The 72,089-nt window shown below is 34.3% G+C and overlaps 1 protein-coding gene and 1 pseudogene across 3 annotated transcripts; one reads left to right on the top strand and one right to left on the bottom strand.

The window, feature by feature from the left end:
- The first annotated feature begins 2,439 nt into the window (after nucleotides 1-2,439).
- On the top strand, nucleotides 2,440-8,404 carry LOC150034803 (protein LIGHT-DEPENDENT SHORT HYPOCOTYLS 10 pseudogene; annotated as a pseudogene). 2 transcript variants are annotated; one of them, XR_016531604.1, is made up of 2 exons: nucleotides 2,440-3,205; nucleotides 8,033-8,404. The product of XR_016531604.1 is annotated as a protein LIGHT-DEPENDENT SHORT HYPOCOTYLS 10 pseudogene, transcript variant X1 (transcript). The 2 variants fall into 2 exon arrangements; XR_016531605.1 differs by having other exon boundaries at nucleotides 6,148-8,121.
- Nucleotides 8,405-45,906: 37,502 nt separating this feature from the next.
- Nucleotides 45,907-49,367, bottom strand: LOC150034802 (trihelix transcription factor ENAP2-like). Its single transcript, XM_090316132.1, is given in 3 exon segments — nucleotides 45,907-45,959; nucleotides 45,962-46,027; nucleotides 48,015-49,367. Coding segments are annotated over 3 exon segments (933 nt in total). The 5' UTR covers nucleotides 48,844-49,367; the 3' UTR covers nucleotides 45,907-45,921.
- Nucleotides 49,368-72,089: the final 22,722 nt, after the last annotated feature.

The raw sequence follows: 72,089 nt of genomic DNA, 5'->3' as shown, positions 1-72,089 counted from the left end.
TTTTTAATTATAAAAATTACCCTCCATTTTTTTTTTTTTGGCATGTTTTAATTATGCTGTTTTAACTTTGAGATATTTTATTTTTACTGTTGTATTTTGAAATTTGTTAAAAACAAATTTGAACTTTGATATTTGTTATAAAAAATATATATCTTTCAACTTTAAAATGGTTTCCAAAATTATAAATCATAAAATTGGATGTATAACACTAAAGATATACGTGATATTATTTAGAACTATGTATAATATTTAAAGATTCTTGTCATTTTCATTTTATTTTATCTCAAAAGATACCTTTTTTTTCATTGGATAATTCAAATCATAGTCAAATAAAGCAATAAAGGAGAGACAAAATAAGAATAAAAAGAGTAAATCATAGTTAATGTTAGATGATTTCAAACTTCAAGAAGTACGCCCAATCTTTTGTAAAAATAGTTTCTAGTAAATTGTTGTAACTATTAAAATTAAACTCTCAATATAATTTTCACAAATATTGGAAATACTCATAAATTACTCTTTCAAAGTTAACTCATGGCTATATGCTTCCTTTAGCTTAAATCTATCACATTCACATAACTTTTTTTTCCCTATTACACTTCTTATCTAAATAGAGGAGTTCTAGAATTTGTAGGTTACAAGAACTAGCATCATGGACATAATAGAGTGCCATAATGCTATTACTTGCCTTTTTCTTTTCTTTTTCTTTTTTTTTTATTTATTTTTTTTTCAGCACGGTTTCAAAATTATTGGTTGTTTGAAATATGTAAAAGATTCAATAGGTGGAAATCGTTGTATATTAATTAGAGAAAAAATAACATCGCAAAGGTCTAAATACAAGACCTTTAGAACCACATGCTCTAATAATATTATGATCACGATTTGACCCAAAAGTTTAAACTGATAAGTAAAAGTAAATTTAACATTAGGTGCAGTTGTAAATATAGCAATCAGACCCAAAATATTAGTATGTGTAATATAATGCAAAAAAATTTGCAGATATATCAAAATTTAGATTTAACTCTTAAAGTCTATCGGTGATAGACCATATTGCTTATAGGAGTCTATCAACGATAGATTTTGTTATATTTATAATTTTTTATAAACATGTGTGTGGAGAAATTCCTCCCTTCCAAAAAAAATTCTCAATTTTGATTTTTAATCGAATTTCAGTGAGATACTACATAATTTATCTCTTTGGGATTTTTTTTTTTTTCGTTTGTCCTGAATAGAGATAGATTATTAAATATTTATAATAATTTTTAATTAAAATTTGAAGAAGGGATCTATGACAAAAAAAGAAAATGGTGTATCTTAAATAGATTAGGCAATCTTCATTAACATCTAGTTGCTGCAATAACAATTAATATTCCATCATTAGACCAAGCAAGGAGATGGAGAGAGAAGTGTTATTGAACTCATAGGAAAATAAAATAAATAATAAATAATAAAATAAAGAGAGAGAGAAAAAAATGTATAATAACAAACACCATATATGTGATGAATTCTTTTTATCTAAATTGAGAAGGATTCCATTACAAAAATGGCTTATATATGTATTTTTCTACTTAATTAAAATATTAAATCTAAAGGTAGACCCTAAGACCCGAATAATCAAAGAAGTAAATATTATTTTATGAGGGTATGAATTTGTTTGGATCAATTTTTTAATTACTTAAAAAAATATCTTTTTTTTTTACTTTAAAATATATGTCAATCCAAATAGATTTAATTTACATTTTTTAATTTCTATTGAAGTATTGCTATAATTAAATTTATTATAATCCATCCATTTAAATTTTTGAGTCAATCGACAATTTAATATGGTATCAAAATAAAAGGTATTAATGTGTTGAATCGAACATTAGCATAAATTTTTTAGTCAATCAATGATGTACGGGATTAAACAGAAAGAGGCTATGCTCTCCATTAAAATCTCCACTACTAAATATACGGTTGAACACAAGAAAAAAGGGGGAAAAAGTGTTTTATCCGTAGATGATGCTTAATAAAGAAGAAATATTTTAAGTAGGGATTATCATGAAGTTAATGTCAATGAACAGTATAATTCCCCTTTTGATTTGCAAGAAAAAAAATTAAAACTTGTGAAATAAGACTAATTACACACACCAAATCTAACAGCTAGCCACCACCGACAGGCTCCCACTGCCTTGAGAATTATTAGCAAAAATTTAAAAAATTAAAATAAACCCCATTCCTAAATTATAATAATAACAACAATGATAAATAAATCTTGTACGTATATATCTCTATATATGATGACAAAAATACATAATTATATCAAAAAGAAAAATAAAATCAAGTTGATGGAAAATGAAGTGGGTAAATAATACAAAAGAATATAAATTTTTTTTTTTTTTTTAAAAAAAAAGGAAACAAAAAGCACCTTCATAGGCCCCATGTACTGTCCCCTCTCAGGATGGGATTTTCATCTTTCTTCTCCACTGCAATAAAACCCCATTCTTTTTTTTCTTTTTTTTTTTTAACTTTTTTTTTTCTTTCTTTGTTTCTTTTTTATCAATTTGTCATTTCTTGCCAAATTTGCTTAAGAATTTCTAGCCTTCACCTATTTCTTTCTCTCTCTTTCTCTCTCTTTTTCTTGATCTGAAAATTGATAATCATGTCAACCGAAGGCAGAAAAGATTCGACGACGGAAGCAGGGTCATCGTCGAGGACAGCGGCGGGGACGACGACGGCGTTAAGTCGATACGAGTCACAAAAAAGGCGTGACTGGAACACGTTCGGGCAATATCTGAAGAATCAAACGCCGCCGGTTCCACTGTCACAGTGCAACTGCAACCACGTGCTGGAATTCCTAAGGTACCTGGACCAGTTCGGAAAAACAAAGGTTCACTTACATGGATGTGTTTTTTTCGGGCAGCCTGACCCACCTGCCCCTTGTACCTGCCCGCTCCGTCAAGCATGGGGAAGTCTCGACGCCCTGATCGGACGGCTGAGAGCGGCCTACGAAGAACACGGCGGATCACCGGAAACAAATCCGTTTGGAAATGGAGCAATTCGAGTGTATTTAAGGGAAGTGAAGGAGTGTCAAGCTAAAGCTAGAGGAATTCCGTACAAGAAAAAGAAGAGAAAAAGAACTCAATTGAAATCCAACGACGATGACAACAACAACATCAACAACAACAACAAACAACCCATCAAGCATCTCCCTTGATTCAATTTCCTGGTAATTTTATTTTTATTTATTTTTATTAAAATACCTCCATAATTAGCCTTCAAAATAGACTTCATTTTTTCAAACCAATAATTGATTCATAACACACACACACACACACACCCGGGAATAGTCAAATAAAGCTCCTAATTTATTAGTTAAAGATTTGGAGTTGTATAATTAAATTTGTTAAGGAAGAAAAGGGGAAAAATCAAACCCAAAAACCCTAGAACATAATTCGAAAAAGAAAAACCCTAATTTTAATATATGGATAATCAATTATAAGAGATTAAAACAAAATACAGAAGAGTTTTCTAAAGCCACTGGAAGAATTGTGGAACCGTACTATCTCTCTCTCTCAAATCAAACAAAGGACTGTTTTTTTTTTAAAAAAAAAAAAAAAAATTCTTTTTTATTATTGACTTAATTAAATACTTCATTTAAATTCTCACCTTTTACTAGTTTTTGGCCCTTTTGTGATTCTGTGCGATTTTGTGCCCCCCATGCATGGATGGAAATGGAATGACCATATTATATAATATATATACATATTTTTTGACAGTATATAATATATATACATTGATATGATATGATATATGTGTGTATATATACATTGCATGTGAATTTTCCTTTGCTAGTCTATTTTCTTGTCTTCTTCTTCACCTTAAATTTCCATTCATTCTCTTTTCTTTTTTCAGCTTAGAATTGTGCATTTTGTTCTATATTTTCCAAACAAAACCCACCTATTCAAAAATTAAAAGAAAAAAAGAAAACAAAAGTCGAAATAAATGTTCCCCTTTTTTCTGTCTCTTTGATTGATTTATGTATGAATCAACGGAACATCATGGGAACTTTGTTCCTAAACAGTGGTTTCTTTTTTTTTCTGTTTGTCTCCAAGTTTGATGGTATAACTGGTTAAAGATCACTGTGTTTTTTGTACTGATTCCATACCAATTTAAAGTTGTTGTGGATAATTTTGTCGAATAAATTATTATTATTTTCTTCCATATATTGATCAGTGGCGAGTTCCAATTTTTTTCCTTAAAGAAAAAAAAGTTAATGGAGTCATATTGTAGTATATAAATTAAGTATTTTTCTTTTCTGTGGTAAATATGGATTTGGGTTCACTTTTTTTTTTTTTTAAAAAAAAAAAATCTTAAGATATTCTAGTTTTATGGTTTAGATTATAAAAGCCCCCTTAACCATCTTAACCATCAACATTAGATTCTCTAACAGTTGAGAATTTGGGATAAGTTCATTTAAACAGAATTAAATGTTAATTATTAGATTTCTTTGTAATGTAATTAACATATAATATTTAGAAATGGTTGTTGTGCGATTAAAGATTTGATTTACCTTTTTTGTCTTAGTGTTAGTTGCCTTATTGCTATTGCATTAGAAAAACTTTCATCATTCAGATTAATGGTTGATAAGTTTGTGGTCATTATAGTTTTAGTCTATATTTTCTAAAAATGAAAACCTCTAAACAAATAAACGACTCAACACCAGAAAATTCTGCTTTCGATATTTTGGACCTATTAATTGGTATGTGATCTAAAATTAGTTCTTTTCTTATTCTTAGAAACAATGAAAATAGAAAATCTTAATTAGCTTGATATTATTGATTATGAAAGCCATTAAACTATGTTTCTACATTAAATCTTTAAATTGAAACATAAGAATTTTTAGAAAAATTGAACCGTTGGGTTGGTTTTCTTGGACATGGGCATGTGTCTTAACCCTTTCTTTCTTTCTTTTACGTTTGATAGATGGCATATACTTTAATAAGCTAATCTATACTTAAAATTAACACTAATTTAATTGAGTCAATATAATATATAGAAGAGATATGTTAATACGAGAAGTGAAAACTTCAAATAAAAGGAGAATTTAAAGTTATCCTGTTTTTGAGGTTTCTACAACCCTTTAAATGGCTTGTTAATCAGAAATTTTTTGCATTTTGAGAAGATATATTTCTTTGTTTTCATTCTTCTTAAAATTTATTGATAAATATAAGAAAATTTCCACAATCATATGATATTATTAACTTTAGATATAAGTCTTCATGATTTTATTTTTAAAAATTACCCAAAACGACCCATGTCAATCGAGATTGTTGACCTCCAGCTATATATCATGGGATCTCTCCCTTTACTAACAATGTGAAATTTTTTTGTGCATTCCTACCAAGCCAAATATTTAATAAATTATTTCTCAAATAAATAAAGTACTAGAGTCCTTGTCCCAAATAAATCTGTCCACTCCCAACAATGAGAGTTTGCTCTTTCATCCTAGAGCATATCTAACTCATCCTAAGGTCAACATCCAAATAGAAAACGAGCATGGATTACACTTGTATCTTATTGGGGCAAGTGGAAAACACCTTAAAAAGAAACACAACTTGAGCCTCATGTGTTTTCTTTAGGTTTAAATTAACTCAGATTTTAAATGACAATTAGGACAATGAATCTCGATAATGGTATAATATTGTCTTATTTGGACATAAGCCCTCTTGACTTTTGGAATCACACAAAAGACTTGATGTCAGTTAAGATAACGACCCGCTACATGTGTCCATAATGGTATAATATATTAACTACGGACACAAGCTCATGACTTTACTTTTGGTTTTACCCAAAAGACCTCATACCAAGGAAGATATTGTCCTTCACTTATATACTCATGATTTTTTCTTTGTCTAGCTAATGACCACTAAGCCTCCCCTAAAATAATGATTTATCCGTCTAACTCTTATCCAGACCAAGTCCTAAAATCTTACCGGAGCATAGTACGTAATCAATAGAGTTAGAACACAAATCACACATGACTACATATCTTTTACAGCCCCAAATAGAGATATTGTCTCTCACCTATATATTCTTATCTTTCTCTTATCTAGTTAGGACCATTGAACCTCCTCTAAAACAATGATCTATTCATCTAAACTTTTTCAGGCCAACACCTAAATCTTCACCAGAGCATACTGCATAATCAATAGAGTTTGACCCCATATCACATGTTAAGGCCTACCACCTTTTAATTCAGTATACCTGAAGATTCTACCAATATAGTTAAGGGACATGACTCTGCTATCACATGTTAGGACAAAGAAGTTCACATATCTCCATAATTGTATGATATTATTCACTTTCGACATAAGTTCGAATGGTTTTATTTTTTGTTTACACCAAAAGGATGGAGATATTTTCTCTTGCTTATATACTTTTGATCTTCTCCTTATCTTACCAATATGATACTTTAGTCGTACTCCTAACATTTATTTTTATAGCGTAAATCAAACAATATTTTTTCTTCTATATAAATTTAAAATGAAAATGAAAATAAACAGATCTCTAAAATAATTCAACTAGTTAAAATATATATCGTCGATCAATATGTCAAATAGGTTTGGATTCTCCTACCTCAAATATTACCATGACCTTAAAAAATGTATTTTTTTTCTTATATTAACTTCTTTAAATTTGTGATTGTGCCTCTTTAAACATATTTTCCCCCTTACTTATTTTCCCTATTCTTTCTACGCATTTGCAACAACTTTTTGTTTAGGACACTAAGAATTAGGCTAGAGGAATTTGAATTCAAGATCATGGACGAAGTAACATTGAAGCCAACTTTAGAGAAGTTATATCTTTTATTTGTGGATAATATGTGTTATATTTTTATTTTATGTTGGTACCTGTATTTTTTTTTAAAAAAATGTTTATTATATATTGATATCTAACACAAATAGTTGTACGAAATTTTCTTTGTAGAATTATCTAAAAATTTCTTGGATTTCAAGTAGTAGAATATATTTAATTCTTAACTTTTTATAGTTTGATAATTAACAATAATGACATTTAAATTTCTGTATCCCTATGTATTTGTGCTACAAAATTTTCCATAATTTTATATTCTACGATCTAATTACTCTCTTTCATTTCAATCTCTTATTAATTTATCATTTTAGTATAGTCCAACTGATTATGACATGATTATGACATATATATATATATATATATATATATATATATATATATATATATTTGTCAATGCGTGGGGATCAAACCACTGACTTTTAGATTAATAGTATAAACACTAGTTAGTTGAGTTATGCTTATTTTATCTACTTTAGACCAAAATATTAGGGGTTCAAATCTGACAGTTCACTCTTTTTTTAAAATTAAATTTAACCCTTTGGAACTTAATGTTTGTTGCTTCGGATACCCTTGTAATTAACGCTTTTTGTGTCCTTTATTTTTTTTTCCCCTTTCCTATTTAATAATTTGAAGAAAAAAAAAAACAGATATTACATTATGTAATGAAAGAAAATCTTCTGAATGTTAAATTAAAAAATTAAGGATTTTCGAACTTTTTTACTAACCCTTTTCTGCTCTTAACAATATAACAAATAATGGAAAAGCTTTCTATTTTTCTTCCAAAAACATTAAATTCGATATTTTTTTTTTTTAAAAAAATAACATAACAAAGAAACTCTTAAAATGACAGTAGTGCAATATAGACTTAATTTTTAAAAATCAAATGATTATCAAACGATTGCCTTAGAATAACAATAAAACTAGAGAAAACCTTTTGTGTGCTGAATGATCTTAATAACCATCTCTGAATTCTTTAAGCTTGCTGTTATTTGTTAAGTTTTTTTTTTCTTTTTTGTAGAATATAAACCAAGAATATCCTCCATTGTTGCCTATATTCTTAAACTATATATATATATATATATATATATATCATCATAATCTATTTCTTGCAGTGTAGCCACTTTTATAAGATTATTGATAAGAATCTAATTGAAAAATATTTCATTATTTTTAATTTCAGGACAAGGAAGCAACCGATCAAGAGTGTATAAATGTGGAACGAGTTGAAGGGTTTTTTTTCTTCTATCTGATAAAAATACTTATAATATTGTAGAATTAATTATATAAAGAAATAGAGAATTTGAATAAAAAAAATTAGCATATATTATGTAGCAAAGGCTAGCTAGCAAGCAATGTGTTTGCTCCCATTATAGTTAATTTAAAACAAAAAAAAAAAAAGGAAAAAAAGGAAAAAAAGAGCCCCCCAACTTGTAGGTTCACTTTTTAATTATTCCACATTAGAGGGTGACAACCAAGGTACTACATTGTCAGCTGTTTTATCCTTCACATTTAAGAAGAAAATTATCATTTCTATTGTCCAATTTTCATAAAATATCATCTTCCACTATTTTTGCATTATTTTTTTTATTAATTTTTTACATCACACTTGGTGCTTTATTTGCATTCTCTAATTGATGGTTGATGTTATGGTATTTTGTATTTGATTGTTATTAATTAGGTTTAAATACAAACTTATTACTTTTTGTTTTGTTCAATTTTTTGGTATTAGTAAAAATGTTAATCTTGGTTGCTATACTTTGAATATATTCATTTTGGTCCATGTACTAAAAAATTTTAGTAATTAAAGTGTCATGCTAAATTTTGGATTAAAAAAATGAGATAAAGATGAAAATGAAAAGACCAAAATCAAATTTCTGACGATAGATCATAACCAAAATGGATATTTCGAAAAGTATATAAACTAGAATAAAGAATAAATAAAAATATATAGACCAAAATGAACATTTTAATTGTATAATATCCAAACTCATATTCAATTATGCCCAACTATGATTCTAACATCAACGTGTTGGTGCCATCAAAATTCAATTGTTAATAATTAAGCATGTTTGGGTAAGATATTAGCATTAAGTTGGATGAATCTTATAAAAATGTCGATTCAAACCTTGCCCAATATTAGAAGTACTTGGTATCTTAATTAATCACCCACTCCCACATTCATTCAACTACATATTATATATACATAAGAACACTTCAAATTATAGTTTTCCTCTTGATCTTCATTCTAAATTCTGGTGATGACATTCATGTTTGATAATCTTAATTAGTTTGATATGATCATGGAGTGGATATGGAGGAGGAAAGAAATAAGAGTCAAGTATGGAGAAGGATCAAAAGATTAGGGAAAAGAACAGATCTTATTGAACTTACAATCCTGTAATAGATGTACCATTAGAGAGGTAAATAAGAAAATCACAACTTTTTATAACGGATGACCTAGAATAGAATTTTCTAGTTAAGAAAATAATCCGACACATCTAAAGACATGGTTACAATAACTATATTGATACTAAATCATTTGTTTTCAAATTTCTATCGTTAAATTGTCTATCAAACTCTTTAAATTTTTGGTACTTCTAATTAAATTATAACTTTAAATGATTATTTACCTCTTGGTTCGATATACTCATATTTTCACTATGAAAAATGTTTGTGTTAATGCTTTAAATCTATAATTACGAAATTCTCTTATTAATTTCCTTTAATAAAATTCATATTTATGTTACCTTCCTAGTTTTATATTTAACTTATTTTGATTCTATTGTGTCCAACTCATTTAGAGCCATTTTTGAAATATCGTTCATGAAATATATTTAAAATGATCAAAACTTGTGATCAAAATCGACAACTTTATAGTCTTGTAGAGATATACTGATGTAGTGTACTCTTATAAAGTGTTGACTTTTTAGTTGATTCTCTCTTTTACAACAGCTGTACCACTACAAAAAGTACTTTTTTAGGGACGAAAATAAAACGTTGCTAAACCCATAAACCATTGCAAAAGATTTTCACCGACGAAAAACTAGCGTTGCGTAAAGCGTCACTAAAGCTCCGTTGGTGAATATTGATTGTGACAATTTGTTAATAATTTGTTATCCAAATAATCAAATAAAATGAGATAAGACCAATATATTAATAAAAAACTTGAAAGTCAATATATACGAATATAGTAGCTGTTTGTATAAAGTTTTTAAAATTTTAAAATAACACGCGTAAACTATACTTTTGACAAAAAAAAAAAACAAAATGTTCTATCTGCAAACGAATAAAAAGTCAACGATCCTTCATCATTGAGCCATCAACGATGATTTGTTTGTTCTTGCATATAAAACACTACTATCACAACCTAAACAATTTTTTTTCTCATTCTCAACATAAGTAAAGTCTAACATCTTGAAGCTGAAAAAGGCAACCCTTTTCCAACATAAGTCATACAACAAAGTCACAATTGGAATAAATCACAAAACAATTAACTCCCTTCTCCTCAACCACATCCAATACTTAATCATAATTATTGATAAAGAAAATTACAGTTCTCTCATCCAAACCTTTGGTGATAAATTTAAGTAAGAGAACAACATCAATATATTAAAAGTCAAACTTTAATGTTTGATAGGTTCACTAGAAATAAAGTGAGCTTACCTCAAGTAATTGATATGGCTTCTTTCATAGAAGACAGATTTGATTTTCCATTCCAAAAAATAGGATCACTATAAAGAAAGCCACAAAATAGGCTTCAAATCAAATTACACAATAAAAATTAGGGAAAATGGGATATATGACCTAAAATAAAAGGCATAAATAAAAAATTGTTATCATTTTGAAAACCAATGAAATTTGACCTTCTGCTTATGTCATGTGAAATTACCACTTTAACCCTAATGCTTCTTCTATTTTCTTCGTTTTGCAGCGTTTTTTTTTCTATTTTCATTTTTTCTGAGTTTCTTATTCTTCATTTTTCCTTTTTCTTTTACGTTTCTCTTTCTGCATTTCTTCTTCTTCTTTTTTTTTTTTTTCTCTTTTTTGTGCATTTCTTCCCTCTGCCCCCCTCCCCCCTCCCCCCTTTTTTTTTCGTTTCTTTGAATTGGACATCAAAGATAGAGTATATAATATTAAGCATCGAACATCAAGTGAACTTTTAAATCGAGCAGGGCCTAGAGTATCGAGAATCGAGTAGCATATAGCTAGCATATAGCGTGGATCATATAACATAAAGCATAGAGTGTAGAGCATCAAACATTGAGCATCAACTATTGAAGATCAAGTATTGAGGATCGAGTATTGAGTATCGAGTTTCGAGGATCGAGTATCAAGAAAACTAATAAATCACAACATGCAGATGAGTTTTATGGTCGAATGAGTAAATTCATAGGATGCTAATGTAAGCAAAATGCCACTTTTCATTCAATTTAAAAAAGGTACCCATTTTTCATTTGGACCCCCAAAAAAGAGCCATCCGTACAAAAAATCCATCAAATTTTAGCTTCAAACAAGATAATCAAAATTATATTCACACATTTGAATTTAATGCCACAATTTAATTCACATAAACAACACTTAAAATCACACAAATAAGTGTCATATCGAACTTTAATCACACACACAAACTCCAAATCACATTTTGAATACACAATAGACTCAAAATCACAATTTAATCAAATAATAAATTCTAAAACAAACTTTAATCACATAGGCCTTATTTAGCAACCATTTGATTTTGATTTTGGTTTTTTAGTTTTGAGAATTAAGCCCATAACCACCCTTTCGTTTGAAGAATACTTTTGATGACGCTCTGTTATTGTTTCAGCAGTAATTTTAAATTTCTCTGTCATTTCTTCGTATGCATCCATCTCCAACTCAACCAAATAAACAACACGATATGAACTATAACCGACCAATGTTTTTCATCAAGCCGATCAATTCAAAATAAGAAACAACTGAAATTTGTCTCAAACAAAATCATAAACTTCGTATTGCCTACCATGATTGACTAACAGAGCGTAAGACTTTGAAATCGATTGTTAGAAAATGTATTATTCTTCAAAAGATCAAACCAAAAACCATTGTCATTTCCTCTTTTTTCAAAAACACACTCAGGGGTAAATTTAGAAGTCAAATACATGTAAAGCACTAGGAGATTTGAAGAAGCAAAGAAACAGATACCTAAAACTGGAAGAAGCCAGGAAGAATAGAAAGGGTTAGAAGCAAACCCTCATCCATTCCAATGGCAACAAGTGGAAAAAGTGAAAATTAGTGGACATAATCCTGCAAGAAGGGGAGCAGAGGAAACTAGGGGGATATCAAAGTTGGAAACCAAAATAAATGCATTAAAGTAGAAGACAAAGTCACCGCTTCAAGCCGAATTGTGAGTCGTGTGGTTGCTGCTAATGGACTCTCCGATGGAGGAAATCCTAGTTGGAGCACAAAGGGGAAAAGGGGGAAGGCATTCGGCTCCTATGAAAATGAGGGGGAATGGCTGAAGGTGAGAGAAGAGGAAAGAAACTTGTTCAAAATATGATATTCGCTAAATATATTTGTTTAAATTCTCCGGCTTTATTTCCTTGAGTTTTATGCAATTGTCTCTTCTCTTATCCCATATGGATTGTATCTCATAAGTTGCATTTTATTCAGCATAGTATTTATTTCCTTATTTATCATATTCTATATAATATTTCTTATGGATTTTTTTTTTCTTATGGGTTGATGATTTTCTATAGGATTATTTTTCTTGTTTTTGTTGTGCTATTTGTGGTCAAGAAGATCGTTTGCTAGGATTGTTGTCTCATTCATTGTTTGAGTATATTGTGTGTGATCCGTATTCTGTTAGAGTGTTTTCTCTTTGTGTGAAGACGAATTTTCTGTGTTGCATTTTTCGCGTTGTGTTCTTCATTAATTCTCATCATTGTTCACGAAGATTGTTTGGTCTTAGGGGGAGTCAAAGACTGTTCATCAAGAAGGTTTTCTCAAGCCTTAGGGGGAGCCTAAGTTGCTTTGCATCGAGAAGGGAGTTCTCATTACTTAGGGGGATCCTAAGTTCTCTTGTGAAGCGAGTTTACAAGTAGAAGGAAAGATATCATCACATGAGAGGGAGTCTCATTCATTTAGGGGGAGCTTAAGTATTTCATCACTAATGTTCATATACTTAGGGGAGCCTAAGTTCAGGATAGAGAGTCTCATATCTAGAGGGAACCTAGGTGTTCAATAGAGTCCGATTGAACAGGTGTCACTGTAATATCGTTACTTTACAGATAAGTACAATGTGTAATTGTTTGACTTTATTACATTGGTGGATTATCTTTCCTGGGCATATTGCTCCCCAGACATAGGTGGTTTATCACTGAACTGGATTAACAATCTTGATGTGTTTGTTTTAATCTACTTTACGTTATGTTTGCTGTTTTCTATGAATGTGCGAGGACATAGTGGGAGACATATATTGAGTGCTTACAACCATCTTCCAAAATTCATTTAATATCAGAGCGAGTCACCTCTATCTTAGGTGCTTCGATCAGAATATATTTTGTTCGATTAATACTTATACTTTAGCTAAGGAAGCTTAGGACATTCCATCGAAGTTTGTGAATCTCAAAATGCAGGATGATGAAACGATTACTGAATTTAATTTTTGGTTACTTGATATACCCAATGAGTCATTTGCTCTAGGGGAGAAAATCTCAGAGGAAAAACTGGTTAGGAAAGTTTATAGGTTTTTGCCTAAGAAGTTTGCCATGAAAGTGTCCGCCAATGAACAAGCCCATGATATCTTCAAGCTGAAAGTGGATGAGTTATTTGAATCTCTTCTCACATTTGAAATGCCAGTTGAAGAAAACTCAAAGAAAAAAAAAATTAAGAGTGTGGCCTTACAGTCCTCTGTTGAAGAAGAGTTTGATGTGAATGGGCAGTTTGATGAGTCTCTTGCTAACTCTATTTCTTTGTTGTCTAAACAATTTAATCGTGTGCTCAAACATTTTGAAAAGAAGTCAAGAAATCCAAGTTCTCGAAATACCAAATCAGGAAGTTCTTTTCCCCCTAAACAACACAAACTTCAAAATTTCCAGAGGGATTTAGACAAGTCTGGCTTTACTTATGTTCAAAATAAAGAAAAGTCATTCAAATGCAGAGAGTGTGAAGACTTTGGTCATTTTCAAGCTAAATGCCCAAAATTTCTGAAAAGGTAGAATAAAAGTTATGTCTTAACCTGGTCTGATGATGATTTTGATGGGAATCTGAAATGGATGCCAGAGCACTTGTCAATAACATTTCCTCGGACACCTCATCTTACAAGAATCTTGATTTTGATGCATTTTCTAGGAGTGACAATAGTGAAAATAATCCTATCTCTTGTGATCCTTCCAATCAAGCACTCTTTAACAAGTAGCAGGACAACCTGAAGGTTCTTGACGTTCAAAATGAGAGGATTGAATCTCTGTTGGGTGACAATCACAGACTCATGTCTATAGTTGCTGAGCTAAACCGTGAACTAAATTACCTTTGAAAAATTTCTTCAAATTTTTGCTCTTTTTTCGACACTACAAGAAAACACCCATTTTCCAACGCTAGAAATCGTCAAAAAATGGTAAAAAACGCGTTAGGAGATCTACTCCCGACGACAAATTAGTTTCAGGAATTTGGTCGGGATATACCTGTCAGGAGAGCATCTCCCGACAGGGAAACATATACCGTCAGGAGTTATTGGAACTCCCGACGCTTATATAGGCATCGTCGGGAGATAGTCATTTTAAAAAAAAATTAAAAATATTTAAATATATTGTTGAGATCACTGATTCATGTTTAAAGCTTTGTTAGAAATAATTGTGTTAGGTACAGCAGTTGACCATGCTTTTTCAAATTAGAAAAGATAAAATCAGAAGATAACAACAAATCATGTGATGGGATGTCTTTCATCTTTATCCATAATGAAAACTGCAGTATAATTCTATGATAGTGCACGTAAAGGCCATACAGCTAGAGAAATGCCTTCTATTCAATGAACTAAAAGATACAACAGAACTTTTGGTTAATAAAAGTAGAAGTAGATAAAAAGAATGTTTTAGAAGTTAAATTGGAGAACTAAGATTCCCTTGTCCTTTTCTACTTATATGTCAAAATACTCCTCAACTTATTAAGCTCTTACCCATCCAGACACAGACACAAAAGAAAAGAAAGAAACTCCAGATCATTAATCAACTGAACTCTGATATCTGATGGCATCTTTATCTTAAAAACAAACCTACATGAATAGAACAATGGCAAAAATCAACCAAAAATCATTACTCATAAATCATACACAATAAGAAAAAGCACTCACAAAATGACTTCTCTCACTTCATCATCCAAAGACAATCCTTTTCTAGTCTTTGTTTCATATATTCATGTAAACGAGATAGGTAGGAATAAATAAAAACTGGAAAAACACATCAAAATAAATGGAAATTTCCAAAGAAAACAAATTACGCTTAAAACTGTCAGAAAATGGCTCATTCAACAGCCAAAATGATATTTTCTCTATGTATTTTGGCATTGGATTCAATGTTCTGGTCTTTATTTTATATATTCATGTAAACGAGATAGGTAGGAATAAATAAAAACTGGAAAAAACATCAAAATAAATAGAAATTTCCAGAGAAAACAAATTACGCTTAAAACTGTCAGAAAATGGCTCATTCAACAGCCAAAATGATATTTGCTCTATGTATTTTGGCATTGGATTCAATGTGCAAAGATCTACAGCTTTTTCAATGGTTTTTGGACCGCCAGAATAGCCATAGTCTCGACATGAACAAAGCAACAAAACCATGAAAATTTTTCAAACAAAAAAAAAGGAGAAGAAACCTAGAAAATGAATAACGGATGGTAGATGGCAGATGAAGGGAGGCGGATGGTGACTGAATGGACATCTAGCAGCCTCAATTTGGGGTTCTCATGCATCTGATGTGCTAGGGTTTGAAGAAAAAGAAGAAGAAGAAAGACAGATTGAAATCTGCTCGATTTGGAAGTTTTATAACAGAACTCTTGACGCTTTCTTTTTGGGCATTGGGAGTTCTTACTAACTCCCGATGCTTCACTTACAGTGTCAGGAGTTATTGATCACTCCCGACGCCGCCCTTACGTGGTCGGGAGAAATTATCTCCCGATGGTCGTTTTAGGCGTCGGAAGAGTCCTTTTTCCTTGTAGTACGAAATTGGCCTTCAAAACATAGAACACCAAAAGGATCTTCTTTACTATCCTCTCACTCAGATTGTGTGGTGGAAACACTAAATTGAGGCCAAAAAATATTGAGAAGGAAGAGAGTATTGATAGAGTTTTAATTTTGCAGAAAATCAGTTGCATAATCTCTCAGATCTAAGAAATTGAAGTATTTATTAGATTGTATCATGATAGCAATACTCAATATTGTTGTTTGACACTTCAAAGAGCAATAGTTAAGTGTGTTATGTGTCCAATTTGGGACTAATCCACTCAAATTTCCTAAAGATTAGAAAAATCCACTAACATTTGGATTTTTCAATTTTAAATTTGATTTAATTAAAAATTAAATCAAATATATAATTTCAATTTGAAATTGAAATTCAAATGGATATAAAAAATTACTTTCAATTAATTAAATAATAATTTAATATCAAATATTAAATTAATTAAACACCTAATTTATATATGAAACCTATTCATATAAATCAATATTTAAATATTGTAAATTCTCTGATTTACGTTTAATTTCGATAAATTTAAATGTTTAATTATACTAAAATATAATTAACCAAACCCTAAATCGAATTTGAACTCTTTAAATTCAAAACTCTAATTTCGATTTTCAATATTTCAAATCTGCTCAATTCACTAATTCAAGGAGTAATTTTATGAGCTATTAGAGGGATCTTATGGACCTACAGATCATGAGCTCCAACGATTTGAGATTAATTGGTTAATCTCTTTAAACCTGAATTAATCAATATTCGTTAACTAGTGAGACACACCAGTATAGCTCGTTAGTTGTACTCTCCTCACTGTAGATATATTTCTGTCCACTTTAACAATAAATAATCAAAACGATCCTTCATAGGTTATTCGTATTTACAGCTAGGTCAAAATTATCGTTTTACCCCTATAAACACATCTTGCTACTTAAGCTCCCACTGAACCTCTATTGAACAATTGGTTTATAGTCCAACTAATAAACCATGACCCTCTCGATCATGAGAGGGTGGGGCCCTGTTGTTCAAGACCAGGAATCAGTACTTAAGAGAACAACTTATCTATTAAGCCTAATTTGGGTAGGAGTGAATTCCATCTTACAGGACTATGTCTCCAGCTATCTATCTGATCTTATCCCCAAAATGAGAGGCTTATTGAGCAATGTTGTTGGACTACTCTCACTTACGCAGATCAAAAGATAATCCCGAATAAACAAGAGTTCATAGTTAGCTCAGGATTAATATCGAGTTACTTTAGGTCATCAAATTTGAAATAGTCAAATTTAACAGTAAATTGCCGTAATAAAGAAAAGTGAGTATTTCGAGGTCTGATTTTATGCAAACATCCTTTACATAGGATGCCTCCACTCGCATGTCTCCACATGAATGATTTTGGGATCACATCATTTGTATCAGTATACAAAATGGGTCGCATCCAATAGTGTTGCTAGGATGAGGTATCCAATCTCATCCATATACTTATAGACCATTTTGGCTATATACTAAAACTATCCACTTTTATGTCTCCACATAAGGCTAAAGTATTCATATTATAGCCATGGATTTGTTTATTGGATTTTCATATCAGAATGTAATATCAATAACTATTTATTGAATGAAATACTCAATAATAATTTTATTGATAAACAAAATATGGTTCTAACATTTACAAACTACGAGTTTTAGGACATTCCTAACAATTTTTCACTTGGACTAATACTTTAGGGAGTTACAAATATACATAAATATATAATGTTTACAATGTTGAGAAAATGAAAATACAATAAACTAAGGGCGTCTATATACCCTTGACATTCTCCCATTTGCCCTAGATTATGAAGCTCGTAGTCCTAGTCCGATTAGCTGGCCTTCAAACACTTTAGCCAAAAGGGCCTTCGTAAATAGATCAGCAAGATTATCTTCTGAGGCTATATTTGTGACTATCACGTCTCTTCGGTGTACTTTCTCTATGATGAGATGTTACTTTCTTTCGATGTGTTTTCCACGTTTGTGGCTTCTTAGTTCCTTTGAATTGGCAACTGCTTCACTATTATCGCAATACAGGGTGATAGGTAGATGCATATTTGGAACTACTTCCAAATACGTTAGGAACTTGCGTAGCCACACTGCTTCTTTAACTACTTTACATGTAGCTACATATTCAGCTTCCATCATGGAGTCAGCGATACAACTCTGTTTGATGCTTCTCCACACTATAGCTTCTCTGTTAAGAGTAAAAACTGATCCTGAAGTAGATTTTCTAGAATCTACATCAATCTGAAAATCAGAATCAGTGTATCCCATAAGGATCAAATACTTAGGCCCATACACAAGCATATAGTCCTTCGTTCTTCAGAGAAATTTGAGAATGTTCTTAACAGCAGTTCAATGACTGTGTCTAGGGTTAGACTGGAACCTGTTAACAATTTCAACTGCAAAGTATATGTCAAGATATGTACATAACATAGCGTACATCAGGTTCCCAACTGCCGATGCATATGGAATTCTTTTCATTTTCCCAACTTCTTGAGGCGTCTTAGGATACTGTTCCTTTGACAAATGAATTCCATGTAAAAAAAGGTAACATACCCTTTTTGGAAGTTTGTATATTATACCTTAACAACATCTCGTGAATATAAGATGCTTGAGATAGCGTTAGGATTTTGTTCTTGAGATTTCGAACAATTTGGATCCCAAGAATGTATTGAGCATCTTCTAAATCTTTTATTTGAAATTGTGATGCTAGCCATCTGTTTATGTCAGTAAGGAAACTTTACTCATTTCCAATGAGCAAGATATCATCAATATAAAAATCCAGGAAAGCTATAGTTTTGTTAACGATCTTCTTGTGAACACAAGGTTCGTCAACATTATGTTCAAAGCCATAAGACTTGATCGCAGTATCAAACCTTATATTTCAGTATCTAGATGCTTGTTTTAATCCATAAATGGACCTTTTAAGCTTACAAACCTTTTGTTCTTGACCATGTTCAATGAACTCTTCTAGTTGAGACATGAAAATATTTTCATCAAGATGACCATTAAAAAGGTTATCTTGACATCCATTTTTCATATTTCATAGTCAAAATATGCGGCAATGGACAAAAGATTCTTATAGATTTTTACCATGGCAACAAGAGAGAATGTTTCTTCATAGTCTACCCCCTCTCTTTGGATAAAACCTTTTGCCACGAGTCTGGTTTTATAGGTTTGCACTTGCCAGTTTGGTCTTGTTTTCTCTTATAGATCCATTTGCAACTAATAGGTTTAACTCCATGTCTTTTATCCATTCTTTCCTATCAACATCTTCCATTGCCTATTTAAAGATCAATGGATCCCCTAGGCCATCATTAAGTATGATGACCTAAGTTTCTGTTAAACCCATGTAGCGGTCAGCTTGTTAAACAACCCTTCCACTACATCAAAGCATTCTCAACTCTTAAGAAGAACGTGATGGGGCAACAACTGTTGTTGATGGACTAGATTGATCAACAACTTTTGTCGATCTACCAGTAGTTTCTTTGGTCATTTTGCTCGATACTAATTTACCATGAGGTTGATGACTCCTAATATGATCTTCTAAGAATGTAGCATTTGTCGATACAAATACTTTGTCTTCTTGAGGATCATAAAAAAGTCAATCTTTTGTTTCTTTAGGGTATCCTACAAATAGGCATAATTTTGAACATTGTTCCAACTTTTTAGGATTTTGCACCAACATGTGTGTCGGGCATCCCCAGATTCTGAAGTGACGTAAAATATCTTTATGTCCTATCCATAACTTATATGGTGTTTCAGAAACAGTTTTTTAGGGAACCATGTTCAAAAGATATACAGCAGACTATACTGCATAACCTCAAAAGAATTGAGGTAACTGAGCATAACTCATCATCGAACATTTGAGAAAAATCTCAATCCCATTACTCTACAATTTTTCTTTTTCCCTACTAACCTCTTAGAGAAAATTTTTCTCTGAAAAATTCCATCTACTCCTTGCCAATTTAGATCCCACAATCCATTGATTCTAGCCTTGAGAATTGTTGAGTGATGCATTGATTTATCATGCGATGAAAAGAAGTGTGGATGCGATGATCATGCAAGTTTTCCTAACAAAGCCCAAGTATAAGCCTTCTTAGGGTCTTGGTAAGTCTAGGGTCAAACGTAGGGATTACTAAATAGATATGCAACGGATTCTCTGATCCTATTGCGATGGTGATTAAGAAGTAGATGGTGATTTAACTTTTATTTTCTAATGCGATGTAATTAACTGCACAGCGATGAAAGGGTGATTTTGTAACAAATATGTGATAAAGGGGTTGATAAGAGGTTTTACTAGTATTTCTTAAGATATTGTACAAGGCATGCGATCATGCTATACACAAATATTAAGCACTACATTTCTCAATGCATAAGGCCACATTTCCTATTTCTATGATGTTTGTAATGTGTATGGAATGTAGCAGATAGAACTTATTTCTAAGTCTCTACTCTTGCTTATGCGATCTAATCCGACTCTCTCAAGCCTAGATTCTGTCTTTAGACTACTCTCTCAAGTACTCCAAATGATGAATGAAGCATACATAAGACAAGATGCTCGCATAAAGTGCATAGCTTAAGTCATATTCGCTAAGTACTTCTCAACCCATTCACAAATTTGGTTACTCATGCATGGTGTGAAAAGACTGAACATAAATTGAAATGAAGTTTCCATTTTTGCAAATAAAGTGTTTGAGTACAAAACAATAAATGGTGTAAGAAGTATCAAGCCAGGTAAGCAATGTCTTGCTTCTTCTGACTTTTTACACTACTCTTATCACTTCAATTCTTTCCCAAGTTGTTAACTCTTGCTCTCGCAAGGGTTTGGTGTCTCTCCTCCTTGTTGTTTCCAACAGTCTCTCGACCTCTTCGAAAATTAATTTCTTCTCGAGAATTCCCTTCCTTTGGTTTCACCTCACTTCTTCGCTTGAAAGTCTTGCTAGTTTGGTAGCATTGGGTACTTATAGACTTCAAGATAAAACAATTCTTCTCACTAATGATTGCGTGAATGGGCATCATTAATTTTCATACCCTTGTTGCGTCCTTTGATAGTCACCGAAAGTTCAATGTATTTGCAACGTTATGGTATTCAACGTCCGTCAACTGAATTTCTGATCTAACTATTATCGACTTTACGTCCCATCATGTTTTATTACATTAGGCCACCACTTTTATGTAAGGTCATCACGCGATCATCTTTGAGGTACCCTTGGATCGCAAACTCAAAACGTGCTATCGCATTGTTCCTGCACTGAATAACTCAATTTAACTACTTTTATGTATTGAGCGTTAGTGATTGCAATTTTTCTTTTAGTTTGCCGCATTCAATCGCAATATTGCCTATTCACCATCGCTTTCTCCCGTTGTTTTAATAATTTGAGCTCTAATAACTTGTATTTTTACCAGTTATCATTGGGCAATCTTTTGATGGTATCCGTTCGTGAGATTGAGAGTTCATGCAGAGGTATTTTTTTCTAAATTGCCTTTGTTGAAATGTTTAACCCTTTTCTTTTCTATAAAGTCAATTTTGTGTTATTCCCTTCCTAATTCAAAGACAGAACGTTTAAATGCTTTCGCAGTGGGATTTAATCCCTTTATACTCAACAAGTCGATCTATGGTCTTAAGCAATCTCTAAGATGTTGGTACAAAAGATTCAATGACTATATTGCTAGCATTAGATTTCAGAGAAGTTCCTATGACATATGTGTGTATGTTAACACATCTTCCTACAAAGATAAGGTATACCTACTTAGATATGTTGATGATATGCTGCTGGCAAGGAGTTCTAAGCAAGATCCGACTCATGTTAAAGATCTTCTAAAGAGAGAATTTAACATGAAGGACATGGGTGAGTCAAGAAAAATTCTAGGGATTTAGATCCTAAGGAACAGAGATCAATCTTCCCTAAGTATAAATTAGTCAAGCTACTATGGAAAAATAATCAAAAGATTCAATTTTAGTAGTGCTAGACCAATGACCATATCTATTGCTCAACATTTCAAGCTATCCTCAGCTAATTCTCCTAAAGAACTAACATAGAACTTTTGAATCAGATGTCATCAATACCCTATAGTCAAGTTGTTGGCAATTTTATGTATTTAATGATCTCCACAAGATCTAACCTCTCATATACAGCTAGCCTAGTACGTAGATACATGTCTAATCCAGGTAAAAAATATGTCATCAATACCCTATAGTCAAGTTGTTGGCAATTTTATACATGCCTAGTACGTATCATATTTGGTCCAAAGATGCTAAACTAACCTAAATCACAAGAACTAGAAAATGAACTATATGGATATGTTGATGTTGATTATATTAGGATTGGTGTCTTAATTCTCCCAGAGTCTCGTTGTTTTGTAAAGATACACATTGTTCAATGAATAAAATAAGTGTTATTTAATTCTGGCATTTACTCATATCCAATAAACAAAACTCCTTGGTTATCTTATGTGAACTTAAGCATGTATATGTGATATACAAGTGGATTATGCCTTAAGTGATAACCTAAATTGGTCTGCAGTATAAGGATTAAGGTAGGATACCTGATTCTGGTGATACTATGGATACGACCCACTTTATAGAGGTTTGTAAGTGTTGTAAACTACTACAAATGGTAGATCCTAACCATTCGTGTGGAGACGTGGAGCAAGGATGTCCTATACGAAGAGTTTGTATAAGACTTAGACCACAAAATGACTAGACTCTGTATATAACGCCGTTGATACTAGAGACCTGCATCTTACCTAAATGATCATAAATGACACGACCTCAATCCAGAGTGTTTTGTGAACTCCTGCCTTTGAGGGCGGTTCTTTGATTAGTATGGGTGAGAGTGACCAGAATGCCAACTCAACATGCCTACCTTTTTGGGGACTTGTTTGATCTGGGAGCTGGGAACTCAATCCACAATATGGAATTCACTCCTTTCCCAAAGCAGGGATAAATAGAGAGATTGCTCTTTTAAGGGTTGATTCGGGGGCTTGAACATAGTGGCCACAGCTTCTCTTTGGAAGAGAAGACTCAGTCATAGTAGAACTATGATTTATGTTGATTAAAGGGATCAATGGTACTTAAGGAGACATATGTAACTACAGGGCATAACGGTTATTGGCCCAGCTGTACTTTTGAGCGATCTGTGAAAAGTTATCACACTGCTGATTGGTTAAGATGGACACATAATATATCTGTAGTGAGAAGAATTCAACTGTCGATCTTTAGTGAAGTGCATGACAGTTAACGGATGGTGGATCCCGTGACTAAAGAGTTTAGTCAATTATTCACGTACCGTAAAGCTTCGGATCTACAGGTCCATGAGGTCCCCTTGGTAGCTTGGATTCATTTTGAAGGATCAGTTCTTGGTATTGATTTGAAATGTTCAAATTGACAAGAGGTATTTTGATTATATGTGATATAATCGGTATGATGTATGAGATATATCTAGTGGAAAATTGATGTAAATGAGATTTACATTGAGTACCATGGCATAGGAAAAGAACTATGGTTTATATGTTTCATGAGATGAAATATTAAAACTATAGGTTATAAATATAGTATGATAAGTTGGTTATCATTTATGTTTAGAATAAGATTAATTATTAGATAATTAATACTTTTTCTTTTAAATAACCAAAGTAGTGGGTGGTTATTGATCATAGTAACCGTGAGTTTAAAAGGAAATTGGTTTCCTATTTTGATAAAGAGTTTTTACAGAAGTTTTCACAAAAGTTTGAAAAGAATTTGAGTTTTCTCTCCAGCAAAAAAAAAAAGTCACGGAAGTCGGGAAGTCGTCAAGTAAATACAGATTTACTAAACGACGGTTGGGCTAGGTAAACGATCGTGCAATATTTACTAAACGATCGCATTGCTTTGCTAGACGATCACTAGCCCAAGGTAAATGATCGTGTAGAATCGACCGAGCTAAACGATAGAGCTAAATGATCGTATAGCTTTTGCTAGATGATAGCATAGTTTTATATAAACGATTGGGTATCGACCTATACAATATGTCTCCGAATTCTCCCACTTGCCCAATCGTGTACGTGATCATTGTTTCCTCCACTCGTCTTGTCAAACCCCGCCCCTAGATTACCCTCTTAAGGATGGAGTGGTGACTACAGCAGTTATAAACCCTTTTGCTGGCACTTACTGCCTATCTAACCTGTTAAATAGTCTCAAACCCTTAAAATGTATATATCATCAATACATTGAACAAATTAACTCATAACTTAACACATTTACATTACAGGGTTTTGTAGCATTGTTCATACATGAATCTTACAATTTAGTATGCCCCGACTAGAATACTAGTCACTAGACAGACTCATGTATACTAACTAAATACAGGTCTTCAATTAGGCTTCCTTCAACCTTACTCTTTAAGTGGCAGAGCAGCAACAACGAACTCTTTTGGGAACTGATCGCTACCTAAAAGGAAAACATTTGAAAACATGAGCTGGAAGCCCAGTAAGTGACTAACATTTAAGCATAACGTTCATACATAGATTTCATATCAAAACTGAAAGCTTTTACTGAAACATAAACTTGGCAACTATTATTCATGTTATCATCAACATCATATAGCATTTTTATGCTTTGCTGGACTATGCCTTAGCCTATCAGTCTAGAGTGGCCCTCTTGCTCACTCTTTATCATCCTTTACTACATTACTACTTAACTAGGAAGGAACTCTTTCTGTTCACTTCCTACAATCATAGTCTGCATCCTCCCTCAACATCAATTCATAGCTAAAGTGGAGTGATCTCGACACTACCAATAACAACTTTTCATTTATTTGTATAATTGTAGTTTAAGTACCGTCATACCTTAGGTACTACTACTTAGATACCTTCTCCGTGTACTTCAGTATCGAGCTACTTGGATACCTTCTCCATGTCCTTCAGTATCGAGCTATTCAAATTCTAAGACAAAGCTTCAGTACCTTCCCCATGTACTTCAATACTGAGCTATTCACATTCTAAGTCCAAGCTTCAGTACCTTCTTCGTGTACTTTAGTACTGAGCTATTTATACTTACTTGCATATTCTTATCTCTTAATGACTTAGTTGCCCAAACATATTCCATACTAACGTATCCACATGGTCATTGTAAAGCATAGCATAAACATAACATTAATGTGAGATGTGTTGCTACATAACTATTTGAGAATAATTGTCATAAATAGTTTTCAGTAAACATGCATTGCTAAACATTCATAAGCTTTAGAAATTTACTTAAAACATTTTAAGCATTTAGAGTCACTCACAGTTTTTGGCAATTTCCTTCATTTTATATGCTTACTGTGTGTTGAACACTTAGCCAAATTCTTAGGCCTTAACTTGACTAGGCAGCAACTTCATTACCATGCGTCCATGCATTGCGTTAGGTGTTCAAGCCTTCTATGCGTCCAAGCTTTCAACTCACACCTACTACCCATCACATGGCCTATCGCATAGCAAACTTTGCGCCCATCGCTTAGCCCATGCGCCCGTCTTGTGGCACATCGATGCATGCCCCATGCATTCGTCCAATTGCGCCTATCACTCAGCTTATGCGCCTGTCTGGTGGCTCACCGACGTATGCCCCACGCGTTCGTTCGGTTGCGCCCATCAGCAACGTAACCTTGCGCTTATGGCTTTAATATGCGTTGCATGGTCCGATGCTTCTCAACACATCCTTGTGCCAATTCAACCTTCAATGCATGCGCTCATCATCCTTGTCAAGCCCTTAAAGCTGTTTGCTTGTTCAACCCAAGCAGCTGCCTGCTTGCTCAAGATTCCAGATTTAAATTTCAATTTTAATAACTAATTTTCCAGGACTTTTCTCAAGAAATTTCCTTCTACAAACATTCTCTAAATTATTTTAGCAAGCTTAACATAAAATTTCAGCTCAGAATTCCTTCTGGTTGTGCCGAAATCCTCAAATTATCAAGACTGGCTCAACTTACCTGAGAATTCGACCTCCAGCCAGATTCTTCATACTCTAGCTCGATTCTGCTAGAATCTCCCTCCGGAATATCAACCTTAACAACTAGACATACTCAGGGTTTGAATGGCTCTGTAATTATTTCATTTGCCTGAGTGAATTTCTCCAAACTTCTACTTGAATTTAGGCTTCTCTTTTTAAACTAACAGCTGCATGTTCCCCTTTTAACATCAGGCTGCCACTTCATCCTTAGAGGATAATGTCAAACCTGAGTATGACAGTTAGCTTGGCTGATCAATCTTCAAGATGATCTTTCCCTCTTGGCTATCAACGCAAGGCTCAACTCTCAAGCCAATGCTTACGACCATATGGCCGCATACCTCCTTCTCAGCGCATCGCTCAATCTGGCTAACGCATACCTCACTTAGAGGCTTTTGCATCCCTGCATCGCTCAATCTGACTAATGCATACCTCACTTAGAGGCTTTTGCATCCCTTATTTGGTCACATACTTCTAAGCTAACGCATGTCCTAGCCCACGCATAGCTCTTATATATCAACCATGCACTAAGCCTTCCTCGTTTTGTAGCATAACTTCAGCATGCATCACATACTCCATCGTCTAGCCCATCGTTTAGTACTATTTCCACATAGCACCAATGCATAGGCTGTATAGCATCAACGCATAGGTCTCATAGCATCAATGCATAGGCAGCATAGCATCAACGCATAGGTCGCATAACATCAACGCATAGGTCGCATAGCACTTTACCAACGCATAATACTTACCAACGCATAATGTAGCACTGTCGCGTCCATCGCGTCCACCGCATCCATTGCGGTATATCATCGCATAGCACTGCCGCGTCCAACGCCACATGCATCCCTCTTCGTATGCCATTCATTGACGTATGTCTCGCACCGCGTCATTGTATGCCCTCGCCTCACCGTATGCTTTCTTGCACCGCATGCCTTCGGCTGCTGACCAACGCATCATAGCTTTCACTCATGCATTCACCCTTGGTACCAACACATAGCTTATCCTTGCCTTCAACACTTAGCCTCTACAAGCCTTGGCTGCTTTACAGGAAACCTCATGCGTCCAAACTTCTCTATCAACACATGTCTACACTTTGCTTTCATACTTAGCCAAATTTTCTCTTGTTATATTATATAAAACTCACACATCTAAGTATTTCTAATACTTAGAATTTTCTTCCTTCATCTTTCGACTTTCTTTATCTTCTTTCATAATTTTACTTAACACGCTTGTTACTTACAAGTAGGAAAAATAGAGTACAGGGTTGACACGTCTGCCTCATACCAAGTCCGAACAGAACCCACCCTTTGGATTCTCACACCGAGAATACCAAGGTCACCTTGTTGGTGGTGTCAGACTCAACTCGATACTATCGAGGTTTTTCAGAGACCGTTCGTGGTGGTGCGGAGGCCATTCGCTATTGCAGAGGAGATTGTGACCGAGGAGATCGTTGAGGACGAGCGCGAAGTATTCGTGCTATGTTCATGCGGTGTTACGGTCGTGTAGATCGAGTATTCGTGGTTGCTGTCGTTCGATCAGAGTACGCATCGGAGCGTGGAGACATTTTTTCCCTTGTTAGTACAGTTTTTCCTTCTGTACATTTGATGTTCATGTTGTAATTTCTCTGTACATTGTATAACCGTTTTTTTGAAGTCGATTGTAAATGATTTGTTGATTCATGATTGTAATTTGGAATGGTCTTGCTTCCACTGCTCATGGAAATCTCGTTTCCGATTTTCTTCAATTGGTATCAGAGCCCGGTTCTTTGATATTCCAAATTACAGATCTGAATCGAACGGTTTTTACACTCGCGGTGGGTTTCTGCATTTGTTGTTAATCGTTTTCTGCATTTGTGGATGAATGTGATGAATGTTTCGGGTTTAAATTGCCTTTTTGTTAAAACTTTCGGTATTACAAAGTGTTAATTATAAAGGCCCCTGCGTTTTGGGCAAAATTAACTTTGCAATCAAGTCTGTAATTTGAAAAGTTCGAGTTCGTCGAGTCGTTCATGATGAAGCTTCGGCACATGGTGATGTAGTTCTCATTGAAGAAGAAGATCAAGTGTTGATTGGATCGTTTAGCCTTAGGTAAACGATCGTATGGATTTTACTAAGTGATCGTTTAGTTTTTTTAGACGATCGTATAGTATTTTCTAATTAATCGTTTAGCTAATGCTAAGCGATAGGGTAAATCGTTTACCATATTGCGTAGCGTTGGTTGCGTGATCGCGTAGGGGCTGGAGGTAGGTGAAGGGTGTGTGCCAACACGTCCTATGGTCTCTGTCATTGGTTCACACCGTGAGATCATTCTGTATGCCCTCGTGTTGCCTTCGATGCGGCCCCTTTCGGATGGGTTTTGTGCAGTTAGTCAATATCAAGGTGAACTCCAGAAATGGATAGGGTTGTTTCGGATGGGTTTTGCACTTCAGATTATGCAACAGATTTAGACAAAAGAGGGTCCTTAACTGGTTATGTATTTCTATATGGACCTAATCTAGTTAATTGAAAAGCATCATTACAATAAGTAGTTGCTCTATCTACAATAAAGGCATATTATGTAACATCCCCAGTTTTTAGGAAAATTCAAGTTAATTAAGTCAAATTGTTGAGTTTTATTTTTCTTAATCTTTGGAATTTGGAATCAAATTGTTACAGCTGAAGAAGTTTCATTGATTAATGTGGATTCTTTAAGTAGAGTTTTAAATTAATTGGAAGGGATAATTGAATTATTTGGATAAGAAATTTTGAGATTTTGTGAAATTTGAAAGAGAAATGGGAAAATCGTGGTTTTAAAATTTTACTCTCTTTAATTTTGAAATTTGGACCCAAAATTTAAGTAAAGAATTAGGATAAGATAATTGGTTTATTTGGAATTTATTAAATCAAGTATCTAAAAAGATTTGTAAATTCAGATTTAAGTTAATTTGGAAAGTGAAGGAAATTTTTAGAAAAGATCCTTTGAGCAGAAACAAAGATTGTCCCAAATTCCATTTTTATTGAAGTAAAACAACAAGATATGCAGTTACTTAAAATTATAGCATGCTTTAAAAAAAATATTTAGGGTTTCAGAAACCTTTACCTTTGAAGAACCCTTTCTTCAAGAACTCTCTCGTACAAGCCACGAACAAAACTCCTTCTCCATGCAAATCTCCTTCTTCAAGAACGGATACCACCACTCGATAACCCTATATATTCTCTTGGGATAAAGGATTCAAGCAAGAGTTGTGGGCTTTGCTTGAATCCTTGGAAGAGGAAAAGGAGATGGGGAGGAGGAGAAGGAATTTTTCTATTGAGAACTTTTCTCTTTGAGAGAACTCTTCTCTCAGAGCCAATTCAGGAAGTAAAATCATCCACAACCAATTTGAATCCCACGTATAACAATTGAGAGAAAGAGGGGAGGGAGTTGTAACTCCTTCCCTTTAATTAATTTCAACTAAATTAATATTAATAAAATATATATATATAATAACTACTTTATTATATATATACACAATATGTTATATCAAATATAACATATAGCCTATAGTTTTATATTGCATAAATACAACATAAACTATAAATTTTATTTTCTCTCCACAATACATGGCATTTAATATAAATCACATTTATATTAAATTCACTTATATGAATCTCAGATATTTGGATCATATCCAAATATTCCTCCCAATATAAATCATATTTATATTTTAATTCCTCCCATATATAAATCATATTTAAATTTAAATTTCAATATAAATATGAATCTTAGATATTTGGATCATATCCAAATATTTAATTCCTCACAATATAAATCATATTTATATTTAAATTTAATTACATGAATCTCATTCATATAATTAATTATATCATATATAATTAATTCCCTCAATTAATTTGAACAGTTCAAATTAATCCTAAATTAATTCTCAATTAAATCTCCGTTGAGCTACAAAGGGGACCTTATGAACCTATAGATTGAAGCTCTATCGGTACTCGGATAATTAATTAAACTTCTTAATTAAATTACCCAACATTCGTTAACTGCTGGTCACTCTACTAAAGACCGACAACTGCACTCTTTATACTACAGATAAATTTCTTTGTCCTTAGGTATAACCAATCAACAATGCGATGACCCTTCACAAATTGCTCGTAAGTACAGCTAAGCAAAAATTACCATTTTGCCCCTGTAGTTACATCTAGCTCCTTAAGTACCACCAATTCCTCTAATGAACAATAAGTCATAGTCCCACTATGACCAAGTCCCTTTCAGGCAAGGAGAGGGTGTGGCCACTATGTTCAAGACTCGAAATTAGCCCTTAAGGGAGTAATTTATCTACTTGCCCCTACATTGAGGAAGGAGTGAATTCCATCTTGTCTAACTACGTTCCCATCTCCCCAATCAGACAAATCCCTAAAATGGTACGCTTGTTGAGTTGACAATCTGGCCACCCTCACCCATATAAATCAAAGGACCGCCTTCATGAGCAGGAGTTCACAACTCTTAGGATTCAAGTCATGTCGCCTATGGTCATCCTAGTGAAATGTAGGTCTCTATTATTAACGGTGTTATATAAAAGACTAATCATTTTGTGGTTCGGTCTTATACAAACTCTTTGTATAGGATACCCCCGCTCACATGTCTCTACATGAATGATCAAGATCAGATCATTTGTAGCACTTTACAACACTTGTAACACCTACAATGCGGGTTGTATTCGTAGTATCACCAGGATAAGGTACCCAGCTTTATCCATCTACTACATACCATTTAGGTTATTATTTAAACAATATCCACTTATATGTCTCTATATACTTGTTTAAATTACATGAAATAACCTCGGATCTTAGTTTGTTGGATTGAGTATATGCTTATAAAATTACACTTATTTTATTAACAATAATATGTTTATACAAAGTTTACAAACTACAAGATTACAAAGAGATTTAGAACACCAATCCCAACAAAAAGTTGGGATTTAATTTTGGGATTTAGGATTTTCTAAAAGAAATGATTTAAAGTTTGAATTTATTTTAAGGTTTATTTAATTAATTGGAAAATAGGTGAAATATTTGAGTTTTATGTGATATATTTATTAAGGAGAGGAAATATATATATATATATACATATATATATATATCAAAATCCAATTCAATTTGGAGGGTAAGTAGTTAATTTGGAATTGGAATTAAGAGATGGATGGTTATAGATGAATTTGGAGTTATATGAATTTAATTTGGAGTTATTGTTAAAATTAAATTCAATTTCGAGGAAAAGTAATTAATTTTGAATTAGAATTAAGAGATGGATGGTTATAGATGGATTTGGAATATTGTCAAAATTAAATTTAAAATTATGCAAGCTAATTGTCGAGTCGTTATAGATGGGAAGAATGTAACATCTCGTATATTCATAATTTTGAATTAAATTCACATGAATTTATGTCATGTGGTTTTAAAATGGGAGTATTAAATTCTCTTGAGTTAAATTCACATGAATTTATTTTTCCCTCACGTGCGGCACACCCTCTCAAATTCTCTCTCTTTCTTGTCTTCACGAAGCGCCCACACCCTTGGAGATTTTTCCTCCCTATTATTTGGCCTGTCGCCTCCTGCAAACGCCTTGCCACAGACAGTGCTGCCACTCACCTCCAGCCAGTCGCCGCTCGTCTGCAGATCTGAGTGCATTTCTCGTCTGCCGCCACTAATCTGCCGTACAGATTTTCTTTCCTTTGTCACTATTCTTGTTGGATCTTGGCTTCGGGATTGAAGTTGGTTTGGAATTCATTTGCTGTTTAGTGGGTTGATTTTATTGGCGTTTTTGGCACAGTTTGGGAATGTTAAGTTGAGTGCTGTTAGTGTTTGATTGCTTGAGCTAGTCTTGAAATTTCGACTCGAGGTAAGTAATCTTACTACTAGAACAGCCCTGTGCCAGACGATAAATTTAAGATTTATTTTGAGGATTCTAAAATTGTTTACAAGAATGATTTTGTTGATTCTGAGGTTTAATGAACTGTTTAGAAAAGATATACGAGCATGTGATAATATGTCTGAAGTATGTTATAGGTAGGGGTGTTCGTGGGTTGGGTTGGAATGGGTTTAGGAATATTTTAGGCCCAACCCTATGCTTCAGTTTGTGTATTTTTCTAACCCAAACTAACCCTTATTCAATTATGAACCCGAACCAAACTAACCCAAAAAAATGGGTTGGGTTGGTTCGATTCCATCGGTTCTGTTAAAAATAAAAGCTTGGAATCACCAATAAAAAACCACTACTACAAAATCTACATTACTTGACACTTGTAGTTTTTAATTACTTGACGTTTATGTGGAAAAAAACATCAAGTAATATGATTTTGGGCAGAAAAAAGTCAAGTATAAGAAGCTCTTACTTGACATTTTTTTCGTGTCAAGTAAACGAGTTAAAAATGCAGAGATTGACGGAATATTTCGGATATTTGCATGCCAATTTAGTAGGCGAATCATATAGCATTTGGTAGTTCCTGGTAAGCGATCGCGGAGTCTTCGTGTGCGATCGTCTAGTGTTACTCAGCGATCGTGTAGCCGAGCTCAACGATCGTATAACATTTTGTTACTCAGCGATCGTGTAGCAAAGCTAAGCGATCATGTAGTTGAGCTCAGCAATCGTGTAGCCAAGCTCAGCGATCGTGTAGCATTTGGTAGGCAATCGTATAGCACTAGGTAGGCAATCGTTTAGCATTTTGTTACTCAACGATCGTATAGTAGAGCTAAGCCATCATGTAGCCGAGCTCAGAGATCGTGTAGCATTTGGCAGGCGATCGTATAGTATTGGGTAGGCGATCGTATAACATTGGGTCGGTTCAATTCGAACCGAATGGTTTTCCTACGAACCCGAGAACTGAACCAACTTATTCGGGTTCATTAAAAAAACCCAAACCAAACAAATTTTTTTTTAAACCAACCCAAACCAGTTGGGTTGCTCGATTTTTTCGGGTCGTCAGTTTTTTTGAACACCTCTCATTATAGGTATGGGCATGATTTTATAATTTTATGAGAAATATTAAAAGGACGATTGAGTATGACCCTAAATTATGAGTTAAGTAGTACTACCACTGGAATGTCTTAAAGCTAGGCGAGAGTTAGACATTTGTTGATGTATATAGTTATGTGATTTATTATGAAATTATGTATGTTATATGATGTATTATGAAATTTCGAACGTTTGATTGTTTACATGATTTAGTGCATAAAAGTGATATGCTGGAGTTGATCCATTAAAACTAGATTAAACACGTACGTTGAGGTCAATTATCATGACCTTGATGAGGAGATTCTAGAGGATTCATGATTATGTGAATGTTATATGTAATATGAAGTTAGATGCAACCTCTTTTCCTTTCCAGATTATTTGACTGCATGAAAGTGATGTATGTCCAAAGGTGCTAGTACATGAAATAGATGTACTAGGGTTGGTGTATATGAAAGTGATACATACCTAGAGGGTATTGGGGTGTATGTAAGATGTGTACGCTCAGTGCGTTATGTGTATACGAAAGAGGTGTATACATAACCATGTGTACGAAAGAGGTATACATCCATACATTCATAGAGAGGATCTGGGGTGTACGTAAAAGGTACACACTCAGTGGGTTATGTGTATATGGAAAAGGTGTATGCATAACCATGTGTATGTAAGATGTACATTCAGTGGGTTATGTGTATACCATAGGGGTGTATGCATAACCATGTGTTTGAAAGAGGTACACGCCCCTTCATTCATAGAGAGAACCTGGGTGTATGTAAGAGGTGCACTCTAAGGGAAAGGAAAAAGAGTGAGCCATGTAAGGGAAATCTTCAGGTCCTACTAGTATAGAGTTTCAGTTCTTGTAGCATTTATTGGACATAAATGCTTAGCCTGAACCTGGTGGTGGAGTTACTTACTGAGTATTTTATATTTATCATTTCTTACGTAATTTTTTTCAGGTAAGAGCAAGGACATACCGACGAGTGACAAAAAGAATCTGTGACCGTGCCATTGGGAGCAAAGAAATGTTTCTGCTCACATTTTCATGTTTTAGTATTTTAAAATTCTAGTCTTGATGTGAGAATTTGAGTTTCATGGTTGACATTTTTATTTATCAGATTTCATGAAATTTATTTTGAAAGATTTTCAGTTATTTGGATGTTACAAAAGTATTTATGAAAATAATTTTGTTTGATTTAGTTCAAATTTGTGAGAGAGTCATTTTGAGGTTTATGCATATATGAAATAACAACCTTGTATAAGTCCTAGAAAGTTCGGGTCGTTACAGATTACATGGCTTTATCAGAAGTAATAAAGGAGGGATTGTGGCTCAAAGGTTTGATGAAGGATTTTGGTATGGATCAAACAGTAGTTGTTTCCTTCTATATCTTGTATTCATTTTACTACTCTTCAAAGTTGGATATAGGCCTTGTTCTTTCCTTCTTCTTCATTTTACTGATTGTGTTGGATTATCTCAATTGGTTTGTGAAAATCGCCATTAACATAATACTGAGTCTGAGTTTTAGAGAGAGATATTGAGAGGAAGTGAGAAGCATTTTCTTTCATTTGAAACCAGATTGAAAATTAATTTGGTAAAGAAAAAACTTCACTTAGAACCACACTTGGCAACAACCTTTCATCTCAACTTTGGATAAGATCAGTGATCTTTGGGCCATCCTCTCTCGTGTCCTACGAAATCAGCCCAACACATTGGAATTTGGATAAAATAAAAATTGGCATAACAATTAATATTTAAAAACTAGACAATATGCCTACATTTGACATCATTTATTACAACATCATTATATTTACATAAATGAACGTAGAAGTTAAAGTGTAAAAATCGATAATGTAAATTATTTCAACAATATTGTTTGAGATATAAAACATTTGTTGTTACAAAATTTGTGATGGTTTATGGGTTCTCTCTCTTTCATGTGGTAGGAAAATCTGTGTGAACGAAAGGGTGACTTCTTTTTCATCTCAACTTTGGATCAAATCAGTGATTTTTGGGCCATCCTCTCTCGTGTCCTATGGATATGTCAAAAAAAGGAAATTTTTTTAAGATACTAGTGTCTCAAAAGGGAAAGAATACTTTGAAACCCAAGGATAGTACGAATTCCTAAAAGCGAAGAGCGCAAAGGTGGATCAGAATTCCAAAGATAAAACGACACTTCTATCAGGACAGAAACATGACACTGACTCCATTGAATTTCTTCATAATCAAAAGAAGATTTGCACAAGGGAGGGGTTTAATCTAGTATTATCGATGACAGCTGCGGAGCAGTCGCGTCGGTCACCATGAAATGCTATGTTGGAATGTTTGTGGGGTGGGGAACCCACAAACATTTTATAACCTAAAATAAGTGGTGGAAAGTCAGAAACCATCTTATTTTCGTTTTGGAGACTAGACTAGGTAGAGATTCTAAGGAGAAGTTCAAAAATGATTTGGATATGAAAGGGTGTTCTAGCGTTTCTTGCAAAGACGTGGTGGGTTGACTCTATGTTGGTCAGATGAGATTTTGGTCGAGATTTTATCGGCCTCGGTGGGCCACATTAACAGTATAGTGGTGGATGGAAGCAAAATATGGGGATTTATAGATATTTATGGGAATCCGGTTACAAGTTTAAGAAAAGATACTTGGAAGCTGTTGAAGTGCCTTACGAAGGTTGGAAATTTTCCATGGTTGATCGGAAGGGATTTTGATTAGATTACTTCATTTTCTGAGAAGGTGGGAGGTTGTATTAGAAGCGAGTCTCAAATGAATGAATTCCAAGAACCTCTTGATTTTTGTCATCTGCAAGTCTTAGGTTTCGAGGGAGATAGATTCACTTGGAAAAATAGAAATGTAGAAGGAAACCTTATATGGGAAAGACTTGATCATTTCATTGCTAACTCATATTTTTTTAGCTCTTTTCACGAATGTGAGTGTAACCCATCTGAAATTCCCAAAGGCCGATCATTGTCCTATTGTTGCTTGGGAGGACAAAAGAAATTATTCCAAGATAGGTAGCTCCAACGTTCACCCCATACAGATTTGAAGAAAGGTTGACTCAGATTGAGGGGTGTAGGGATATAATCAAAGAAACTTCACAAAGCAATCCTAGTTCAAGTGTTAGAATCTTTAAAACAAAAGTGGACTTTTGCATTAAAAGACTGAAGAGTTGGGATAAAGCTAGACTTGGTGGCTCGTTGAAAGGGGCGATCATCAAAAAGGAAAGAGAAGTTAAGGCCCTGTATCGAGGAGTTAAACTAAATTGGAAAGACAAGGTTGCTAAAGCGGAAAAGGATCTTGAAGCTCTATGAGATGAGGAATAGAGATATTGGAGAGCCAGAGCTAGAGAATATTGGCTTCGTCAGGGAGATCGCAATATTAAATGGTTCCATCAAAGAGCCTCTTATCGGAAGAAGAAAAATTGGATTGGAGAAATTATGGATGACAATGACCGGTGGATAAAGAATGATAAAGCTAATGGAAACACTACTACAAAATTCTTTGTGGCTTTTTTTCTACCTCAAATCCAGAAATCGAAAATAGGAGGAAGATAACTAACTGCATCCCTAAGAAAGTGACAGAGACGTAAATGAGTCTCTAATAAAAAGCTTTAGTAGATCTAAGATGGAAAACGCTCTTAAAGGTATGAATCCTACAAAAGCTCCTGAACCTGATGGGTTACAAGCCCCTTTTTTACAAAATAAATAAATAAATACTTGGATATTGTGGGAGATGAGGTGATCGATATTTATTTAAGTATGCTTAATCATCATGGGATATAGAGGATGTCAATTGTGCCTTCTTCTCCCTTATTCCTAAGATAAAGGTCCCCAGAAAAATGACTGACTTCTGCCCATAAGTTTATGTAATGTGATCTATAAATTGGCAGCAAAGACTCTGGCTAACAGGCTGAAACGTATGCTTAACAATATCATCCATCCCTCTCCATCGACCTTTGTTCTCATGCATCTTATAACTAACAATGCTCTTATCAGGTATGGATGCTTCCATGGTATCCATAACAGAAGAAAAGGAAAGGTGGAATGGGTGGCGCTAAAGACGAATATAAGTAAAGTTTTATGATAAAGTCGAATGATGCTACTGAGGAGAGGTGATGAGATAATTGTGTTTCAATCCCGAATCGATAAATCTGGTCATGAGCTGTGTCGAATCTATTAGTTTTGTTGTGCTGGTGAATGGGGTTCTGAGTAAGATTTTCAAACCTTCCAAGGGGCTCAGACAAACGATTTGCTCTCCCTCTATTTGTTTCTCCTCTGCGCGAAGGGCCTTTCTGCTCGCCTAATCAAGGAAGAATCTCTCTCTAATCTCTCTGGTTTAAAAATTTCTAGATTTTGTCCTATTATAATGCATATTTTCTTTGCAGATGACAATCTGTTCTTCTACAAAGACTCTAAAAAAGAATGTCAAAATATAAAGGAGATCCTTGAAGAGTACGAGTATGCTTCAGGCCAAACCATCAACCGAAACAAATCCATGTTCATCGCCAACAAGAATGTTTCAATTGGGAAAAGGAAGACTATGGAGAAGTAGTTGAGAGTAGAGATGCCCATGGGGCGGGGCAGGAACACGGAAGGTTTTTTTCTCCCCATCCTCGACTCTCTGTTTCATTCATCCCTGCAAAATTCCCCACAGAGAATTTGCGAGGATCGAGTTTCTCATGAGAAAAAAGTCTACGTTTGTTCCTTTTAATTTATTCATTTTTTAAAACTTTTAATTTTATTCTCAATCTTAATAAAATTTTATATATTAAATAAGTCACTTTCAATATGTTTAAACACTATAAATTTCCTAAAAAAAAACAATATATGCAAACATATAATTTAAATATTTAATCTCATAACTTTTACAAATCAAAATTTAAATATTACAAGTTCAACCCTTCAACTTAAATATTATAACATTTATGATCTTAAAAGTAATAAAATCTTAAATATTAAAAAAAAATGAATTAAAGTATAAAAATATTGATATAAAAATTAGAAAAATCTAACTGTTAAAGCTATTAAAGTATTATGAACATTTATATATATAAACCCATGATATTTGAGTTAGAGTTATCATGAGTGAGTTTAAACTCATATAAACTCAATGTGAGTTTCTGTGAGATTATATATATATATATATATTTCACAAGGCGGGGTGGGAATCAGGGTCGAGGTCGGGGACAGGGAATGTAATCCCCGTCCTCGTTTAGTCAACAAGGAGAAATTTCTCCCCGCTCCCTCCCTCCCTCATTTTTCGTCTAACCGGGAATTCCTCGCCTCTCACGAGATATATGAACATCTCTAAGGAGTCCCGGTGGTTAGATCCTTTAGGTATTATTTAGGTCTCCCCTCCCACAACTTCAGAGACAAAAACCAAACATTTAAACTGGTAAAGGAGAAAGTGTGGAAAGTCGTTCAAAGTTGAAGAAAGTTATTCTCGACTGGGAGGAAAGAAGTCCTATTTAAAGTTGTGGTCCAAGCTATTCCTAGTTACCCTATGAGTTGCTTTAAGCTCTCAGATAGCCTGTTGCAAGATTTGGAAAAGCTTTGTGCTCTTTTTTTGTGAGGTTCGTCTGAGGATAAGAAGAAGGTGCATTGGAGAAGCTGAAAAAAGATGAGTGTGCGTAAAGGTTGGAGGGGGGAGGGGGATGGGATTTCGTGACTTTAAGATTTTTAATCAGGCTATGTTGGCCAAACTTAGCTGGAGGATCATTAAAAATCCCGGCAGTCTTATGGCAAAAGTGCTTAAGGGTAAATATTTTAACAAAGATGTTTTCATGAATGCAAAGCTTGGCCACCACCCTTCGTTTATTTGGAGGAGTATTTTTTTGGAGGATTTAGTTGTTTGCTTGCGGTGTTAAATGGAGGGTGAGTAATGGGAGGAGCATTTCTATTAAGAACAACCCTTGAATTCCTAATGATGGAAATTTCAAACCTTGTAGCATCGGTATGTGTCCTCTCTTTATAATGAAGAGGGCAAGTGGGATGAGAACCTTATTAGGGAGTCCTTCCTCCCTCATGATGCGAGTGACATTCTGAGGATTCCATTAAGCTTGGTGAAGATTGAAGATAAGATGTGTTGGAACTATGATAATAGAGGAATTTTCTCTATTAAGAGTGTGTACCATCTTGGGGGTCAGCTTGACATATCTTCTAACTCGTCTTCTTCAAACTAGTCAGAGGCTTCTAAGTTGCAGAATGATATTTTGCGAGCAAGGATCAAACCAAAAACAAAATCAGTTATTGGAGGATTTCTAATGATTTAATCCCTGCCACCCAAAATCTTCACACTAAAGGAATTCATCCTAATTCTTTGTGTTTTTTGTACAAGTCGCATTGGGAGATAACGAGCCACGTAATGTGGGAGTGTAAGTTTTCTAGAAAATTTTGGAATATTGTTCTTCCTTCTTATGTTGGCTCTTTTGATGCCAGCAGGGGTATGTGGGGGCCTTTGTGTTGGGGTTGATGCCATAAATCTTGTGGGTCATGTAGTTTGTAATTGTAATCTACAAACGATTTATTTATTTAATGAAATATGAGATATTTTATTCGACATTTGGTAGCATTAACCCACAAAACCAATAAACTAACATTTAATGTTATCTTTTGTAGCTTAAACATTTATGTAAAGACATACAGGTGGATCATGTTTAAGTGATAACCTAAATGGTCAATAGACGGATAGGACTGAATACCTTATCCTATTGACACTACGTATATGAGCCGCTTTGTAGATGTTACAATTATGGTAAAGTGCTACAAATGATCTGATCTTGATCATTCATGTGGAAACATGTGAGCAAGGGTATTCTATACAAAAGGGTTTGTATAATACCAGACCATGAAATGAATAGTCTCATTATATAACACCGTTAATAATAGATACTTACATTACACCGGGATGATCATAGATGACATGACATGAATCCTAAGTGAGTTGTGAACTCCTCCCTATGAAGGCGGTCCTTTGATTTGTAAGGTTGAGAGTAGCCAGATCGCTAATTCAATAAGCCTACCATTCTGGAGATTCGTCTGATTAGGGAATTGGGAACACAGCTACACAAGATGGAATTCGCTCATTCCCTAATGTTGGGGTAAGTAGATAAATTGCTCCCTTAATAGCTGATTTTGGGGCTTGAACAATATGGCATCACACTCTCTTGACCCGAGAGGGATTTGCTCATAGTTGGACTATGACTTATTGTTCATTAGAGGGATCAGTGGTACTTAAGAAGTTGTAACTAGAGGGGCAAACAGTAATTTTGGCCCCTGTACTTACGAGCAATTTGTGAAGGGTCATCACATTGTTGACTGGTTATATCCAATGGACATAGAAATATATCTGTAGTGTGAGAGTGCAATTGTCGGTATTTAGTGGAGTGAGCTACAGATAATGGATGTCGAATAATTTAATTAATTATTCGAGTACCATAGCTTCAATCTACAAGTCTAAGGTCCCATCTATAACTCAACAGAGATTATTGAGAATGAATTTTAGATTAATTTGAATTGTTCAAGTTAATTGAGAAAATTAATTATATATGATATAATTAATATAATGTATGTGATACATCATAGTATAAAGTTTATCTAGAGAGGAATTAAATATTTGAATATAATTCAAATACTAATTATATGGATGAGATTCATGTAATTAAATTTAGTATAAATATGATTTATATTAAATACCATGTCTTGTTGAGAGAAATAAAAACTATAGATTATATTGTATTTGGTACAATATAAAAACTATAGGTTATGTGTTATATTTTATATAATATATAATTTAATATATATATTATATGATAAGATGGTTATTATATATATATAATAGTTTATTAAAATAAAGTAATTTTTTTGAAAATTAATTTAGGAGGGAGCTTCCCTCCTTTTTTTTTTCTCTCAATCAATCGTGTTAGTCGGTGGTTTTTTTTTTTTTTTTTACGTTCTTCATCTTTTTCACAAAGTAAAATAGAGAAAATCTCTCTTGAAGAAAGCCTAATTCTCATAAGAAAAAGCTCCCTCTCAACTTATCTCCCTCTCCCCAAAATACATAGAGCCCACTCCTTCTATAATTCTCATCCCCTACAGAGAATACAGAGGATTACCTATTGGGAGTTTCCAAAATCTTGGATCCTTGGTTCTTTGTTCGTGATCAAAGAGAATGAATTACATGAAGAATTTTTTCTTCAAGGATAAGTCGAATTTCTAACACTTTTCCCTTTAATTCTCGCTTCTGCAGTGGACTCCATAGTTCTTTCACTTCGAACTATTGGAATCTGCTACGGATGGTGTGTTCGAGCCAAGAATGGGATTGTGTGTTGATTATACTTCAGAACCTGTAGAATCTATGTAATGAGGTGTGTTTCAAAAAGGGATGTGTGAGCTTATCCTCCATCACATTAACGATCGAGTCTCATCTGTTTGAAGGCTCTTTAACGAAGGCTTCTCTCTTGTCTTTCGGTGTTACCGAATGTGGGAAAGTGAAAACTTAATGTGGATGCAACTTGGTCGATTGAGAAAGGTAGAGGAAGCTTAAGATGGCTGGTTCGTGATTTGTCTAGTTGTTTTCTTACTGGAGGCTGCAAAGTTGAGACTCAAGGTTGGAGTGTCAGCATGCTTGAAGCTGAGGCATTGCTGAAGGGCATCTTGGTGATGGGCCAGGAATGGAAAGGCTCAAACCCGCCGATTGAGGTTGAGTCTGATGCTTTGGAGATTATTAAGCTTCTGAATAGAGAGGATCGCTCCTTAACGCAGATTGAGATTGTTATTGAGGAGATTCTTTTTGTTAAAAACTATTTGAAAATGTTGTGAGCTTTTGTCATACTCCTCGAGAGGAAAACAAAGTTGCTCGTGCTTTTGCAGTTTTAGCTTCCCCTCAAGGCTATTCTTTGGTCTAGAAAGATGCTTTTCCAGCATGTATTTTCTCTCTTATTTTTTATGAGATGGTTAGGGAGTAGTGGGTGTCTTTATGTGTTTGTCTATTTACCTAAACAAAATGATATTGTTTGTGGTAAAACAATTTATGTACTTATAAATAATATTACGGTATACCTTTTAATTTCTCATGACAGTTTCAGGACCGTTTTAATCTTTTATTTCAATGAAAAATACTTTTTTCGTGAACAATTTTAAAGTTCAAAAATGTTTCTTAGAACAAGTTTCAAAATTCACAATAAAAATAAAATTTTGTACAAGTTTACATGATAATTAGAAAGATACTCTAAAACTTATAAAACTTTTTTATGATTTAATTTTGGAAAATTTTTAATTTTACACCCCTATACTTTGAAGGTTGTATATATCAATTTAGACCATGAATTTATAATTGAATTAATTTAAACATTAAAATTTCGTATGTGTATCAATTAACGTCCTCCTTCAGACATAATTTGAAAATTATCATGCAAAATATATAATTTTTTTTATAATTGAATCAATTTATACCTTTTATTATGATTACATTTGAAAATTATCCATGATTCATTTATTACACGATTAGGTGTAGACTTCTTCAAATATTGGATTACTAAAATAGATGATTGAATTGATGCAAAGGAAATTGTAAGTCTAGCTGAGAGTCTATATTGATTCGTTAAGAAATATTTAAAGGACTAATTGTTAAGATTATAAGTCTCACTTATACAAGTGTAAATTGACACAGTAATTAATTTGAGGGCTAACACATTGATATTTTCCCAATTACATCATACAAACAATGAATGATAAGGCAACTCAAATGGTGTTAGTCAACAAGCAAGAAGCTTCAAGTTTGGGCCCTTTATAGACGGCACATTATTTCAAAAGGATAATATTTAAATTCGTATTATATTGTATCATTAATTAATAATCTATCATTTTTCAATATATATATATCATCGTTTTTTTCTTTGGATATCTATATTCATATCTTTCATAAAGCGACATGTTTGATTATAATTCCAAATTTAAATATGAATTTGAAATAACCTCCCCTATGCTGACTTTCAATTCAATATTGATCATTTAAATTTTTCTAGTACGATCAAGATTTTATGATGTTTATGAAATATTTTCAAAAATTAAACATTCATAAATTTATTTCAAATTAACAAATAAACATTTCATAAGTTCAAATTCCTTATTTAATATTTGAATGAAACCTATAAGTATATAAAAAATCGACGAAAATGTTTGACATATTAACCAAAAAATTAGGGTTTAGGGTTTAGGGTTTCCTTTCAGATCTTTGATGTTTGATGGTTGTAGCAAGGTTGAGTACAGATGGGATATCAAGATCCTTGAAGCTCTTGTTGTGGTTGAAGGCCTTCCAAGCCTCATATCATGGGTTTGTACTTTTGGTTCCCTCACCCGATTGTTATAATCTTATGAATGCTTGTAACCGAGTGGGTGGTGATATTTCTGAGTTGACTAGTTTCATTAAATGAGATTAGTTCCCTGTTTGTGGAGTCCCATGTCAGGTCAGTTATTTGGTGTTGCCATCGCCTTACCTCCTTCAGCAATGGAGTTTCCGGATTTCCTTTGCGATTGTGACCTCTTCTTCCATCTCTGAAGAAGATGGTGGTTTTGGTTGTTTTCTGCCTGAGTGATTTGCCTTAGTTATTTTTAAAATGTTCAACTACGTCATGCCAAAATGTCTAATCACAAATTTTCACATAATAAGCTTTTATGTAAAATTAAATTTTATATTATTTATTTATTTATTTATTTTCCCTTTAAGATTGATGAAAATGCATGAAAATAGTGAAACCATTATTATTAAATTAATAAATAAATATTTTCCGTATTTTTTAAACAAGTTAAACATTATATACAACATCGACGGTTAGTATAGCATTTTTTGCAGACATTTTATCCCTCTCCTCTACTCTCCACCAATTTACAAAGAGCTCGTTCCACCAAGTTCTTGCTGCATTCCTTTTTCTTTCTTCGATACCCGTATTCATCACTATAAATAAATGCAACAATCTTAATTACATCCACACCTGACAACATAATGAACAAAGACCACATTTTTTTTTTGTATTCTAGACAAAACGTGCCATGCAAGTATGTACCAAAAAAATGAACACACACACCTTGTCATAAATTATCACATTTTTCAATTTGTTCATTGAAACAAGAGCACTGACAATTACACCACACGAGAAGAAATGGAAAACTTCATTATCATACTCACCGGAAAACTAACATGCATACATAGCTTTCCCAACCAAATCTTTGGAAACGTGGCATTAAGATAAGAAGCTGAAGTACGCCACGCTAATTCTCACAAGTAGAAGATTAAAAGGTTGTCTTAAATTAGCTTCACGTCTCAAAGTTGATTACAGCAGTTCGCCTAACTTCCATACAAGGAGAGGGGAAGGGGGTTGGCCTTGGCTAACTTCACAAATTAAATTCTAACTCATTTGTGAATTTAAAATTAGAAGTGTTTATCATCTACTCGAGAATATCAGCTTCCATGTGTATGTTTATCATCTACTCGAGAATATCAGCTTCCATGTGTATGTACCTTATGAAGTTTTTTCTGTTATTCCTTCTCAAACGGCTACCTCTAGATATCTGCATCAGACAAAGAAATGTCTTTTTGAGTTTCATGAACTGTACTACTAAGGAAAACAAACATTTAATTTCAATCACTGTATTGCAAAGTTCTAATTCATGTCGGCCCACGAATCAGTCATTTCAAACTTTGCCACTTCAAAAAATTCAATTGAGAGATAAAAACGAAAGAATACAAGGGCATAAACAAATAAACCAACAATAGTGTTCTACAACCGAGCACTGTGTTACACAGACAATATTGCAACTACAAATGTCTTATTATCCCATAATATTGGTCACCTTTTCTCCTTGACGACTGATTATGAATGGTCATGTTTTGCCATCTTTGAATGTCAGTCCCCAAGAATATATGGCAAAGTATATTAGAAAGGTAGTATTCCAGAAATATGATTTGCAAACTTGACAGTAGAAGAGGTTTTCAAGAAACAGATTGCCTCTCCCACTTGTTTGTTGTAGACTGAAGAGAAGAGAAAGGAAAGACATCCAATCCACAACAAATCGAATGAAACCTGCCGAAAAAGAAGTTCACACTTTGCTGAGGAACGAAGCTTCGTGTTTGTTTTTCTTCAAACCCCCAATCCACTCTCGCTCGCCGCTACTAACGGGATCTCGGTTGATTTCCCTTCCTTTAGCTTCCTATTCTATAAATAAATCAAACTTATGAAGCACGATTCTTGTCTTCATTTTGGGTTGGGATGTGGATTGGCCAATTAGATACATCGTAGTATTTCATACGATAGATGCTTAGAGCAAGGGAAGAAAGGGTTATCTTGCTTTCTATGTCTCGAGTCTTGGGAAATTGAAGCGACCCATCCACATAAGCACAAAATTTTTTCCCGAGCAAATCATTCTTCATCGCGGATCCGGCGCGCGACACCCTCAGAGAAAGAATCTTTCTGGATATTTTCAAAACTCAAAAGAACACTAAAGCCCTGATCACGGATCAAGATGCAAAAACAGAATGACAAATAGAAGAAGCGGTCAACCAAGCGTATAGGCCCTTTTCTTTTAAGAACCTGAATTACATAAGTTAAACCAAAGTAGACCACAAAACAAGATTGGAGTGGGAGTATGGCACGTGACATCATTAATGAAGCAGAGAGCTGGTTTCATAATCTTCAGATAAAAATAACTGATACAAAACTACATGATCCAATAGTATAATCTTGAGGAAGGAATCATCCTTTCAGTACCCTCTTTCTTTTTTTTCCTTTTGATACCAATTATATATCAGTTAGGGCCAACCCCACTGTCATTAATCTACAGGAAGACATCACGCACTCCAAATTTTTCCTCAAGCTTTCCACCTACAGGCTTGCGTCCAAGACCATGGAGACATCCTCCGAAACATTCCAAGCCCAAACATAATCATGCTAGAAGCAACATTGAAACTTGAGAACAAATTTTCTAGTCCTGGGAGAAAATAGCCAATTAAAAAAATGAATCAAAAAACTAAAATAGCCTTTAGGAGATAGTCCAGTAATCTAAGCCCAAAAGGTCATTGTGCAAATTTCCAAATCTAAAATCTTCAAGCCTGCCCCTTGATCATGGGAGGTACCGCAGCAGGGAAAGTAAAGCCTAAGGTCAACCAACATTTCACAAAAAGTGATGATGTATGGACTTAACACTACTATCTAATGACTAACAGCAGTTTGCCCATATAAAATAAAGCAGAACTTGGCTTCACTTGTCCAAGTTTCTGATACTTAGGATCAGTCATATACTCCAATGTTTGGAACACTTGGTTTCCTTGTAATGAAAAGCTTTGTTTCCTTTTAAGAAAAACACAGAAAGAATACCTGTGAGAGTCTATTCAGGATTATTGAAGAATGGGTATATTAAACTGTCAAAAGATATCTGCCCGCAGAAGTTTTTTCAGGCTATAACTCTCTCCCTTTCAAATTGGATCCCTCCCCAACACCCTATTCTGGATATAAGGTATACAGAAATACATAATTCTAATTTTCAAGAAGATTTTTTTTTTTTCTTTTTATCACTAACAAGTAACAATTGGGGGTTCAAACGCAATTGGATTCCTTTTTCTTTCCAATTTCCAGTTATGTACAACTCCTCCGTAACCAACATCGTACCTATGAACGTATCTTCATGCTATTAAACTATACAATGATTATACTCAACTTAACACACTTCTTCTCCCATCTTATGCTCTGATTCTTTCTGCACTTCAAATTTTCAATGTTCAAAGATGAGACATACCAAAACATGATCACCTCAAACCTGAAGAGCTGCAATTCTTTTTATCTTTAATATGTAAAACAACCTTGCAAATCAGGGACCCAATCCTCTCCAAGAAAAGTGATGCAAGAAAAATTACCATTCAGAGTGATCACTAATTGCAAGTTTATAAATGAGACATAGTTACGTGTAAAATTGACCATAGTGTACAAATAGTTAATCACTCAAATAAAGCTATAATTTGTGCCCAGATCATGGTTTTCCCTTTTCTTAAAGACAATTGAATTCTTATTCAAAAACCAAAAAATAAAAACGCTTTTAAAAACTACCTTTTTTTAGTTTTCAAATCATTGCTTGGTTTTCCAAAAGATTGGTAGAAAGGGAATGAAAAAACAAAGAAACTTATAGGTAAAAGTAGTATCTATACAAGCTTAATTTTCAAAAGACAAAAACCAAAAAGTTATCAAACAAGGCCTTAGTTGTCCAAGAAAACTTCTAAATCTTCAAAATCTCTAGAGCCTTCACATATTTCTCTTAATCATTAAGAGTTGATAATATAGCAATGCATTATAAACAAGGCCTACCACTTCATCACAACCCATATCCAACTATAAGTTCGATATTATAGTTACATAGCACCAGCACAAGTAAAAATAAAGAATCATTCCGTGGGTCCATTTACAAGTCTCTAAACAAGCAAACTACAACTCTAGAAACCACAAGCACACACAACCACAAAGAAAGACGAAGATTGCTTTTAGTAATTTAGAAAATGCTTATATCTAAGTAACCCTCATTTCGGAATCAAGAAAGCTACAAAGTTATGGTAAATGGTTTTAGATCTTTTATCGTCTTTAGAATAAGAAATAATAGAAATGACTTTATTTGGAGGATTCCCTACAAAGAAAAGGAAGATAAAAAGTTTACAAATATTTCTAATAGAAGATTGAGATATGACTACATCAAGTTAAATTAGTTCTTTATTTCAAAATTCTAGAAAATCTTGGGAAATCATTCTATCCCAGAGATCAAAAACCACGATATCCTAGCAATCAATCACACCAAATAAATCTACCAGAACAATCAGCACAGAACACGCTCAAAAAAAAAATGTTCGAAGCTGTAAGAGATCAAACTTCAGCTTCGTCCAAAAATTGAAAGCAATTCAATGGGCAAAAAGAGGAGAAAGCTCCTTTAGCCTTACCACTGGGAGTTGATTTCTTCCCTCGCTTAATCCTCTCAAGCTGAACCTGGGTCTCCATAAACATATGCATCCGCTGCACTTCCAAATCCTTGGCAAATTGCATCCTCTGCTTCTCCAATTCCACCATCTGTCGCACCTTCTCTGCCTCCACTCTTTCATACACCTCCCCAAACCTTTTAATCGCTCTTGCCAACCGACTAATGCCTTCCCCTTCCGCCTCCTCATCGTCGCTCACTCTCTCCTCCTCCTCCTCCTCCTCCTCCTCCTCTTCCTCCGTCAATGCAGCGGCAGCAGCAGCGGCCGCCATAGCCGAGTAATTCCTCCGGAAATAGCCATCGTCCATGGCAGAAGCAGTCCGCTTCTGAGAGACAGCAACGACGGCGGGAGTAGCAGCAGCGGAAGGGGGAGGCGTCTTACGAAAGGGCAAAGGAAGAGCCATAGGAGGAGAAGAGGGTTTCTTCATAGAAACAGTAGGACCAATGAGTTCGTCGAGACGAGCATAAAAGGGCCAAGAGGAAACAAAATTTCCGTGGGAAGCAGAAACCCTAGCCCTCTCGGTCTTGTACTTCTTCTTAACGGTGTCGATCCGGTTCTTACACTGAACATCGGTACGATGGGTTTTCTTGGTAAGACCATGGAGAGAGTTAACAGAATCGGCAACATCCTGCCAGTCTTTCTGACGGAGATTGCCACGATTGAGCTCGAGAAAACGGCGACCCCAAGCGTCGATGAGAGTGGAGGTAGCGTCCTCGCTCCAGCAATCCTCACGAATGGGAACTTGGCGAGAGTTAGCAGAGGAAGGGGTGAGAGAATCGGTGAGATCCCCCATGAGAAATGAGAAGAAGAGAGGGGAAGGGGAAGGAGGGGAATAGAAAGAGAAGATAAAAGAGAGAGCGTCGGCGATGAGGAGCGAGTGAAGCGGTCGAGGCGATGATATCGCCGGGGATGGGAAAGGGATAAGGGATAGGAGGGAACCGAAAAGGAAGCGGGCCGGGACCGGAAGGAGGGGGTTGGGTCATGGTTTTGGTTAATGTGTCGGAAGGGCTCGGATTCGGCTACGGCTTCGGCCCAAAAGAAAGGGGGGGGGCGGTGAGGAGAACGGGGGCGTGGGGTGGGGTCGCTGACTAGCGGGAAGACTGCGGTGCGGGCTGGCTGGCTGGCTGGCCAGCGGGGGAATTTCCCCAAACGGAGAGGGTTCACGTGGGATATCCCTTTGGCCGGTTATTCATGGAATACGAAGCACGTGGTATCTCACGCGACAAGCGCGTGGCCGCCGGTCGACGGCCATTTTTCTTTTTTTCCTTTTTTTTTTTTTTTTTGAATAGTGATTTCTCGTCCGGTGGTTGGCTTGGCCTCCCAGTATCTATGGGCTACTCTCTCTATTTCTCTCAACGGATACATCATACAATATGGGAGAAATTGACAAAAATGATCCCACTTTATTTTTTTGAAAAATGGACACTTTCTAAAAAATTTGTCTTTTTAGACTCTTGATGATTAATGACTTGTTTGGAACCTTATGAGTTTCAATTCATAATTTGATAGAATTCAAATAAATTTCATCGTTTGGAATAATAGAATTATTTTTAAATCAAAAGGGATTTAAAATCTTGTTTTACTTGAAAAAAACTTTCTTAACTAAAATGTTCGAATTTTGCAAGATTTTATAGGATTTGAAAGTAAATTACTTAATTAATCTTATCAAATTTTAATTTTCAATTAACGCATCATAGTTAAAAGCTTATATTAGTAAATTCATAACTTTCTTTTCTTTTTCATTTACCATCCAACAAAATTTTAAATATATTCATTTCAAATATTTCTCATTCCAAACAAAGGAATTGATTTAAAATCATTTTTCAGATTTCAAATTATAGGATTTAAAATCATTGCTTAAAACTTTCTTAAATCCAAACGGATGGTAAGAGTCCATTTGATAACGTTTTCGTTCCTTGTTTCTTGTTTCCCGTTTTTAGTTTTTTGTTTCTTATTTCATTCATATGTTGCTGAAATTTCATCTGGAATATTATTTTTCACTCAAGTTATTTGTCTCATATTGACTCAAATCCAACTTAATTATATTATTATGTAAATATTTGATTTTGAAATATTTAACTAAACATAAATTAATATCTCAGTAAACAAAACTTATATACTGTAAAATTTTAACCAGCTTCGAATGTATTAAAAATAATAATTCAAAATTTAAAATAATATACAAACATGCATATTTACAAAATGAGAAAAATGTCTTTTTAGTCTCATTTTGATAAATAGGTGCTTTTAATCTCTCATGTTTTAAATGATCATTTTGGTTCCTAGATTTTCAGAATAAATTTAAATAGTTCCTTTAATTTTAAAAAAATAAAACATTGAATTTAACAAAAATGATGACTAATACTGAAGTGGCAAGATGAGTTTGACAAAAAATATTTTTTAATCTTTCTTTCATCTCTCTTCTTTCTCTCTACCCCTTACTCGTCCTCCCTCTTTCTCTCTCTCATTTTCTTCCTTATTCTATCTCCCCTCTCACCATGGCTCCCATGACTCTTGTACACTAACAACACCTCACAAACCCATTTCCAGTCCGTTCACAAGCCCAATCTGAAGCAAAAAACTTCTCATTCTTGTTTATTTTTTCAATTCAATGCCCGGAAGTTTTCTTGTTTATTTTTTCAATTCAATGCCCAAAAGCCCGTCTGCTACTTATATGCAGCATCCCTAAATCCCACCACTCAATCTCCATCTGGGGATGACCTCCATAGTGGTGGTGATCGTAAGGCACCGGCAAAGGCATCGGCATCAACGGCGGGGGAAAGTAACCAGGATACTAGTAGTACGGCAGCGGAAGATTCAAATGGTTAGAGTATTGCTTGGGAAGGCGTAGTGGCAACGAAAACATACCAATTTACTTATAATTTCAGGCTGGGGTGGCGCTAGTGGTGGCGGAGTTGGGTGACTCCGACGACTACCGTGTCTTCTCGGACTATTGGAACCGCTACTGCCTGTAAGCCCTTTACTCCTTTTTCCCTACATCTAAACTTAAGATGCCCTGAAAAAACACTTGAGCCAAGAAGTTAAGGTGGGAGCCAGTTGGATTTTGGAAGGTAAAAATTTGGTTAAGTATACAAACTATGCTTTGAAGAAAGCAATGGTACTTAGGAAATTTCTAAGTGTTGGGACCAGGCGGTTAAACTTAGGAGTGAAGTATGTATTGGACTAGAAGAGAAGAATGAGAAAATTTGGTTAAATATTGAGAGGAAAATGTTGGAATGCAAAAGTTAGAAGTGTAGTAGGTTGAACTTAGAATTTTAGTTAGATGTTCAAACTATGCAAACTTAGGAAAGAATATAAGATTAGGACTCAAAACTGGTAGCATAGTTGAACAAGTTCAACTCATCATCCCAAAGTTGAAAGCGTAGTTGAAGTGAGTTAATTCAGACCTTGTAGACCAAAAAAATAAAAATAAAAACTTGTCAGGGCAACTTATGTTACTTCTTGGAAGTATTGGACACAAAGTTTGGTCAAGGAAAAGACCACTTATGCATGGTTGGACTAATCTATATGCCTAGGGACTCGTTGGACGCATAGGTCACTATATTGGATTGCATGGTGGATCACTTTGAAAACATGACCTTGAAAGATTGGTCTTGGATACATAAATGAAGGAATGATGCATTGGACATCTATTTGGATGCATAGTAGGAGATTTTGGTCGCATGGTTAACTAGGATGGAGAATTTAGTTAATTGTTAGACAATACATAAGTAGGTTCAACTCGTCAAAGTGTAAATCCATATAATGACTATGTTGGACGCATGGAAGAAAATGTGGATGCCTAGAAGGTTATTTGAACACTATTTTAGGCACATGAGAAGCATAAACAAAGCATGAAACAACTACATTGAGGACAGTTGCCCCAAGAAATCTTAGGAGGACTTCTTGGACACATGTCTTGAGAAGAATGAAGGCATTTGGGTGCATACTAGGAAAGGATGAGAGCTTAGATGTATACTTTGAGGTGTGACACTAGAAATCAACACTAAACAAGAGAAGGAAAGGGCACCTTGGATTCAAGACCTCAAGAGGTAAACTTGATACACCTTGGACGCATCTTGGAAGCATAGGAGAACTATGTTTGGGCACATACTTGAAAAGTAAAGAGGGTGAGTGAGCTCGAACACTTAGGAAAATAATAAAGGGAGAAACCATGTTATAAGAAGGAGACAAAAAAAATTTTAAAAAATGAGAAAACATGATGGTTTGGGAATTATGCATTCAAAGTAGCAAAAGGGGGGTAGGTTAGGTGCATGGTATGGAACCATGCGTCTAAACTAAAGCATTGAGGTCAATCAAGAGTTGAAGCCACAAAGGTTGGAGTTTGAAGTATGATGTGGAAAGAGGAGAATAAAAGTTGGGCACATGAAAAAGGATCCATATGTTCAATATGAGGAAAGATGCATTCAAAAGCGAGGTTACTTGGGGAGCAAGGCCAAGTTGATAGTTAGAGGGAGTATGTGGCAAATTTTGAAGAAGTCTTGACTAAGTCCAAGTAGGAGGTGGCCAACTCTAAGGTGATAAAACCTTATGAGTTGACACTTAGAAGAGTGAGCCGATGCATGCATAGGAGGTGGCCAACTTTGAGGTGAAAACAACTTTAAGGGAAGATACCTAGACATGCATGCAAGGAGGAGCTGTCAAACAAAAAGGTGAGGTGAGGAGTCTATAAATATCATTAGGGGAGTGCATTTCACCTCATAATTTCGTGAAGCTCCCAAAGAAATTCAAAAGGGAGGTGTGAGATGAAGAAATTAGGTCATTAAGGTGAGAATGAGGGGTTGATCGTCGCTGACATTGTTCGTCGATAAACTATGCGCTCAACTATTGTCTGGGATGTGTCCAACAAGCTGAGTATGAGCTGAGAAGGACCCACTATGTAACGACCTGACCCCCTAGGACTTAAGTTAGGCCATTACTAAATACACGCATGCATGGAACTTAAAACGACACTCTTTTATGGTGAAATAAATGTTAAATAAATAAAGTCAAATAAAAGATTTTCATTTAAAACTAAATAAAAAGTCAAATAACAAGGTACCCATAAATCATAATTAGAATTTAATGAGTCTAGAAATCTGTAAAAGACTGGAAATGAACATTAAACAGTAAGTTTCAAACATCAAGATTGAAAGTTGCAAAACATGAAAGAAATCTAAACATCATGAGCGGAAGCATAAAATTGGTCCCAGTGGCTCGATCACGGATTCCGCTTGTTACTCGCCAGTGCGTCCCTACTCTTACCTGAAACATAAACATGAGAAATGGTGAATATAAAAATACTCAGTAAGTAACTTCACTACTGAGGTCAGGCTAGGCATCTATGTTCTCTAGATTCCTACCTCTAGTAGAACATATAAACTGCTCTAGTCCTCATGGGACACATACATACATGAAAAACTTATTTCTATCCTACTGTAGTTAAGTATGCCCACTACCTCTAGTAAGTCCCGTAGGATCCAAAACCTCTGATGAATCTCGAAGGAAACACAATCCCTGGTGAATCCCGAAGAAAACGCAATCTATGGTGAACCCCGAAGGAAACACAATCTCTGATGAATCCCGAAAGAAACACAATCTCTTATGTACGCATGGTTATGCATACACCTCTTTCGTATACACATAACCCACTTAATGTGTACCTCTTTCGTAGACATGGTTACGTATACACATAGCCCACTTAATGTGTACCTCTTTCGTACACCTAGTTATGTATACACCTCTTTCGTATACACATAACCCACTGAGTGTGTACCTCTTTCGTACACCCCAGATCCCCTCTATGAATGTAGGGATGCATACCTCTTTTGTACACATGGTTGTGTATACACCTCTTTCGTATACACACAACCCACTAAGCGTACACCTCTTACGTACACCCAATACCCTCTAGTTATGTATCACTTTCATATACGTACATCTCTTTCATGTACTAGCGGCCTTGGACATGCATCACTTTCATGCAGTCACATAGCCTGGAAAGGAAAAGAGATTGCATCTAACTTCATATTACATATAACATTCACATAATCATGAGTCCTCTAAAATCTCCCCATTAAGGTCATGTTAATTAACCTCAACGTATGTGTTAAATCTAGTTTTAATGGATCAACTCTAGTACATCACTTTCATGCACTAACTCATGTAAACAATCAAACATTTGAAATTTCATAATACATCATATAGCCTACACACTTTCATAATAAAACACATAAATATGTACATCAACAAATGCTCCAACTTTCACCTAGCTTTAAGTAGTAATGTCGCTTAACTCATAATTTAGGGTCATGCCTAATCGTACTTTTAATATGTCTCATAAAATTCTAAATCAATGCTCATACATTAAAATGCTTCAGACATAGTGTCACGTGCTCATATATCTTTTCTAAATAGATTTAACAGAATAGTGAAAATTATCCTTGTAACTAGTCTTGAAATCCTCAAAATAAATCATAAATTTATCACCCGACACAATGACGATTTCAGTAGTAAGATTACTTATTTCAGAATTTGGGCTTAATCTGAACAAATTTATCCTCTTCCTTGCCTAATATGAATCTTGAATCGAATCCTGAAGTGTTTGCTAAGCCAAACTACACTTGAGCTTCAGACACGAAATTCACAAAACTTGATGAAATAAACTCCAACTTCACTGATCGACATCTCAATACATAAAAAAAAACTTTAATCCAAAGCTGAAACACAATGGGCATCAACCGATTGATGTTAAAAGTAAATGGGCATTTAAAAATCAACGGTAAACAACCCAAACTGCAGAAATCTTAATCAATAGATCCGGTGATGCCAAAAGTGGATGACGCTTGAGCAGTGACTGAACGGAAGACGTGAAGAAAAAACTGACGTGGTGGCTTTGAATGGCGTCAGACGGGCTCGCGAACGGCTGGGCTTCAGATCTGGGCGGGCTCGCGAACGGTTGGAGTTGGTAAACTAAATTTAGGGTCAAAAAAGTATTCTAAGGTTATTTAGCCCTAAACATAGTATTATAAGCTAAATTTGGACTAATTCAGGTTCAAGATTCAAGAGAAAACTAGGAAGCTGGGAAGACTTGGAGAAAGAAAAATCTTTATCAGTAAACTCTATGTGGTTTTATTTCCAAATATTTTAAACTATGAATATATGCTTGTGGTATTAAAGTATTATAGTAAGTATTTTTTATGAATGAACTCAAGCATAATTTAGTTTTATGAAACTTGAATGCATGATTTAGATAAACAAGTTTTATCTAAGGATTACAAAAGAGCTTGATTGTATTATGATTTTATTGTGGTTTTGAGAAAAGTAGATTTCAAATCACTGGATTAGGTACCCGGGAATGTTAGTGTACTTCGTGGAGGTCTGGTGGGAATTGTCATCATGTTCTTATGGGAATTGTCAGAACACTTAAATATGTCTGACGAAAATTGTTGACATGTGCACATGGGACAGGATAAATTGGGTACAAGGTTTAGTGTGATTTTTCCTAGATTTTACTAGAATTTTATATGAGTTTATTTCTCTAATTTAATTGAGAAGATTTATGATCATGCTATTTATTGATTTGCATATGTTTCCAAGATTTCTTAGCATGACTTGATTTGTTATGTTTGAGGGTTTAATTAATAAACATGTTTAAAAGGTCTACTTAATTACTTTAAAATTTGATTACTAAATTGATCTTGCTTGTAAATGATTTCCAAAAGAATTTCCAAAGTAAAACCTATGTTCATATTAAAATCATTACTCACGAGGCTGCCCAGCTCATGTTTTCCAAATGTTTTGTTCTCTCCCCTCCTCCCCCCAAGTAGCGAAAAGGAAAGAGTTCTAGGGGTCACTTGAGATCAAGGTCTACCACACTTCAGAGTTTAGATTTATTGTTTATAAATTCTTATTATTTAGGAGTTGGAGTTGTTTAAGTAGTATCTAGGATTTGTATAACATAAGTTGTATAAACATTAAGTTGGTAATAAAATAAGTTATTCTTAAAAGTATTGTCAGTTTATAAAAATCTAATAGATATAAAGTTGGGGAAAACAAGTTAAGACGGACAGTAAGTATCATAAAAGTGTGGTATTTGCTGTCTTTACGCCTCCTCCTGGGTGAAAGAGGTAAACTCGGGAGAGGTGACACACATCATTTTACCCTGAAAATGAATCTGACGTCAAAAGGAAGGGAAATCTGGAAGGAAAAGAATCCAAATGGAAAAAGAGAAACCCAGATGAAGGAAATTGAAGAGGGTAGAGAAAAAGGGAAGAATATATAAAAGAGGGGGATGATGAATTTAGATGGGAATAACGGAGGAAAAAAACTAAGAAAAATAGGAAAATGGGAAAAAACCGAGGATAAAGAGAGAGAAGGGGGAATGGATGAAGAGGGGGAGAGAGAAAGAAGGATTAAAAAATTATTTTATTATTTTTTTCCAACTCATCAAGCTATTTTAGCATCTAATCATCATTTTTGTTCAATTTTAATGTTTTTTTTAATTAGAGGGACCTTTTAAATACCTTTTTAAAAACTTAAGAACTAAAACAGTTAATTTATAACATGAAGGACTAAATACATCTATTCATCAAAATTTATGGACTACAAAGATAATTTTTCCTTACAAATTTTCAATTCAAAATTTAAAATTTTAAAAATATTTAAATATACATATTGAAAATTTGAAATAAATTTTAAAGTTCAAAATTAAAGTAACATATAGATATAAAAAAAGAGAGAAAAAAAAGCGAAAGAAATATAGCACAAAGAAAGAAATTAGAAAAAAAAAAAAGACTTACTAGGAATTCAAACACAGGACATGAAGGCAAAGATGCCTTGAAACGCATCTATGCACTAACAAACGAAGCCCTGATTTTAATTTAATGTATAAAATAGAAATGGAATAGAGAGAAACTATTTTCTGTAATTTCTTAAATTTGGTACCATTTTTAGAAATGCTTCATAAATTTTAGAAACGAGAATAGTTATCAAATAAATTGATTTACTTAAAAATGAGAAACTAAAACATGGAATAAGAAATAAAAGCTAAAACGGCCCAGTGACGTAAGCAAAGAAAACTTTATAAGGTTAATTACTTTTTTACCCTTTCCAACTTAATACATGCAACCAATTACAATTATTAATGAATTACCAAATTCTCTGTACAATCCAAAATTTATCTTAAAAAAATTTGTACCCTACAAAGTTGTGATTCATATATAATCAAATGGTTTTATTTATTTATTTATTTTAATAAATTTGGTGTTTTGTAATTCAAGATTTATAGTCAACGGCTAATTGATTAAAACAAACCCTTATTTTATTCTTATCTCTTTGCTCCAAATTCAAACTATTTGGTTTAAACTTTGGTTTGAATTCAATAAAGTTTAGGACATAATTTTAAAGGATGTGATTTGAAGTTGGAGAGATTACTTTTACTGTGTTTGAATGGAGAAAGATTTGCGATAAATGTGTAGAGAAATATTTGGAAGGAATGTATTTAGAATATTATAGGCTTTTAACTATGATTTGTTAAGTTTGGAAAAAAAAAAAAAAAAAATCTATGGTTTGTTAATCAAAAATTATAATATGAAAAAACAAATAACTATTCTTGCAAAACTCAACAATTTAGTTAAGGAGGATTTTTTAAAAATAAAAAATAGAATAATTTATCTAAAAAAAACAAACAACCAAATTTATTTAAAATTCATTATGATTCGTTGCAAATAGAACATAAAGTAAGATAGGTTTTAAAAAATTAGAAAAATGTAAGAACTCTTGAAAGTATTTAAAAAATAGGGAAAACATTGTCATAGTTGAATTGCATCACACACGATATACACATTTTTTAAACAGAAAAACATACATATTCTTTTTAGTTTTCATAAGTTTTCTAAAAGGATTTTGTAAAAACTTTTATTTTTCAAACTTTGCAAACTCTTTAGTTTTTTTTCTCTCTCTCTTTTTTTTTTGTTTTATTTATATTTAAAAAGGTAAATATTTTTCTAGATTTAAATGAAGTAAAATAAGTTATATTTATTCTCTAATCTAAAATAAATTAACTTCTTGAGTAATTGAATGTTTGTTTGTTTGTTTGTTTTTTTTTTTTAAGATTCAATGCAGACTTAAAAAAAAAACATAACATAGAAAAAGAATTACAAAGCGACATGGCAGCAGGAAAAGATAATCATTCAAATACAAAGATGAAGTCCAAGGAGTACTAAGCCACAAAGCACTCCAACCTGAAAAGTCCATCTGGGCTAGCAAGAGTCGTTGAATTGTGAAGACAGGGCACGTGCTGGAAAAGCGTGGAAGAGAAAAACACACCAATCTTTTTATATCTGTCATGTTGGAATGCCTTGAATTTGTTTGTTGGTGCTTTGAATAACCAAGTACGGGGTCTCGCTACCCGGTCAACGAGCCGGGGTCCAGGAGCGACACGCTCTTGTGGGGTTTGGGATAATGCCCCCGAAACCTATTCAGAATTTGTATTTAACATATTTATTTATTTGTAGTTATTTACGATTATGACCCTAGAGTTTAGAGAAGTGCGCTATATAAACTCTCTAACCCTAGAAGCACCATTTGATGTAATTTTCTAAAAACATTCTCTCCCTAATAATACTGTTCTTCCTCTACTCATGGACGTAGCTAACACACCGTTAGTGAACCATGTATATCTGTATGTTGATCTTCTCTATCTCTACGTTCCTTTTTTGTGTTATTTAATTGTTGATTTCGTAACATGCCACATAATTTGCCACTTATGTATCTTTCTCCGAGAGACCATTTATCATCCCCATTATAGCCAAAGAATTAGACAAACTAGAATACAAGAAACTTCTAAATGTTCCCCTAACTGAAGACTCTCGTAAATGGCAAGCGCTTGGGCACACAAAAGATTCAAAATTAACTCTTTAAATCCATGTAAAGAGGTCAAAATGGCTCCTGAAGATGATCCAATAATTCCACCAAAGCCCACCAAAAGTGAAATATAACGAACCCTCGAATGACCTATCAAAGCTTAAGGGGGGAGATCCTCAGTAGTGGTGACCCTTTCATTCTTCCACGTACTGATACATGTACCAAATGCTCATAAGGGAAAGTTGACTCCTGAATCTAGAATTTGGGGGTTTCGGTTGCTTCGATAAATCTCCTTTCTTTCTCGTCCAAAAGTTGTACCCAATTTTCAGGGATTCAATGTGAATTTAATTTATTTTAGAACTAACAAGAGAAATAGCAAAATAAAACGTTTTATTTTAAAAAATAACACAAAAAATTTTGAAATTAGAAAAATGGCAAAATGATTTTTAGAATTATTAATTACGAATTTGCCCAAAATATCCTCAATTCAAAATATTTAAACTTCAAAATCATTACCACCCATAATTTATTATCTATTAAAAAATTGAACATTTAAAAATACTAACTAAAGAAAATCTAAAATTCAAATCCTAATCAAGTTTCTATTAAATATAATCCTGAAAATTTTATATATACAAATTTATATTAACTATCGAAAAAAATAATATTTTCAAATATTAATCACTTTAAAAAAACCAATAAAACACGAATATTTAACAATTAGTCCCCACAAATACACTATACTAAAAAAAAAATAGAAATTGTATATAGATAAATAATATTCAATGAAAACGAGCAACTAATTAACATGATCAGCAAAGACACAACTATTTTATATTTGCAACATATATATATACATTATTTTTGTAATTTCCCTGAGACTAAATCCCACAAATATAATATACTATTTTGAAATAAAAAAGTTAAAATATAGTGTATTTGAAATAAAAAAAGTTCACAAATACCTTGTATATGCAACATCAACATAAATATATACATTATATTCACAATTTCCTTAAGACTAAACTCCACAAATATAATATACTAATTTGAAAGAAAAAGTTTAACAAAAGGAATAAACTCAGTATATGAGTGAAAAAGTACCTTAACTATTTATTTTTTTTGGTGCATCAACACTCTCAGAATTGATAGCCACACGGGGAACGAATTAACCAGCAAATGAACAAACTTATTAAATGATTTGCAAAATCGAGAGAAAAGTTCAAAAAGTAGGTTAAAACTTTCTTAAAACCTACAAGAATTGTTGACAAAGGAATTCAAACTCTAAAGAGCTTGGGTAATTAAGGTAGAGCTAAATTCCACCTCTAAAAAGGAGGCTCCACAATCATGAACCAGTAAAGTAAACATCCTTAAAAAATGGTGGCAAGTTTAGCATAAAAAGGATTCTCAAGGGGATGAAGGTGAAAACTCTTAGCAGCCATGATACTACTGTTAGAATTTCGAAGAATAAGAATGAGACCAACTTCTGAAGATTCGGAGATTCAGAGACCAACTTTGTAATCCTCTTCCTCCGTATCGATCTATGTTACAATAAAAAAAATACATAAAAAAATGAAGAACTGTTTCTTTTCTCCATTGATCTTGATTCAGATTCTAGATTTGAAATTTAATATAGCATTTGAATAATAAATTTGCACCTAGATTAAAAGAAAGAATAATAGATATGTTAGTAGATTTTCTTTTAAAAATAAGTAAATCTGATAAAAAGATATAAGGTGTGAATTTTTTTAAAAAAAAAATCAATTTTTTAATATAAATCTAAAAAGGGCCAGACGTTAAGGATATTCCCAACCGTGTTTTTGGGTTATTGAAAGCTAAAAACACCAGGCATGATGTTTTCCATAAATCTTATTAATTTCAAATTATGTCAAACATTCAGATAAAACTTAAAATTTTGCTATATTATCAAATTTTCTTTTGTTTTATTACATTTTAGTAGGTATAAATTATTATTATTATTATAATATCGATAATATATGTGTAGATTTGATGCAAGTTTTTTAAGGCTTTTAAATCTTGTGAAAAATATTGTAGAAAACTTTTAAATTTTGAAAACCTAATCAAAATTTTTTATATGCTAGTTTGATGCTACATGGTTTTGTAAAGATTAAAATGGAACTTAATTACAATAATTTTAAAATATAATTTATGCCTAACGACTTTGGATTAAATTTTAGTTGATAGGTAACTAATTAATTAATTATCATTATAGTATTAAAACAATATAAATAAAATAGTGTAAAATGGACAAACTAAAACCTTAAAATTATTAATTTTTTATTTTGATTGCCATCTCTGATTTTAATCGTTTTAAACTAAATCAATCTTTTTATATAGAATAAATATTTTTGAGATTTTTCTATTTATAAGAATTTTCCATTTAATTATATGTTTGATTAAAACTTTATTTAAAACTATTTTAATTTATTTAATTTTATAGTAATTGTTTAGTAATAAAAAAATATTTTTCTTTATTCTTATTTGAACAAATTTATTATCTATCTAATTTCAAACTTTAATATATGTCAATCTTATTTTTATTTTTTTTATCATATTCAATTTTAAATAATTAGAAAAATAAATTTTTTATTGGGAGAGATTTGATTATCCACTCAATTCAAGCTAGATTATTAATTTTTTTATTTTCTTAAAAAAATCTTTATAATGGTCTAGTGACTAAAATAATATATTTTTTAAATTTTGTTTAATTACCTATTCAGTTTCAAATATTAATTTGAATTAAAATATTTTTTTATTAATTAGTTAATAATGAAAGATTTGAATTGTGTTGGACTCATTGATTTGATTGTCTACTTAATGTTATTTTTTAAACATTTTACATTAATTCTTATTATACTAATCAAAGATATGGTACGAAAATATGATGTGGTAACAAAAATATGGAACTAGTTTTATGTTCTTTTTTTCTTTTTGATTTGGATAATCCTCATAATTTAAATTAATAATCTTTTATTAGTTGAAATTATGTTTTTAATTCCAAACTTTAATCTAAACTATAAAAATAGTTTATTTTTTAAATATTGTTTATTTAACATGAATATAATGAGTGAAATAATTTTTTTTTTAAGAAATTGTTATGCATTTAAAGTAATACTAAAAAAATATTGTTTTTAATTTAATGTAGAATATGCATTTAATATGAATGTAATGAGATATAATGAGATTTTTTTTATAAAAAAATTCTTATGCATTTAATGTGATACTCAAAAGAAACATTATTTTTAAATTTATTATCTAATATATCCTAACCTTTTTTACATAGTATAGATTTCAATTAAACAAAAAATAATAAATAAATATTATATATGATTTTGTAATAACTTTGTTAGAGACTCTACTACTGGCTAAATATTTGTTTAAGGAATTTGGCTTTACAGTTGAATGAGTGTTTTCACAAAAGATGTCACACAAAATGCTATTTTTGCAAGATTAATTTTTTTCCTTATGTGGAATATTATACAAATTATTTTTCATGGATTTTTCCTTTTCTTATTAGTCTACCGATTTTGATTGGGATGTTTTTCCTTTTCTCCGATGTGCCCATTTATTTGGAGGTTTTTGCATTATTAGGGTTCTTGATTCTACATTTGTCTTGATGGTCTTGTACTTTGTGTGGTGGCCATTTGTACAGTGCAATTGAGTATTGTCTTTGTTTAACATATCTGTTGGGAAAATCACGGTTGAACAAGAAGCTTGCATGGTCTTAGGGGGAGTCTAAAACTTTTTTTTCAAGAAGGAATTCTTTGTCTTAGAGGGAGCCTAAGACATTGCTGTATGAAAAAGGAGTTCTTCAACTTGGGGGAGTTAATTCTTATCAATGAATCATCTTCACTGTAGTGTGAAAGATTGTATTAAAGAGATGGAGTCTCATACACTGAGGGAAGTCAAAGTGATCTTCATTAATATTGCTTACTTAGGGGAGCCTAAGTTCCATTGAAAAGGAGTCTCACATCTAGGGAGAGCTTAGTTGTTCATTGAGTTAGGCTCTATGTGGGTCACATAAATATCGTTATTTTACTTGTAAGTACTCTGTTATAAAAGTTTGACTCCTTAATATTAGTGAATCTTCGAACTAGGTTATGAATCTCTTTGTGTCTTTTTATTTATTTTATTGATTGTTATTTTTTTGCATCAACTTTGACAACTATGATCGGGTTGTCAATTCACCTTAAAATTTCACTTGGTATCAGAACGGGTTTGTAATACACTTTTTTAGCTTTTAACGATTGGAAAGAAGAAGAACATAACATAACAGAAAAAATTAACTATTCACACGAGGTTTCCGGAGAAATGTGTTTCGTGGAGTTGAACTTGAGTTGGTACTGATGTTGGAGTTGATTTGATGCGATGTGGTTCGATCTCTAATACTCGATCCTCTGATTCTCTCTCAGTTGGGTGAATATGCTTGACTTGGAGAAGAAAAACACCGAACGTTCTTGAAGTAAAAGTCTTAGAAGCTTGGAATAGAAGTTTTAGAAGAGTATTTGTGTCTTCAAAGGTCTTCTGTCTTATAGGAGTGCAGCTTCAGAAGTTTTGGAAGCTTGAAGTAGAAGTCTTGGAAGAGTATTTGTATCTTCAAAGGTCTTTTGCCTTATAGGAGTGCAACTTTAGGAGTCTTGGAAGCTTGAAGTAAAAGTCTTGGAAGGGTATTTGTATTTTCAAAGGTCTTCTGCCTTATAGGAGTGCAGCTTCAGGAGTCTTGGAAGCTTGAAGTAGAAGTCTTGGAAGAGTATTTGTATCTTCAAAGGTCTTTTGCCTTATAGGAGTGCAACTTCAGGAGTCTTGAAAGCTTGAAGTAGAAGTCTTGAAAGAGTATTTGTGTCTTCAAAGGTCTTCTGCCTTATAGAAGTGTAGCTTCAGGAGTCTAGGGAGTCCTCTGCTTGTTAATGAATTCTCTCTGGGTCTTCTGAGTGTAGAAAATGCTGTCCTTACAAATGAAGAGAACTTCTCTATTTATAGAGTTCTCGGGTGGGCTTCGTGGGCTTGGTTGGTCCATGGGCCTAACCCTTAGGCCCAATTAGTTGGTTTTGGGCCTGGTCTGGAATTTGGTTAAATTCAACTTTTTTTTTTTGTAGTTTGGACTTTAAGCTTAAATAGTAATATCAAATTGAACCAATTTAATCTCATCTGATTCATCCGCATAACGTCATCAAAACTTGTCTTCAATTCAATTCGGGACATGTGTCAACTTCTAATTGGACCCAAAGTCAATGATTTAGAAATTCGTTGTTAATTTAGCAAACGACGTGGTGACTTGTGATTGATCCAAAATTTCTCATTCAACAAATGCCCCCTTTTCGAGATTTATGCACGTATATGGGTGGATGAATCTAAAAAAAATGTAATTTGAGATCAAAGTATGATTTTTTGACTCTTTTAATTTGATGCATCATCATGATCAAAATATGAGAATTTAGCTCAAAATTTTGATTTGAAATCTTGTTCATTTGACACACTTTCGCTAAGTAAACTTTAATTTGAACTAAAGTAGAATTTATATTCCACTTTAATTGCAAATTTAATTTAATTCGAATTCGGAATATTATTTGGGGTGAAATTGAATCTTGATCAATTTTGGTTTGAGATAAAAATTTGGGATATGCTCAATTTTACTTGGAAATGAGTATAGAAACTAAGGTTGATTTAAATTTGAGATAAAATTTGGAATATAACCAAATTTTGACTCGACATTTTATTCATAACTCAATATCAAGGTTAACCATTCGAATATTAATAAAATTTGGGATATGGCCAAATTTTAATTTGGGACAGATTTGACATTTATCTCACCCGATTTGGCTGACTTGAATTTAGAATAAAAATTTAGATTAGAAACTTTAGACTAAGATTTGGAATAACAGTTGATTTTAATTCCAATTTGAATGGAATATGAATTTGAACTTAAATGAAAGAGATTTTGGAGAGCCAACGTATTAGAAGACAGTCTTATTAGCGAGATCAGGCCATTACCAGCGATACCAAGCCATTATCAGTGAGATCAGGCCATAACCAGGATTGATGGCATGAACCGGTATGCCTATTCGCTAATCCGCTCAGGAGGCAGGGATACCAAACCATTACCAATGAGATCAGGCCATTTCCAACGATACCAAGCCATTCCTAGCGATACCAGGCCATTACCAGCGATTACCAAGCCATCACCAGTGATACCCTACCAACTTCATGGTGATACCCTACCAACTTCACCAGGAACTTAATTTGAGAATCGAATTCGATTCGTTTAACAGCTGAAGAAGGCATACTCTACTGCCAGAGACAAGAAGAATAAGAGGATGAAGAAGAGTGTAGAAACGTAGAAGATCTACATCTTCAAGGTGCTGAAGTAAGTTCATCCAGACATCGGTATTTCCAGCAAGGCCATGGGTGACTAAGTTCACAAGTTCCTCTACTTTCATAATCTTCTGTTTGCAGTGCTTGCAATTAGCACGTGAAGTTTGTTGGAGAGAGCGAGATTTTGAGCGAGAAAGTGGGAGAGAGTGACACTGGAAAGAGCGAGATTGTGGGAGAGAGCGACACTAGAGAGAACGAGATCGTGGGAGAGAGCGAGATTGTGAGCGAGAAAGTTGGAGAGAGCGAGAGAGAACGAGATTTTGGAGAGAGCGACACTAGAGAGAGCGAGATCGTGGGAGAGAGCGAGATTATGAGCGAGAAAGTGGGAGAGAGCGAGAGTGGAGAGAGCGAGATTTTGGAGAGAGCGAGATCAGCGAGAGCATTTCGAGTGAGATTGTTGGAGAGAGCGACACCAGCGAAAGGATTTTGAGCGAGATTCTCCCTTTTTATATTATTATTATTATTTTATTAATAATTTTTTTCTCTTTTTTTTTTATCTCAGGTAGCCGTATGCTTTGTGGCTAGCGATACTAGCCTTAGCGAGATTTCCTTCTCCATACTGTTAGCTTATGCCAGATTCTCTCAAGTCTTAAGCTTAAAACTCCTCGCCGTTGAATCTGGGGATTCAAAACTTCACCGTGACCCCTAATTCAGGCAGCCTCCAATCGAACATGATCTTTTTTTGTTGACTCTTACCTAATTTTAGCAAGAATCAGAGTTCCACAACAAAATAAACAGTATTCAGTTCGAGTAACCCGTGATTTTATCAGATTTCAACTGATTAGTAGAAAAAAATTCCATCGAACTTAGCTATATAAATACTGGCAGGATGCATGCTCTTCTTCATCTTGTAGTGTGATCTCCTTCGTTCTTACGTCCTTTGCAGTTTGAATTGTGATTCTCTTTCGATCTTACGTTCTTTACATCCTTTGTCAATCGGACTCGGATTACAAATCAGCCTTGAATTGCAGTAGGAAGCTGTAAGTGAGAAGAAGGGAGAAAGAAGGAAAGATGGGGAATTAAGGCTTCCCTTCCTTTTTTGTTTTCATATATATATTTTTTATTTTTTTTGACTTTTCTCTTTTTTTTCTCTCTTTTTTTTATTATTTTTTTTTACTAACTTGCTCCCCCTACTATTTTTTTTTTTTTTTTGTAGGAGTTACAGTGCAACCAAAGGAGCACAATAAAACAAGTTTTTTTTTAATCTCATCAACCCGTCTTTGGTGTGCTCGTGTATCCTGATCGTCATGGGAGGGGCCCGCAAAGGCTTACACCTGTTCCATTCGATCACCCTAGGTGGATCCTGAAAAGGTCTACTTTGTAGCACCGTTCGTACATCCTGATCGTCATGGGAGGGGCCCAGCAAAGGCTTACAACTCTCCCATTCGATCACCCTAGGGAGGATCTCGAAAAGGTCTACCTTGTAGCACCGCTCGTGTATCCTGATCGTCATGGGAGGGGCCCCACAAAGGCTTACAACTCTCCCATTCGATCACCCTAGGGAGGATCTCGGAAAGGTCTACCTTGTAGCGCCGCTCGTGTATCCTGATCATCATGGGAAGGGGCCCTGCAAAGGCATACAACTCTCCCATTCGATCACCCAAAGGAGGAAGTTTACCTTGTTATGTTACTCCTTGATCAAAATTTGAAGATAAGGGAAATATGCCATTGAGTATTTGAAGATGAGCGGATATGCCATCAAACCTTGAAGATGAGAAGAATGTGCCATCAAGATTTTGAACGGAGTCAGGTTGGCTAGAGTCGATCTTACGTACAAGGTAAAGCCAGACGGACCGGAGTTGTCCTCGCATATGAGGTGAAGCCGAATGGACTAGAGTCGTCCTCACATATGAGGTAGAGCTAGACAAACCAAACTTGATCTCGCATATGAGGTGGAACCACACCCACATTTTTGGAGAGGAAGCGAAGCTACACAAATTTTGGAGAAGAGTTGAAGTTATACCAATATTTTGGAGAGGAAATGAAACCGCACCATGACTTTGAAGATGAAGCGAAGTCGCGTCATCAGTTTGGAGATGAAACGAAGCCACGCCACGACTTGGAGATGAAGCGAAGCCGCGTCATTAGTTTGGAGATGAAACGAAGCCACGCCACGACTTTGAAGATGAAGTGAAACCGCGTCATTAGTTTGGAGATGAAGCAAAGCTACATCATGATTTTGTAGGCCGAGTCATTAAAGATGGAACCGAGCCATGCACACCGACCTTGAACTTGAAGATGAAGCGGAGTCATGCACATCGACCTTTAACTTGAAGATGGAAGTGGGGCCATGCATGCTAATCTTGAACTTAAAGATGGAGAGGCATCAATGAAGCCTTTGAACTTAAAGATGGAGAAGCATCGATGAAGCTTTTGAACTTAAATATGGAGAAGCATCGACGAGACCTTCGCACTTGAGTTTGATGAAGCATGAAGCTTTGGCAGTAGGTTTGACTTTGTGACTTTGAGCATGAAGATGAAGCATCGATGGAGCCTCTAAATTTGAAGATGGAGGAGCATATAAGTTTACTTTTAAAGAGAAAGCGAAGTTCATTCCACGTGTGTGCCTTTTATTTACTGTGTTGGCTCCTTACGAGGGATGAACATCTTTAACCCATTGTGTTGCTCCCAATAGAGATGAACATCTTCAATCTGAAGTGTCATTCTTTGATGGGGATGATCAACATCAATCTTGTAGTATTATACTTAGGTGGTTGTGGTACCTCTTCTGATGGACTAAACTTAAATTTCTTTAAGTTTCCTTCGTACCTTTAAAGAAAGGGATCGAATCATGACGTAGTTCAAGTTTTTTTTTTTTTTTTTTAACTGGATTGAACTTGAAGTTTCTTTCAAGCTGCTTACATACCCTTCTTAATGATAGGGATCAAGTCATAATGTAGTTCGAAGAGATTTTTTTTTCTTTTTATGCGCGACTGAACTTAAATTTCTTTAAGTTGCCTACGTACCCTTTATAATGAAAGGAATCAAGTCGTAACGTAGTTCATACAAATTTTTTTTGGGTCGTTCACATTTTAAGCTTATGCAGGCTAGGAGCATCATACAGTTTAGGCTCTTGCGATGAGGAACTTTTTCATTTAAACTTCAGAAGCTCTTATTTCATCATGGTTTTGGTTATCCTCTTCATTTGTAGGATTCGTCAATATGATGAGTTTTGCTTCACTATCAAGGAACCTTCTATACTTATGTCAATATAAAATTTCCTCTTCATGCGTGAAGGGACACGACTATAAATCGTTTCATTGTTGTTTTCTTCATGGAATGACGTTGGCTTCAAGATTTTCATCCTTCCTTTACATTGATCGCTTGTTGTCTTGAGATGATCGAAAGCAGATGCTGGAGGTTGATCTTTCTTTGATGTGGATATACTTAGACTTTTGAAGGCTGAAGTTCGAGCAGAAGTAGTCGTTGGACATTGGTCTTCTTCTTCTATCGTGGCCATACTCAATCTTTGAAAGACTGAAGATCGAGCACTTGAAGGCTTAATACGATCGAAGACAAAAATTCTTTGCTTCATTTCTTCTGAGTCTTTGACTTCTTCAGCAGTCACATGATTGTTGTCGATTTCCACTATGTCGACAGTGTGACATGCAATAACTTCTGATACTTTCTCTGGATGATTATTGAGAAAGCTTCTTGGGAGAAATTCTACCGAAGTTGCCAGCCGTCAGAATTGAGGGAAGTACTTGTCTTTTTTCTTAGCAAGCTTAGGCTTCCGTGTCATCTTTTTGCCTTTCTTTTTATGAGTCTTATTTCTTCTTCTATAGCTTTGATAGGAACGCGACTCTTTTTTGGTGGAGTTTGGTTGTCTTCTCTTTCGATGAATCACTACTATCCACCCTTCGTTGTCATCTTCAACAAGTTCATATTTCTTTTTGGAATTTGCTGTTTGAATCTCTTGTTGGAATCGAACAACTATAGGCTCAAATTCTCCAAACTGGATCGGACTTTGTCTTTAAGCATGGGACACAGACAGTATTGGAACATTTGAAGTCATCGCTACTATAGCATGATTTGTCTGAGCTACTTCATCTAAATCTAGCTCAATCTTCTTTCCATGAGCCAACTTCATAATTCGTTCCTTCAGCACGAAGCACCTTTCAACTGGGTGACTAATGACCCGATGATAAGTTAGGATCATCTATTTTTCCTTCTTGTTCCAGCCACTTGCATTCCAGTAGCTGAATAAGTTGCTTCTCTAGTAGCTGCTCCAATATATCTTCCACATTAGAGTCAGGGAATGGATAATCCTTCTCTTGTCAGTTTTTAAGAGTTGGATGATGCTTCTCGCCCTCATTGTGCCTTCTTTCAAATTTTGTTTGTTTTTCTTTGGAGAAAAATTTCAATGGGGCCACATGAATAGATTCTTTTGTGACACTACCCATGATCTTTTCAGTGCCCTTGGCATCTTTTTTGTATTTTCTCCCTTCAGAGACTAGGAAATCTTTAGTTCCCCTATTGGCAATGCTTAGCTTCATATCATGAGCGCGTTTTTCTAGCTCCTCAAACGTACGAGGTTTTATCCCTTGTAGGATATAGAGAAGCTCCCAGTGCATGCCTTGAGTGCACATCTCCACTGCAGATAATTCAGTAAGTTTATCTTTGCAATCCAGACTTAAAGCTCTCCATCGGTTGATGTAATCGATGACCGTCTCTCCCTTCCACTGTTTGGTGTTTGTCAGCTTCATCTACTAACAATATGCCTTGTATTGTAGAAGCGGTTTAGGATCTCCCTTTCTAGTTGTTCCCAACTATCAATCACTTCTGGCTCCAAATCAATATACCAATCGAAAGCATTTCCTTTCAAGGTACAGACGAACTGTTTAACTAGCTGGTCTCCTCTGGTTCCTACATTTTCACAGGTTCCAATGAAGTGTGCAACATGTTGTTTTGGATTGCCTTTTTCCATCGAACTGCTGGAACTTTGGAGGTTGATTCCCAGTTGGCTTTCTCAGGTTGTTGATTCTCTTGGTGTATGGCTTGGAGTACATAAAGGAGCTTTGCAACGGTCCTTTGTACTGAGCTCTTATTGAGTTTGTGATCATATCCTGGAGTGTTGAACTAACAGGAAGGCAACAGAGGTGGATTGTGGTGGCTGACTTTCCTGCAAGACAGTCTTTCCTTTGTCATTGGCTTTTGTAGCTGGGGATTGACTTGATTCAGTAGTATCTCGAGCCTATATCTGATATGTTAAAGCAGCGATTTCATGATCTCGCTCCTCTACAGCCTTCATCAGGAGATTTATCTTTACCTCCATCTCTGCCATGATCGACTCAGTTGTTACGTCAGTCATCATGATAGACACTACATCAAAATGTGATTCTTTCTCTGATAGATCAGTAATAGAAGCATAGTTTTCAAACAAGGGATTTTCTCTGATGACGATCCCGCCTTTATGAAATTCCATCAGTTGGCCCCAGATTTCCTCTGTGATGACAAAACTTATGTAAGTGTTGCTTGTGACGGTAGCTTTGGATGCAACTTTCTTTGGTGACATCTGTAGATTTCTTGACTCAGATGACGAGAGAGAGATGAGAGGTAGAGAGGTCCCATTGGGCGTGCCAATTTGTTTACACAAGATTTCAAGAGAAATTTATTTCGTGGAACTTGAACTTTATATTTGAATTAATTTTATGGAAAGTGAGTACAATCTCTAATACACAGTATTTTGATGCTTTCAAAATAAACTATAAACTTTAAGCTAGTTGATCTTCTTGGATGGTTGGCCTTTGGGCTTGTTGATCTTCTTGAGTGATCGGCCTTTGAGCTTGTTGATCTTCTTGAGTGATCTTCATACCCGGGAGGTTAAACCATGTAGACATCTTCTTCTAGATTACCATTGAGGAATGCATTATTGATGTCGAGTTGGTGAATTTCCCAATCATAGGATACAACAAGAGTTAGAACAACATGAATGGTGGAGGTTTTGACAACTGGGTTGAATGTCTCAAAGAAGTCGATGCCAGGACTTTAGTGAAACCCCTTCGCTACAAGCCGAGCTTTGTATCACTGTATGGACCCATCTGAGTTTCTTTTAATCCTAAAGACTCACCGACAGCCAACAATGTTCTTGTTAGATGGAGCAGGCACTAAATCCCAAGTGTGATTTCGAGCAAGAGTTTGAACTTCAAGGTCCATGGATTTTTTCCAAGATGGAGTGGCCAAGGCATCAGCAACACGGGTTGGCTTAGTGAGGTGGAAGTCATGACTTGCAGATGAGGCTAATCAAATTTTTAGCTTGAACATGCTAGCCTTGGCACGAGTTATCATGGGATGGCTAGAGGCTGGAGGGGGAGGAGAAAGAGGTGAATTATTAGAAGGTGATGGGGTGGAGCAACCAGGACTTAGAATTGGGGAAGGGCTGGACATTGGAGAGAAGTTAGGCGTGTTTGACACAGGGGAAGGGCAGGGTGTATGGGGGAAGGAGGTGGCGAGGCAGATGGTGATGGAGGGGTTGAAAAATGTTTGTTTGAACCTGATATGGGACCGAGGAGGGGTGTGCTATGACTTAGGACTGAGCTTGGATTAGGAATAGTGGGTGGATGGTTTTGAGGACTGGACTGGGGTTGTGAAGAGTGATTGAGCTGGCCATCCAAGGTGGTGGAGGATAGGAGATGGATGTGTGTGGATTGGTTCTAGCCTCCAATGAATCAGCTCCAAAGCTTGTTGCAAAAGGAAAGAAATTTTCATCAAAATCCACATGCCTTGATATTAAAAATTTTCCAGACTGAGTGAGACATTTATGTCCTCTATGGATGGGAC

Source organism: Benincasa hispida, chromosome 8, assembly GCF_027475165.1.
Source record: "Benincasa hispida cultivar pf3 chromosome 8, pf3_genome.v1.1, whole genome shotgun sequence".
In the NCBI taxonomy this organism is placed as follows: Eukaryota; Viridiplantae; Streptophyta; class Magnoliopsida; order Cucurbitales; family Cucurbitaceae; genus Benincasa; species Benincasa hispida.
This window is presented reverse-complemented; position numbering and strand designations above follow the sequence as displayed.